This window comes from Canis lupus, chromosome 12, assembly GCF_011100685.1.
Source record: "Canis lupus familiaris isolate Mischka breed German Shepherd chromosome 12, alternate assembly UU_Cfam_GSD_1.0, whole genome shotgun sequence".
Taxonomy (NCBI): domain Eukaryota; kingdom Metazoa; phylum Chordata; class Mammalia; order Carnivora; family Canidae; genus Canis; species Canis lupus.
In genome coordinates this window covers 42,746,180-42,818,268 of record NC_049233.1, presented here as the reverse complement: position 1 = coordinate 42,818,268, position 72,089 = coordinate 42,746,180, and positions in this window count along the sequence as shown.

The window sequence follows — 72,089 nt, the reverse complement described above, 5'->3', positions numbered from 1 at the left end:
TATATTTATATTTGTATAAAGACCTTATATAAGTATTATAACATATTTATGTAAACCATAACTAAATCAGAAGGTCTAATGATTGCTTAGCTCTTTGGATCAGGTTGGCAATACACACATGGAAGAGTCTCGGATTCCTCTTCAAGTACGTCTAGGTAAATATTTGTGTTCAATTTGACGCAGGTTCTCCCTAGGGAAGTTAAGCTGGGTGGTTCAGTTTGGTTCCATTAGGAGAGTGTTATCATGAACTTTGTCTTGTTTCTCCTTCTTAAGAAAATAGTCACTTTGGACAGTCCCAATCGAAGTTGCTTATACTCACTACCTAAGTGAAAAGTCCCACTGAGCTCAATGTAGGAGCTCTTAATTTCACACAAATCCCTCCAAAAGAAATTAAAAGCAAACTGTTCTCATTCTCAGTTTTACCAAATTGGTTCCTCTTACAAAACATATTACATAATGTCTACTAAATAGTCCTGAGAAAGATTTCCCAATAAGGTCACAAAACCAATGCAGCACCTTCATACCCCGTGTTGGTTCAGAAAAGCTGGGTTCTAACCCTTGCCCTCTATTTATGAGTTGTGGAAAGGAAACGAGATGACATATGAGAAAGGGACTGTCAGAGTCTGGGACAGAGTAGGTTTCTAATAAACATTGTTAAAGGGTATTAAAGTAGCATTTGTGTGCTTAAAAAAAGACTCACAAGTTCTTGCTATCTACTTGAATGGAAGGAGTGTATCTGTTACTTTATAATTTCATCAATACCGTATTTAGGATAATGATTTATTCAAGTTAATTTAATTTGAACATGTGACTATGGGATATCAGGTTCCTGTTTTGTCATTCTCTACACAGATTTCTCAGGCAGCGACAGATGGAGATTAGGATTTCCCCTAGGGAAATTTCAATCTGCTATGCATCTGAGAGCTTCCCTCTCTAGAGGCCATGTGACTGTGTGTTCTCTGTGGCACTTAGAGGTTCAGCGAAGAAGCTCACAAGCCTCACCAGTCATAACTTGCCCCTTATCACTTAGCAGAGGTGTGTAAATTTAGAGCTCAAGCTGCCACTGAACATCAGGGAAATCAGAAAACTGACTCAGAAAGCAAACACAGCTTCTTTTAAGGGAGGCGTTAGGGGTTCCAGGTCTTAAGTAGTTTAGGTGCCAAAGGGCTGTATATAATCAAAACATCCAAGTAAAGCAGGCTTCCTATAACAAAGTAATTTATTTTTTTAAAGATTTTATTTATTTGAGAGAGAATGTGCCCATAAGAGAGAAAGAAAAAAAGAGAGAGAGAGAGAGAGATCAAGAGAGAGAGCGCATGCACAAGCACAGGCTGGGGTTGGGGCAGAGGCAGAGGGAGAAGCAGATTCTCTGCTGAGCAGGGAGCCTGATGTGGGGCTTGACCCCAGAACCCTGGGTTCATGACCTGAGCTGAAGGCAGACGCTTAACCAACTCAGCCACCCAGGCACCCCTGTAACAAAGTAATTTACTAATAGCATAGTAAACACTTCATATATTCAGTTAGAAATCTATTAATTTATAGTAAGTTGAACAATATTCAACTGTTGCTGACCTAAAAAAAAGATTCAGATGACTCTATGATTATAACACTCATGCATACTTAGCACATAGCCATTTGTTTTGCTAATCCTATATATCAGCTGAATGCTAAACGTATTCATGACTTCAGTACAATTTTAATATTAATTTTATCTTTGGACAGGAAGTACATCATCGAGTCTTGTGCTGTGCGAGAAGACCTTGAGCCTTTTGCTCAGAGGAGGCATTCAAGCCATTCTAGTCATTGATTAGCTGAAAAGGTTTACAATTTGAAATCCTCATACAGAATATATAGTAACTCCCTATCACATGCAGAATAGTATCTATAATTTGACTAGAACCTTCCTTGCCAAGTAAGGGATGTTCAGAGTGAACGTGAATGTTTTGAAATGTTCCCAGAGTGATGATTACTCAGCCAAGGATCATCTGATTTGAGCCTACACATAACAAAACTACTTCACTTGATTTTGCTGCTGATTAAAGAGCCAGGAAAAAGGACACCCATATCAGAGAATCACTGCACCATTAGCCAGAAAAAGCATCTACTGTTTTCAGGATGTTGGCCAGAAAGGATGTTTCAGGATGTTTTCACTGGTGCCAGAGACTTGGGACCCAAAGCAATCTTAGTGTTTTTTGTCTTTTACATTTCCTTTTAGAGAGAGTAAAGCTTAATCTTCTCTTCCATGCATAAGTACATGTCATCAGTTATCCCAAATATTGGGATGATATGATCAGCAAGGTCTAAAGACAAACTGACAGATGATTTAGCTACAATTGCTGCTCTGTACTAATCATCTGGTTACATAAAGATGAACAACTGCAATGAGCCATCTGGAACCATAAATGTTATTTGCATTGGGAGGCCCTTGATAAAAGCTTCATTATTTTACAGAAGGAACAAGATAGCCCGCCTGCCAATGACAGGTAATAGATTCCTCTTTACTCTGCTTTCTCTGGCTCAATTGTTACTAAGAATTTTTTTTTTTTAGTTTTTAAGGACTCCATTTAAAAACAGTTAAGTACGCACATATTACCCTCAATTTTGTCTCCTGGCCCATAAATCATAAAATGTTCACTATCTGACCTTTTAAGAAAAAACTGGCTGACCCCTAGCAAAGAACAGTGCCTGATACATGGTGACTGCTTTCAAAACTAAGCTATTATTAATAGTATTATTTATCACACTATATTATACCATACCAAATTATACTCTTGTGCTCTCTACATTAATTGCTATAGCCAAGGAAAAAGGCCTAAGCATCAGTGGAACACTTCAGACAGCCTGTTCTGTAGGCTCATAAGTGTCCCAGTTCTTAGAACTTTTAAAGATGTCCTGACCCTCCAACATAGGGAGGGTCATTCAAGATTAATGCCCGGATTCCAGAGGCAAGATTCTGCTACCCTTATAGATCACCTGTTTCTTCAAACTTTGAACAATGGTCTTATGTCCTTTGTAATCTATTAGGAAACAATTCTCCAGAGGTCCTATCTGGACACAGCAGTATTTAATTCTTATCCCTAATGATAAAGAAGTATAGGCTTCATTGGGTTCTTTCACCTGATTCATTTAAGGGTGAAGAATGCCTCTAAAATAAATTTTAGCCAATTCACAATTTTTAAAGTTTCATGAAAGGAGTCAGTTTCTAATATTTCATCATGCTAGTTAACAGATCATTATTTTTACTTATAGAAACCCATTTCTGGTGTTGTATCTGTGAATTTACAAAGCACTGTCTTTTGATAAACATACAGAGATCTCTTATATGTTATGGACTTTGTGGTTAGAACACCAGTGTGCCATCCAATCTAGATTAGCATGTTGGTTATGATCTAGCCTAAGTAATACCCTCTATGTCACATTGCATATACTGAAGTGTTTATAGATATTGAAAATCGTCTATTTAGAAAATATTTGCTCAGTGTTTAAACCTGAGATTGCAAGCTTCTAGATTTCTAATTTATATTTACAGTTCCTATATTAATTTGAGGATATTTATATTTTATTTAAAAGTAAAAACAGGAAAGTATTGAATAGTCTTTTAGAAAGTTGGCTGCTGATTCTGTATTTAAAAATCAATAGTTATTAAAGTGCACTGCACCAAACTTGTACACAGAGTATGTTTTAAAGGCCATACTATGATCTTTTCTGAAGAGGATCTATTATTATTTCTAAGTATATTTTATCTTCCAAAGTGTGTGTGTATGGGGGAGGTGTGGTAAGGGGGAAATGGGTTGGAAGAAGACAAGAGAGAAAGATCTATTCAAGAATTGAGGCAGTTAAAATTCTGTGAACCAGAAGGGAAGTTTGCAGGAAAAGGAGAGGGGAGGCTAACAAGCTGGGATATTTTGGTGTAGAGACTGGCAAATGTTGTTAAATAAATTGGAATGTTTTAGACAAGATATAGGCATACATTAGATATAAAGATATAAGATACCTAAGATAGCACAGTATGAAGCCCTATATATTGTGGTAAGATTTTCATTGGTATCTTTATTATGCCTCACTCAGATTATGAGTTCTTGAGACCAAGAACCTTGCCTTCCCTGTGGTGTCTTGGACGGTGTTCAGCTTATCTTTGGTTCTCAGCTAGCTATGTTGTTGAAAGTTTTCACATTGAATATACAGAAAGATGGTTTACATGAATTTACTTGTAGTTCTCAGAGCTAATGCTCTCCCTCTCCCCTTTTAGGCCCGAAATCATCTGGTTTATTTACAAGTTGCTGGTCATATGAAGGACAAGTATTTATGGTACAAAGTTTCAGCAGTTTAGTTCCTTGTACAATACAAAGCATGAAGTCTTTACAATTCATTACAGAGTCTTTGGATTTTTTTCTAAGCTCTCATTTCATGTGTAGCAAATCAATATCATCCCCAAATCAAAGTCACTTCTTTCTATGTGAACCCATTGTGTTTACAGAACTATATATGGTGTATATGTATATATGGTGTATATATATGTATATATGGTGTATGTATATATATATATATGTATATATATGTGTGTGTGTATATATATATATACATATATATATATAGAGAGAGAGAGAATGTTCCCAGACTCTCCCAACACAATTGTATCAACAGCGCAAAGGGCACCATGTGAGTACAAATGAGTCAGTATCTTGTTCTAAAATACACTGACTCCTGGTCCACGGAGTAAGACATGACAGACAAGGAGGAGGCCACCATCTCTGGCACAGCCTGATGAGGGCCATGGGAGCTGACTGATCTGTAACATGTGGGCCCACAGGCAGGCCTTGAGCAAACAGGGCTCATCTTAGCCAGAAAAATAGATAATCATGAATTTGTTTGTTTCACATACATGCAACTTTAAGCCAAGAGGAGAAAATGGGGATCAAAACATATAAAGCCTTTTAAACTCTTCAACTGTTCCGTTCACAGCTCAGTTCTCTTCCTGATTACCAGGTGCTTCTGGATGGGCCCTGGCCACACCCCATGGCCATATTTTATGGCCTCTGGCTCCTATTGGTCAGCCTTGGGCATCTGGGACTGCCATGGGGCTTGCGGGGCAGAGGTAGGAGGTGACTAGGTGAGCAGAGTGCGAGGCAGAGTTCCCTGGGGCTCCCGCCAGGTCTCTGGCACACCTGAGCATCCTGTTGCGGCCCCTTCTGTCCTCAGACTGCACTAACAATTGGGCAGGATGTGCCGCAGGGCGCTCATGGTATCACTTCTATGCAGCCTCTTCTTTTTTGCTGTGAAGTGCCTGGGAGCCTCTGGAAACCCCACCATGAATCCTAATGCTGATACTTTATTTAAAATTAGATCTATTAAGGCAGAACAGAAGAAATAGACCCCCTCCTTCCATCTCTCACCCTCAGTCTACTCTCAAGCCAGTCTACTCTACTATTGGGCTTTTGGCCCAATAAATACTTGGTCTTGGGGACTGCTTGGGTTGATTGTGTTACTGACCACATTTACTGCATGTCAAGGCATTCATATTAACTTGAATCTGCACCAGTTAATATGAATCTGCACCAAAAAGTGAGAGGAAAAACAGTAGACTGGCAGGGCAGGTTTCCTTCAGACAGGCATTGCCTGTCCCTAGGAGAAGGTTGGCTCTCTTGAGTTGCCCAGGAAAACAATGAACTGCAATCAAGCAACACCATGAGCATCCTGCAGTGTCTCCTGTTCAATCCATCCACATTCTGACCCTAAATGAATGTGCAGGTTGTAGAGCAAGAAGACAGGAGGATCAGCATCACAAACTCCTGCTTCCCTACAGGGCTCTTGCATGTCCCCCATGCTTTTGAGAGGCTGCCTCAGCTGCCCTCCTGTGTCATGGTGATCAGAAATCTCAAGTGTCACTGGGGCCAGGGGTGGATCAAGAGAGCCAGGTCAATTATACTGCGTTTCCCACAGCAATGCTGGAGAGTGGGGCTGCCCAGGGTGGGCAGACCAGCCTCTCCCAGCAAGAGCAGGTCTACCTGTTGACCTCCCAGTTGCAGTAACAGCTCACCAAAACCATCAATGGGACAAGCATCTGGTCTCTAACACGTTACCAGGATGGAGGCCCCAAACATACTTCATTCTAAGAAAACCTCGGGCAACCCGAGGGCTATGGTAGTTGAGAGCAGTGAAGATTTTCCCTCCTATGAGAAATGACTACTTTTCTACCCAATGGGCATGAACGCCTTGCCCCCACAGGAACAATTGAAAGTTATGAACAAAACTGTCCTGTCCCCCCTACCCCCACCTTTGGCCAGCAGCTCACAAGTCTTGGGGTACTTCAGCACAGGGCCAAGGAAATGCCATAGGCTCTAAGAAACTGGTGCTTTTACGGAAGGCAGAGATGCTAGGAAAGGCCTGAGGGGTTAGGGGGGGCTAGCAGGAGAATCTCCAGCACAGGAAATTGGGAATACTTAAAAAAGAAGTCCCAGAGAAGGTAAAGCTATGTTGGGCTGCCTGAAAAGGTGAAGTTGGGAGAAAGAGAAGGTGGTCCCCAAACCTCTTCAGATAATTAGGGCTGGCCTGAACTAAATAATTCAAGGCTCTTTCATTGTTCCTGTGAACTCCCGACAATAAGAACCTGTTTGAGTCAATAATTCCATTCTATTCTATTCTAATTAAATCAAATGATAAAAAGCATGCGGCACTCCTCATCTCCCAGCTGACCTTCCCAAGAGTGGTCTGTGGAAGGTTTTTGACACCAAGTCACAGGGCAGATGGGCTCCAACAAGTACTTCATTAATAAGGATTATAAACACTCAAACAACTTTCCGTTTCTCTTCATGGGTTCTCTCCAAAGCTTTTGGTGCAGACTTTGGGCTCCAGGGCAGGTTATCTGAGGCTGTGGGAGCAAGAGCTGGTCTCTCAGTGGAAAGGATGGTTCTGGTACTACGGCAGTGGACCAAACTTATGATGATGTACACAAGACAAAAATCTCTAACTGAAAACAGATTGTTTAAAGGAGAGCTTTTGTGCTGGAAAGGAGGTTAAACAGAAAAGCAGAGCACAGAATTGACAGCCCTTAATTCAGGGACACACACAGCCCAGCAGATTTTCCTTCAAATGCCCACTGAAGCCAGGAAGGAATGCAAATTAGTGGCTGCGTCCTGCTGGGTAGGGTCCCCCGCCAGGCCACGGCCACCCCCTCTAGGAAAGGAGACAGGACTTTCCCTGGCAAGCTCTCTTGGAGGGCAGAGCACCAGCCCTAGACCCCTCACGTTTGGCCGCTGACACGGAAAAACAGAAAGACACCCACCTCGAGGCCCGCGGCGCTGTGCACGCAGGGCTGGACGCCGAAGACACTGTCGTGGTGCGGGGGCAACTGACCCTTCCCTCCTCCCTCCCTCTCCCTCCTTCCTTCCTTCCTTCCTTCCTTCCTTCCTTCCTTCCTTCCTTCCTTCCTTCCTTCCTTCCCTCCCTCCCTCTCTTTCTCTCTTTCCTTCTTTTCTTTTTTTTTTTTTAAGATTTTATTTATTCATGAGAGACACACACAGAGAGGGGGGGGGGGGGAGGGCAGGGACACAGGCAGAGGGAGGAGCAGGCCCCATGCAGGGAGCTCGACGTGGGACTCGATCCCAGGTCCCCAGGGTCACGCCCTGGGCTGAAGGGGGTGCTAAACCGCTGAGCCCCCCGGGCTGCCCAGAACCAGACATTTTTCAACTAAAGCTTTCTGCATGTGGTTTCCAAGAGTTGAACCATGAGAACTGAAACAAGGTAGGCAAGAGTGCTGTGTGCAAGTCCTGACCCAGGGCTTCTGTCCCCAAGCTTCAGGGGCGCCCTCTGGGCTCCCGCTCGGCGCAGGCCTGGGAGGCTTCTGAAGTGACCTGCAGGGAAGGCGGCTGGATGCTCAGCCCAGGTCCCCAGGGTACCGCCCTAGGACGTGCACAGAGGCCCCCGGTGCGCTTTCTCTTTGAATCTTGATTCAAAGTGCTTTGTTTTCTTCAGCTCAAACTAAATTATTTTTTTAAAAAGAGATTTTGAGAAGAGGTACTTACTGTATTCATAGGAGAGGCAATCCACGGAGAGGCTTTTCGTTTGTTTTTAACTTTTTCTGAGGGTTGTGTTGAGGTTTTGTGGTGATTAAAATACACACAGACTCAAGAGGAATGGGTAGTTGTTGCCAATAAAGTTGTATATTTTTATTTTAGAAGCAAACTTATAAAGCCTCATAAAATAATTGTGCTTTCTGGGATAGAAAGATAAGAGAACTTTTTTTGTGCAAAATATTTTCAAAACAATTTTTCAATAGTAAGAGCAAATAAAAGGCATAATAATATACTTTGTTATATTGGAAAGTCCTGTGAGCACATTTTGAATTCAGAGAGAGGGAGGAGCAGGAGCAAATATTTATCTTCACTTTGATTAAACAATTAATCAGTTGTAGGAAATAGTGTTATTAAAATTAAACTATTAAAACAGTAATAAAAAAGCTCTGACATAGATCTTAAACTTTAGTGCCAGCCCAATTATTCCTTAATCAAACATTAAGCTGTTTTCTTAATAATAAGCCCTTAAGGGCATGGGTCTTCGTTTTTATTCCTACAAATAATTAGGAAACATTCTTTTGATAAACTTGCCCATAGAATTAACAACCTTTTCTTTCCCTCTTTTCCTTTTTCCTCTCATTTCTCGTTTCTCAATCTTCAAGTCATGGGTCTATCGTACTAGAAAGGCAAAAACATATTCTATTCCATCATTAACTCAAAACAATTGTTAAATTTAGATTAGAAGAGTTATATAGTAACCATATTATATATATTCCTTTAAAAGTTTTCAGATGGGTAAGTTCTATAATGACTGTTTAGGAGTTTTAGAGTGAGAAAGAAAGGAGTGATACATCTGCGTTATGAGTTTTGTGACATTTTTATAGTAAATGGTATGAGGAAGAGGTGATTTAAGGAATAAATTATAAATTAAAAAGGAATACAGCATGTATTTTTTTGTGTGTTGACTTGCTATTTAGCTTTTAGAGTTAGATTTTAGACATTAGCCTTTCTATACTCCTTGTGTTTTCAAAATTTACTCCTTGGATGTATAGCTGCTCTGTTGCTCTTAACTCTGTCATCTGCCACCTTGAGCCAACATATAGTTTTTTTGTTTCTGGGTTGGGGAGGAGTCATTGGGGAGCACCCACCAAGTATGAATGTCACAGATTCAGTTATTACCTACTTCAGTCACATTCTTCAAGAGGAAATTATTTTCAAGTTTCTGCCAGCCTTGATCATTTTTAAATACCTTCAAACAGTTGTTTTTAATAATTTTTTCCCAGTTAACTTCAGGAGGAATTGCTTGAACTCTTTACACCCTCATTACTCAAAATCTAACTTTTTTTATCTACTGATTTACTTAAATTCAATAAATTAACATATAGTGTATTACTAGTTTCAGAGGTAGATTTCAGTGATTCACCAATTGCATGTAACACTCAGTACTCATTACATCACATGCCCTTCTTAATGCCTATCACCCAGTTATCCTGTCCCCCATCCCACCCTCCTCCAGCAACCCTCAGTTTGTTTCTTATGATTGAGTCTCTTATGGTTTGTCTCTCTCTCTGATTTTATCTTATTTTATTTTTTTCCCTTCCCCTCTGCTCTTGTTTTGTTTCTTAAATTCCACATATGAGTAAAATCATATAATTGTCTTTCTCTGATTGACTTTTTCGTTTAGCACCCTCTAATTCCACCCACATCATTGCAAGTGGTAAGATTTCATTTTATTTTTTGGTAGCAGAGCAACAATCCATTGTATATATCTACCACATCTTCTTTACCCATTCTGTCAATGGACATCTGGGCTCTTTCCATAGTTTGGCTATTGTGGACATTGCTGCTATGAACATTGGGGTGCAGGTGCCCTTTTGGATCACTATATTTGTATCCTTTGGGCAAATGTCTAGAGTGCAATTGCTGTATCATAGGGTAGCTCTATTTTTAACTTTTTCAGGAACCTCCATGCCATTTTCCAGAGTGAGTATACCAGCTTGCGTTCCCACCAGCAGTATAAAAGGTTCCCCTTTCTCTGCATCCTCACCAACATTTGTTTCCTGACTTGTTAATTTTAGCCATTCTGACCAGTGTGAGGTGGTATCTCATTGTGGTTTTGATTTGTATTTTCCTAATGCAAGTGATGTTGAAAATTTTTTCATGTGTCTGTTGGTCATTTGTATGTTTTCTTTGGAGAACTGTTTGCTCACATCTTCTGCCCATTTCTTGACTGGATTATTTTTTAGGTGTTGAGATTGCTAAATTCTTTATGTATCTTGGATACTAACCCGTTATCTGATACGTCATTTGCAAATATCTTTTCCCATCTGTCAGTTGTCTTTTAGTTTTGTCAACTGTGTCCTTTGCTGTGCAAAAGCTGTTTATGTTGATGGATTCCCAATAGTTCATTTTTGCTTTTGTTTCCCTTACCTTTGGAGCCGTGCCTAGCAAGAAGTTGCTGCAGCCAAGATTGAAGAGGTTGCTGCCTGTGTTCTCTACTAGAATTTTGATGGATTCCTGTCTCACATTTAGGTCTTTCATCCATTTTGAGTTTATTGTTGTGTATGGTATTAGAAATTGTTCAGTTTCATTCTTCCACATGTGGCTGTCCAATTTTCCCAACACCATTTGTTGAAGAGACGGTCTTTTTTCCATTGGATATTCTTTCCTGCTTTGTTGAAGATTATTTGACCATAGAGTTGAGGGTCCATTGCTGGGTTATCTATTTTGTTCCATTGATCTATGAGTGTGTTTTTATGCCAGTATCATACTGTCTTAATGTATGGTTTTGTAACCATATAACTTCAAGTTGAAGTCCAAAATTGTGATGCCACCAGTTCTGGTTTCCTTTTTCAACATTCCTTTGGCAATTTGGGGTCTTTTCTGGTTCAGAGAAATTTTAGGATTATTTGTTCCAGCTCTGTGAAAAATGGTTGTATTTTAATAGGGTTTGCATTGAATGTGTAGACTGCTCTGGGTATCATGGTCATTTTAACAATATTTGTTCTTCCAATCTGTAAACAAGGAACGCTTTTTCATTTCTTTGTATTTTCCTCAATTCCTTTCCTACGTTCTATAATTTTCAGAGTACAGATCCTTTACCTCTTTGGTTAGGTTTATTCCTAGGTATTTTATGATTTTTGGTGCAATTGGAAATGAGATGAATTCTTTAATTTCTCTTCTGTCACATTGTTAGTATATGGAAATGCAACTGATTTCTGTGCATTGATTTTATATCCTGTCATGTTGCTGAATTTCTGTATGAGTTCTAGCAATTTTGGGGTGAAGTCTTTTGGGTTTTCCACAGAACATCATGTCATCTGTGAAGAATGAGAGTTTGACTTCTTCTTTGCAAATTTGGATGCATTTTATTTCTTTTTGTTGTCTGCTGAAGTTAGGACTTCTAGTACTATGTTGAACAACAGTGGTGAGAGTGGACATCCCTGTCTGGACTGTAGGGGAAAAGCTCTCAGTTTTTTCCCATTGAGAATGATGTTCACCATGAGCTTTTTATAGATGGATTTTATGATATTGAAGTATATTCCTTTAATTTCTACACCACAGAGAGTTTTAATCAAGAAAGGATGCTGTATTTTGTCAAATGCTTTTTCTGCATCTATTGAGAAGATCATATGGTTCTTGTCCTTTCTTTTATTAATGTGATGTATAACATTGATTGACTTGCAGATGTTGAATCACCCTTGCAACTCAGGAGTAAATCCCACTTGGTCATGGTGAATAATCCTTTTAATGTGTTTTGGATCCTATTGGCTAGTATCTTGGTGAGAATTTTGGCATCTGTGTTCATCAGGGATATTGGTTTTTAATTCTCCTTTTTGGTAGGGTCTTTGTCTGGTTTTAGGATCAAGGTAATGCTGGCCTCATAGAACATGTTTGGAAGTTTTCCTTCCATTTCTATTTTTTGAAACAGCTTCAGAAGACTAGGTATTTATTCTTCTTTAAATGTTTGGTAGAATTCCACTGGGAGGCCACCTGGTCCTGTACTCTTGATTGTTGGGAGATTTTTGACAACTGCTTCAATTGTTTTTCCTGGTATGGGTCTGTCCTGGTTTTCTATTTCTTCCTGTTTCAGTTTTGGTAGTTGATATGTTTCTAGGAATATGTCCATTTCTTGCAGATTGCCTAATTTATTCGTATATGATTGCTCATAATATGTTCTTTTTTAAAGATTTTATTTATTCATGAGAGACAGAGAGAGAGAGAGAGGCAGAGACCAGTGGAGGTAGAAGCAGGCTCCCTGCAGGGAGCACAATGTGGGACTCAATCCCAGGATCCCAGGATCATGACCCGAGCCAAAGGCAGATGCTCAACCAGAGCCACCCAGGTGCCCCTGTTCTTATAATTGTTTGTATTTGTTCAGTGTTGGTTATGATCTCTCCTCTTTCATTTATGATTTTATTTATTTATTTATTTATTTATTTATTTATTTATTTATTTATTTTAATAAATTTATTTTTTATTGGTTTCAATTTACCAACATACAGAATAACACCCAGTGCTCATCCGTCAAGTGCCCCCCTCAGTGCCCGTCACCCATTCACCCCCACCCCCCGCCCTCCTCCCCTTCCACCACCCCTAGTTCGTTTCCCAGAGTTAGGAGTCTTTATGTTCTGTCTCCCTTTCTGTTATTTCCCACACCTTTCTTCTCCCTTCCCTTATATTCCCTTTCACTATTATTTATATTCCCCAAATGAATGAGAACATATAATGTTTGTCCTTCTCCGATTGACTTACTTCACTCAGCATAAGACCCTCCAGTTCCATCCACGTTGAAGCAAATGGTGGGTATTTGTCGTTTCTAATGGCTAAGATTCCATTGTATACATAAACCACATCTTCTTTATCCATTCATCTTTTGATGGACACCGAGGCTCCTTTTTGAACTCAGCCACAGTAACTTCTTGCAAGATACATCCACGAAGGCAAAAGAAACAAGCAAAAATGAACTATTGGGACTTCATCAAGATCAAAAGCTTCTTCACAGCAAAAGAAACAGACCACAAAACTAAAAGACAACCTACAGAATGGGAGAAGATATTTGCAAATGACCTATCAGATAAAGGGGTAGTTTCCAAGATCTATAAAGAACTTATTAAACTCAACACCAAAGAAACAAACAATCCAATCATGAAATGGGCAAAAGACATGAAGAGAAATCTCACAGAGGAAGACATAGACATGGCCAACACGCACATGAGAAAATGCTCTGCATCACTTGCCATCAGGGAAATACAAATCAAAACCACAATGAGATACCACCTCACACCAGTGAGAATGGGGAACATTAACAAGGCAGGAAACCACAAATGTTGGAGAGGATGCAGAGAAAAGGGAACCTTCTTACACTGTTGGTGGGAATGTGAACTGGTGCAGCCACTCTGGAAAACTGTGTGGAGGTTCCTCAAAGAGTTAAAAATAGACCTGCCCTATGACCCAGCAATTGCACTGTTGGGGATTTACCCCAAAGATACAGATGCAATGAAATTCCGGGACACCTGCACCCCGATGTTTATAGCAGCAATGTCCACAATAGTCAAACTGAGATTTTATTTATTTGGATCCTTTTTCCTTTTTGATAAATCTGGCTAGGGGTTTATTGTTCTTATTAATTCTTTCAAAGAACCAGCTCCTAGTTTTGTTGATCTATTCCACTGTTCTTTTGGTTTCTATTTCACTTATTTCTGCTCTAACCTTTATTAGTTCTCTGCTCCTGCTGAATTAGGCTTTATTTGCTATTCTTTCTCCAGCTCCTTTTGGTGTAAGGTTAGGTCGTATATTTGAGACTTTTTTTTCATTTCTTAAGAAAGGCTTGTATTGTTATACACTTCTTCTTAGGACTGCCTTTGCTGCATTCCAAAGGTTTTGAACAGTTGTGTTTTCATTTTCTTTTGCTTCCATGAATTAAAAAAAAATATTCTTTAATTTCCTGGTTGACCCATTCATTCTTTAATAGGATACCCTAACCTCTATGTATTTGTGTTCCTTCCAAATTTTCTCTTGTGATTGAGTTCAAGTTTTAAGGCATTATGATCCAAAATAATCCAGGGAATAATCTCAATCTTTTGGTACCAAATGAGACCTGATTTGTGACCCAGTATGTGATTTTTTAAAAAAATATTTTATTTACTTGTTTGACAGAGAGAGAGTGAGAGAGCACAAACAGGGGGAGTGGGAGAGTGAGGTGCAGGCTCCCTGCTTAGCAGGGAGCCCAATGTAGGACTCAGTCCCATGACCCTGGGATCATGACCTGAGCTGAAGGCAGACTCTTAACTGACTGAGCCACTCAGGCACCCCCAGTATGTGATCTATTCTAGAGAATGTTCCATGTGCACTTGAGATGAATGTATATTCTGTTGCTTTAGGATGGAATGCTCTGTGTATATATGTGAAGTCCATCTGGTCCAGTATGCCATTCAAAGGCCTTGTTTCTTTGTTGATCTCTGCTAACATAATCTATCCATTGCTGTGAGTGGGGTATTAAAGTCCCTTACTATTATTGTATTATTACCAATGTCTTTCTTTAATTTTGTTATTAATTGGTTTATATAATTGGCTGCTCCCAAGTTAGGGGCATAAATATTTCCAATTGTTAGATCTTCTTGTTGGATAGACCCTTTAATTAAGATATAGAGTTCCTTTTCATTTCTTATTACAGTCTTTGGTTTAAAATATAATTTGTCTAATATAAGGATCATTAACCCAGCTTTCTTGTGATGTCCATTAGTATGATAAATGGTTCTCCACCTCCTCACTTTCAATCTGGAGGTGTCTTTGGTCTCAAATGAGTCTCTTGTAGACAGTAAATATGTATTAAATATAATTTTAGTAAAATATGAATTTTAGTGCCATTGTATTAGCTGTAAAGTCACTGTTTCTGTATATTTTCTCTGTTCCTTTCTGGTCTTTGTTACTTTTGGGCTCTCCCTTTCCTTAAAGGATCCTCTTTAATATTTCTTGCAGGGCTGATTTAGTGATTATAAATTCTTTGAGTTTATGTTTGTCTGGAAATTCTTTATCTCTCTTTCTTTCTGAATAGCAGCCTTGCTGGATAAAGTATTCTTGGCAGCACATTTTTTTCACTTAACAACTTGAATATATCATACCCATCCTTTCTGGCCTGCCAGGTCTCTGAGGACAAGTCTGCTTGTTTCTACATTTTTAAGTTAAGATCCTCTTGTCTTGAGCTGCTTTCAGGATTTTCTCTTTATCTCTGATATTTGTAAGCTTCACTACTGTATGTCACAGTGTTGACCTATTTTTATTGATTTTGAAGGGGGTTCTCTATGCCTCCTGGACTTGAATGCCTGATTCCTTCCTTAGATTATGTAAATTCTCAGCTATAATTTGTTCAAATAAACTTCTGCCCCCTCTCTCTTTCTTCTTCCTCTGGGACCCCAATTATTCTAAAATTGTTTCACTTTGTGGTATCACTGACCTCTTGAATCCTCCCATTGTGATCCAGTAGTTGTTTATCTCTCTTTTTCTCAGCTTTCTTATTCTCCATCATATTGTCTTCTATGTCACTGACTCTCTTATCTGCTTCATTTATCCTATCAGTTAGAGCTTCCATTTTTTATTGCATTTCAGTGATAGATTTCTTGATTTTGACCTGATTTAGATGTTCTTTATTTTTCCAGGAAGGTATTCTCTAGTGTCTCCTATGCCTTTTTCAAGTTCAGCCAATATCTTTATAATCATTGTTTTGAATTTTAGTTCCAACACCGTATTTATATTGATTAAATATGGTAGTGAGTATTGTCTCTTGTTCTCTTTTTGGGGTGAGTTCTTCTGTCTTGTCATTATGTCCAGAAAGAATATAGGAGGGAAAAAATACAAAAATAGCAACAATGACACCAGAAAAATATACACTAAACAAATCAGAAGAGAATAGAAATGGAAAAAAGAAAAAGTGAATGAAACAGAGCAATAGACTGGATCCTGGGTGTATTTTGTCTGTTTGTTAGAAGAAGTTAGATTCCAAAATAGAAAAGAAAGAAAAGCTTATATGTCTACAAAAATAAAATTGAATACAATGAAAAAAAGCCAAAAAAGAAATATATGTATGTATATATATATAACATAAATATAAAAATGAAAACTGAAGAAGAATTAAAAAAAGAATTGATAAAAAAGGAAAATAACTGTAAAGGAAAAAATTTAAACTGAAAGACTAAAGAACTATAAGAAAAAACCCCCACAAATGCTAAACAGTGTTTCCCTTAGTGCTGGAGTTTTACAGTTCTGTGTGATTGGTAAACTTGGTATTAGCCAGATATTCCTGCTGGTCTTCTGGGAGAGGGGCCTATTGTACTGATTCGTAGATGTCTTTGCCCAGGTGGAATTGCACCCTCCTTGCCAGGGGGCCAGGCCCAGTGTAAGTAGCTCTGGATTGCTCTACCTGGCTGTTTTCCTCCTTGATAGCTTTCCACACTGATGGGGGGAGGGGGGGATGAAAATGGCGGCCCCTTGATCTCTAGCCCCAGAGCTGAAAGTTCACACTCCCCATTCTTCAGTGTGCCCTTAGAGAAAAGCAGTCAATCACTCTTCTCCCCCTGGTTTCCATCCAAACTCTGTGTTCAACCAGCCTGTGACCGAGCATTTTTATCTTAAGCATGAGACTCAGTTTCAAGGCTCCAAACTTTATAGACTGCAGTGGTGTGCATCCACATCACTCCTAACAAATGGAGGTGTGGAAGGGAAGTCTTGCAGAGGTCCTGCCTCTTGCTAGGTCCCTGGTTGGAGAGCAGTCACCCAACTGTCCAATGGTTTGCAGTTTGTGGCAACTCCAGGCTGAAAGCCCATTCCTAGGCTCGCTGTTTCCAGCTGGCTTCCCTGTTCTAATGCCTGGAAACTCTGCTGGGTTCAGGCACTTCAGTTCTCATTGTGACCCTGGGGATCCTGAGACCACGCTGTCTGACCTGGGATTCCACCCTACTTCGAGAGCAGCTTTTAGGAAGACTTCTAAATGTTCCAATTTTGCACTCTGCTGCTATATCACTTTCCTATACCTGGCTTACGGAGGCTCTCTCCCACCCCCTGAAGTTTATCTTCCTATATATTGCCTTAGATTCATGTCTCTACACCTCCTACTTTGCAAAAAGTAGTTGCTTTTCTATTTGTAAAATTGCAGCAATTTTAAAAATCAGATTTCTGGTTGATTTCACAGGTGTTCAGAATGATTTGTTAACTATCTAGCTGAACTCCAGGAACCAGGCAAAATTAGGGTCCCCTATTCCTCTGACATCTTAACCAACCTTTAAATCTAATTTCTTAGTGGCAACTTTTAAAAATGAGCATAATATAAAATCTAATTTATAGGGTTATTTAAGAATTAAGTGACATATACACTAAGCACAGTATCTGTTACATGGTAAATATGTGATAAATGTGATTAATATTCTTTTCACCTATTTTATTTATCCAAAGTCATACCCAATGACTCTTGGTCCCAGGTCTTCTGATTTCAAATCCAAGGATATCCATATCATAGAGTTCCCTCTTAAAGCAGCAGAGTTTCAATGCTTTAGTAACTTAAATAGGATAGATTACAATTTAGATTGTGATGTGGACCTGATGGTAATACTGCATAATCAGTCCTCTTAGTGTTGCCTTAAAAATAATTTATTCAATGAATATGTATTGCACTAATCATTTTACCTTGGGTAATATACTTCCATCGTTTTTTTAAATCCCTTTAAGAAATATTTGCTGAGCACCCACTAAACTAAAAGTCACTATGGTTAGTATGGGGGCTTATAGTGATGAAGTAAGTGCACTTAATACCTGATGTAACAGGAAGTTCTGAGGTAGGTTAGATACAAAGTTTGGTTGAGTGGCTCAATAATTTCACCACAGACTCCGGTTCTTTTTATATCTTTTTGTCAAGCCTGGTGAAGGCTTCTTCCTCTGGCTGATAGCTAGATGGCTATCACATTACAGGCATGATATCCAAGGGGAAAATGGATCATATCATTCTGTGGTTCTCTTTTAGGAGTAAGCCGGTAACCTTTCACAGTCATTCTTTCCTTTCTCATTGCTGGCAATTGAGTCAGAAGCCCACTCTGTAACAAGTTACTGGCAAGGGGAATGGAATTACCATGAATGGCTTAGATGAATTATTTGGGGTTGAATGGAAGTTGAAGCTTTAACTACAAAGTCAACTATACCATCCTTACATAGTCTTGATCCACTAGTAGGCATAAGTTGTATACACAATGATCATTGTAAGCAGTTAAGACAATAACTTCAGAGTTATGGTGAGAAGAATGTGAATCAGGGTGTTGGTGGTAGAAATGGCAAATACATACATACATGCACACTATATATATGCTATATATTTTTCAAAAACATAAAAATAAACATATAAATGTATATATACTTAATATGAGATTGACAAAATAATAGCCAATTATTTGGCAATTTTTAAGATTCTACCTTGTGCTAGAAACCATCCTAAACAGATAATTTGTATTTTTTTAATTTAATCTCTATGAGATTGTTTCTATGTTTCTATTAGATAGATAAGGAACTATGATTTCAGTAGGTCAAATGACTTTCTAGTATTCAGATCCCTGCCAACTGACTTCAGAACTCTTTTTTGAAAAAGATGTATTTATTTATTTATTTGAGATAGAGAGAGCCTACTGGGGAGGGAGGCAGAGGGAGAAGGAGAGAGTCTCAAGCAGACTCTGCACTGAGCCTAATAAGGGACTCAATCTCATGACCCTGAGTTCATGACCTGAGCCAAAATCAGTAGTCAGATGCTTAACCGACTGTGCCACCCAGGCCCCTCTGACTTCAGATCTCTTACTCACCATGCTACACTGAATTGTTATTGCTAAGTAAACGTAGCCAGAGTAGGGTAACAGATACTGTTAATAACTAAAAATCAGTTGCTGCCCTTTAGAGAGTCAATTTCTGTTTTATTCGTCAGTCTGTGATAGACATTATAGATTCCAACATTAATACAACTTGAGACTTGGTTTAGCTGTTCTGTAAACTTCAAAGGTTAGTGTGTGATTAATTTTTCTTTCAAGGAAGAGTCGCTTTTTTCAACATTGTACTAGATTAAATGATTGGATTATAATATCTGTTGCCATTATTCAGAATCTTGTGTGTGTGTGTGTGTGTGTGTGTTTAAGGGGTTTTAGAAACACTATATCATGATATTTTAATTGAAATGTGTTTTTTAGTTACTAGTTTTATTCTCTACTACTAAAGTCTTCTGAACATTATTACTTTTATAGGTAATTTGTTTAGAAGAATAAAAGTAAGATATGTTTTAAAGTCATCATTTATCTATTCATTCTGCTCAAAGGTTGAACTAACTAAGCAATTATTGAATGCCTACTAGGGGTGCCTAGGTGGCTTAGTTGGTTAAGCCTCTGACTTTGGCTTAGGTCATGATCTTGGGGTCCTGAGACTGAGCACTGTGTCAGGCTCCCTGCTCAGTGAGAGTCTGCTTCTCCCTCTCCCTCTGCTCCTCTCCCTGCTCATGTTCTCTCTCCCTCTCTCTCTTTTTCTCTCTCTCATATAAATGAATAAAATATTTTTTAAAAATGCCTACTACATAACAGACATGGTACTATATATGTTTAGGGATATTTGCTAGCATTTCTTTAAAATCTCTTGAGGTTTAGGAGTGCCTGGGCTTCTGACTCTTGATTTTGTTGGGCTTTGATTGTGATCTCAGAGTTGTGGGATTGAGCCCTGTGCTGGGCCTTGTACTCAGTGGAGATTCTGCTTGAGTTTCTCTCTCTCTGCCCTTGTACTCTCTCACTTTCTAAAAAATTAAAAAATATATATCTCTTGAGGTGTAGTACTCTATTTGCTTGTATATTCCAAACTTATTTTGAACATTTTTCTTAAGTTCTTTAGAAACTTAAGAAATGTGTAGAATGATAATTCCTGACTTCTCTTTAACTCTAATTCTTTATAGGTCCACCTGTTCATGGCTTCGTCTTTGTATTCATTTGTCTCTTTGAGTCATAAACAACTGTGTCAACAACAAAGTAAGACAGCTAGGAATACCTATTTGGAAAGGCCATACATACATTTGATTAAAATAAAAAAAATCAATTAACATGCATTTTTTCCTCAATATCTTGAATAGTGTTAATGTATTCTCTAATGCATTATGTGTTTTTCATCTATATTTTAATTTTTTTTTGTTTTTGTTCTTTCTTTGAAATAAAAGATAAGCCTTAAGGACATATGATCTACACTCATTTTTGCTCCTGGGTAAGATATAGTAGGTTGTGGCAGGCTTCCTCACTGAAACTAATAAAAATAGAGCAAGTTGCAAAAATAATACTTTTAATGGCACTGAAAAGCTGTGAAAATAATGAGGATTAGATAAATGATATTCCAGAGAGCAAGAAAGCTCTTCTGAGATGAACTGATGTCTGCTAGCAGTTTTATTTCCAGGAACATGGACAATTTGCAATGTGGACTAAAAATAAAGGTTTTCCTAAGTGTAGGAACTTTGCTGGGAGAAAGAGAAACTAGCTAGTACCAAGAGACTGGTGTAACAAATATGAGGAAGGGGAGGCCAGAACACAAGCTGGGTTTTCCCTATACATCATTTACTAAGTGCCAGTGGTTCAGGAGTCTGTTGCTGGCCATGAAAGCAGAAGGAAGTCTCCCATTGTCCTAGGGTACTGAGGAAACGAAGTCCTGCTAGAGGGAAATAGCCTGCAATACCAATATGTAAGTTCTCTCCCTTAAGACATATGCCAAATTATGAACCTGCATAGGATGGAAGACCATCAGGTTAATCTTAAAATGACCGAAGGGAAGCCTCAAAGAGCAATGCCTGAGGAATAGGAACAAACCAGAGCTGAACTGAGTCTCCTTACCATCTTCAAACAAGGACAATTTTTTACTGAAGTTATCAGTCCCTTAATGTATTAACTATGTCTTTTATTTTTTTGTTTTCTGATGCTTTGATATCTTGGGGGGACTTCTGATACTTTTGATATCTGGAGGGACTGCCCCTCCCAACATTAGCTAGTTCATGGAGAGTAAATACTTGCTCCTGAGTACCTTTCAAATGCAAACCAACCAATCCAGAGCCCATACTCTCAATCACCTACTTTAATGGACTCTCATATTCTAGTCTACTATGCCCCTGTCCTTTTTTTTTTTTTTTTTCCCCTGTCCTAATCACTTCACAGCCAGGTACCAACAAAAACCCCTATGCCCCAGAGCCAGCTGATATTCAAGCCAATCCTAAGCCTGTTTACCCTGCTATGTCATTTCCTTTTCACAGGAACCACTATGAAGGCTCTTGCTTATTGTTTCCCCCTCCTTCTGTCTCCTGACCAACCTGGAAATTCCTCATATGACCTCCTGTGTAATGGCATGCCTCCTTCTCTTAGGATCTGTGAGTGTAACAAATTATCTTTTCAATATCAGTCATCTCCTGATGTTTTACTTGCCATACCTAAAATAATAATAAAATCTGTGTTTTAAAACACCCTAATGGAGCAAAGAATAAATCCCCACTGGGGGAAAATATCATCTGTAGCCTCTGTAGTACTTTTATATACAATGTATTATGTGCAATAAAAAATAAAGCTAGGCTGTGAAGTTGCAGGAAAATGAAATTTATACAGTGTTAATTTCATAATTAATAACTTGTTGAGGGCAGCCCTGGTGACTTAGCGGTTTAGCGCCGCCTTCAACCCAGGGTGTGATCCTGGAGGTCTGGGATCGAGTCCCACGTCAGGCTCTCTGCATGGAGAGCCTGTGCCTGTGCCTGTGCCTGTGCCTGTGCCTGCCTGTGCCTGTGCCTGTGCCTCTCTCTCTCTGTCTCTCTCTCTGTCTCTTATGATTAAATAAAATAAAATCTTAAAAAAAAAAACTTGTTGGATGGAATTAAAAGCAGATCATGCACAGAGGAAGATTGAATGAATGAAGTGGAAGTCGATAGAAAACATCTAACTGAAGCACAGAGAGAAGAGTAGGGAAATGCTCGAAACAAAGTAGAAAGACATGTGGGACCCATTAAAAAAATTAATAAGCATGTAACTGGAATATCAGGACAAGGAAGACAGACTGGAAGAGAAACAAAGAGATAATGACTAAAAACTTTTCAAAGCTAATTAAATACTCATCAGTGAGACTCAGTAATAAATGTTTGCTAACAGTAAAATGAATAAATTAATTGTGGTATATTCACATAGTAATAAAAAAACAAGATACTGTTATACACAATAATAAAAATGAATTGTACAGACATAATAATGAGTAAAATATACCAAAATTTCTGTTTACATGAAGTCAAGAATAGGTGAAGACTCATTTTTATGGCCTAATAATATTCCATTATGTATATATGCTATATCTTCTTTCAGCCATAAAAAAGAATGAAATCTGGCCATTTGCAATGACATAAATGGAGCTAGAGAGTATAACGCTAAGTGAAATAAGTCAGCCAGAAAAAGTTGAATACCATATGATTTCACTCATATGTGGAGTTTAAGAAATAAACAGATGAACAAATAAACAAAACCAGTAAAGGGAAGAGAGAGAGAAACCAAAACAGACTTAGCTATAGAGAACAAACTGATGGTTACCAGAGGAAGGTGGGTAGGGAGATGGGTGAAATAGGTGATGGGGATTAAGGAGAGTACTTGCTGTGATGAGCATTGGATGGAATTGTTGAATCATTATTTTATACACCTGAAATACATACAACACTATACGTTAATTATATTAGTATTTAAAAAGAAGAATAGGCAAGATCATGAGAGAAGTCATATTAATGGTTAACTCTGGGGGGGGGGTGTTGACTAAGAAGGGTATAAAATGTCTTTCTGGGTGCTGGAAATATTCTATATTTTGATCTGGATTGTGGTTACATTTATGTGTGTACATGCGTATATGTATATACTTCTATGCATATACATATATATATTTATTGATCGTAAGATTTGTGTGCCTTCTAAATTTTGTATTTCAATAAAAAAACAAAATGAAAAACTAAAACATATTGTCTATGTTGATCTAGGATTGTGGCGAAAAAAATGCTGAGAGTAATACATATGGAGAAATCATTCTTATTGAAACAGATGGTAAATTGAATAAATGTATGCTTCAAATAAAAGAAAGATATTGGAAATGGATTCATTTCAAAATGACTTCTGGAGATGAATTAAATATTGCTTATTGGGCCAGGGACTTTAATTTTAAAGATAAATGAATTATGAATAATTTTGGCAATCATAATTTATTATTCCCTAGATAAGCAATAATATAATTCATTGTATAACTAGAATGTAAACAAAAGCTCATCTCTAGCTTTATATGCCATTGCTTAAGATTCTAAGTGGAAAGTAGGTTGAGTCAGGAGGCTGAGAATTAAACACTGTATGTGTTGGCAAAGGGAATGCCAAATGATTTCATGCATGCTGTTTAAAGGATTCGTTTTTATAAAGATAATCCCTGAGAATATTTATAAATTTGTATAGTAATTAACTGGAGGATATTTTCAAACCTGAGTGGGAGCAAGAATCAGCAGAAAAGACTAACGATCACAGTCATCTAACTGGTTTCATTTCAATAGCTTTGGTCAGGAGCAATGTTTTTAGAAATTTCCCTTCCTTCTTTTGAGAATTATTGGCATTTGTGTATACTGACTGATGCTTGTTAAAGACAGAGAACCACAAATAATCTAAGGAGAATTTAGTTCCATCATTTTTTTTTCTAGAAATGCGTATTGTTTAAACTCTTAAATATAAGTTTATGGAACCTGGTACAAAATGAAATACAGTACCTCTTGTTCAAAATTAAGAACTTCAAGATGGTGAAGTTGGATCATTAAACCAGGCACAGAGCCCTTCCATTCATGGGGTGCTAGATAGCTGCACAGGTTGCATGCACACACAACTGGTTCTGCTTCTTATCACAACATTCAAACCCACTATTTCTCTAGACCTGGCTAACTGCCACCTCACCATCTACCTTCTCCCCTCATGCTCCAGCCATGATGCTTGGCTTGAGTTCATGGACGCTTTATGCTGGTTCATGTGTCCATGTCTTCACGCATATAGTTCATTTTCTTCTAGGAATGTCCTTTACCACTCAGCCTGTCTGCTATATACTTTACCTACTAGTTCTCCTGAGAGAATTATCCACTCCTTCCTTGAGCCATCTCTGAACTAATAAAATCCCTACTATTATACTTCATATATAGTATTCCCATTTTTGTATACTTGTTTGCCTTTTAAAATGTGAGTTTATTCTGGTCAGGAATTGTGTTTTATTTATATTGTTGCATTGCACAAAGTAGATATTTAATAAATATTTATAAATGGACAAGAGAGTAGAATTCTAAAGATACAAAATGGAGTTTAGCACATTTAAAATAAAAAATACAACTGTTTTTTCTTATTGATAATGTATGGCATACATTTTTTTAAAAATGCAAAAAAAAAGTAGAGTAACTGGACTTAATCCTTTTGGTTCCTCTTATTCCCTATTTAATTAATCTTTCTGAATTTTGATATGCAAATTGGTAATTTGACACTCTTATTTAATTTGATATATTTTACTTTCACAGTTTTGTCTTTTGGTGCTAAGGTCAGTAAGTCTACCTCACATAAATAAGATGACAAAAGAGTTATTAGTATAATGTTTTGGAATAAACTTTTCCCAAAGAGATTATTATATCCCTAATGATAAATGAACCAATGACTGAAACTTACTAGTAGCTGGACTAGTAATAATGGCTTTCCTTAATTTTTTTATATACAGAACAATTTTTATTGCTATTTCCATACAACATGGCCAAATTCTTTCTTGTATTCTTCACAATAATTTCCAGCAACTGCTGGAAAGTTAACAGGTATGAGCTGAAAAATAAACTACAGTTTCTCTAAAGTTTTATGCTGCCTTTTCACTCAATGAGACATTACTTTCCAGCCCCAAGGGTCAAGATCATGAATCATTTTTTTTTTTAAGTAATTCATCTGAGAGGGCTGACATAGTCTGGGTACTATAAAAAGCTCTGTTTAATAGCCTGCAAGTTGAAGTAGGGAGGAGGCAGTCTAGCTGAGCAAAGGGTAGACTGAGGAGCTTTCTGGCCTTGACTGTAGTCTGGAAGAAAACAGGAAACAGAAGCAAGTAGAGAATGAGGAATAAGCATCATGCAGGCAGTGGTAGGCTGGAATAAGGATAACCACATAGAGAACCTGAGTCCTCTCAGTGAGACTGTTTCAAATCATATTTATTGGACATCCACGATTTCTGGAAGACATGGTCTCAGTTCTGTTGGAGCCTAAATTCAAAGAAAACAGATGGACAGAGTGACTATCATATGATAACTTTTCACATTTATTTCATCCTCTATTTCAGGGTGGGGAAGGTGTATACTGGTTATGGTTATGGTAGGTGCAAAAATACTTTTGCTTTCAATTTATTCAAGGTAAATTGCATGAGAGAATTGAGGTGACTTTGAAGAAAAAGAGGCATAGGAGAAAATTATGACAAGTATAGTGGAAGGCATGCAGATATGTTTTCTTTTTACATTTATCTTGTGATCAATTCAAAAGCTTTCTACATGTGAACCAATATTTGAAAGAGAAATTTAAAAAATAAAGCAGAGGGAAATTATATCAATAGGATAGACTGAAAACATACTGGGGCAATTCATCCATCCATCCATCCATCCATCCATCCATCCATCCATTCACTCATGACATTGCTTAATGTTTGCCAGGCAAAGTAATAGATCCTATTGGCCTCTGTTCCCTAAGTCTTAAGGGAATGGCAATAAACTAGAGCTATACTTAACCTCAGCTCTACAACAACTAGTTTATTGCCATTTTGTAACCAGGTTACAACTTTTTTTTGGTCAACTCCACTAGGATATACAGGCTGGCAATATAAAATTAAAATTATATGTATAATTAAATATATTAAAAACATGCAGCATACTATATATTTTTATAGTACATGCACATGTACTTCATACACTACCAGTACATAATTAAATTTATATGTACTATTGAAGAATAAAAAGAAAAGTAAAATATAATTTTCATGAAATGTTCTGTCATAAGTACCTGGATGATTAATTTCCCCAGAAATTTGGAAAATTATTTAAAAATACAAAATAGGGACGCTCGGATGGCTCAGTGGTTGAGTGTCTGCCTTCGGTTCAGACCGTGATCCCAGGATCTGGGATCAAGTCCCATATCAGGCTCCCTGTGGGAAGCCTGCTTCTCCCTTTTGCCTGTGTCTCTGTCTCTGTCTCTGTCTCTCTCTTTCTGTGTGTCTTTCATGAATAAATAAATCAATCTTTAAAAAAATACAAAATATGTTCTACAATATCTGGAAGCAACATAACTATTACTGATGCAATGATAGTCACAATAATAATAGCTAGCATATGTTGTGTACTTACTATGTACCAGGCGTTCCAAATACTTTACATGTATTAATAACTTCATCCTTGCAACTTTGTGAGAAAAGTGTTATTATTGCTTCTGTTTTCTAGGTGAGAAAACTGAGATTCAGCATGTTTAAGCCACTTGCCAGTGTCACAAAGATAGAATTGGATTTAAGTATAGTAGTCTGCGTGGCTGAAGAAACCAAATCCTTAACACTTACACTTTACTGAATGCTCAGTGCTAGGGATTTGCAAAATACTTAATGGATGTGTAATTCTGTCCGAGTGTGATGCTGCTCCATATCAATTCATCACCAGTCTTCATGGCAGGGAGGTTCATCTTGTGCATTACCACACAGAAAAGTGGAAAAACACAAAAGTTTACACTCTTCCTGCTCTTCCACCTCAAGTCATTTAGGAATTTTGCCATTTCCTTCTCCGGCCTGTGGGCCATTGTTATTTTTCATACTTACAATTCAAATTCCCACAGGAACAGTATTAGATTTTTCTTTTCCCTGGTAGATAGCCAGACAGCTGACGGGAAATGCTAAGAGGAAACTTAAGAATTTGAAGAAATTATTTCCAAGGTTACCTAGCGTTCCTTTCATTGAATTCACTTTTTCTTCTCTAAATAGTTATTTTCCTTTTCTCCTTTCCTGCCCCTGATCCTCCTCAATTTTAGACATGCAATAGGGCATTCCTCCTTCGGCTTCTTCAACCTTCTTCAGACCTAGACCCTTAGTTTATCCTGAATGTCTGATTTCTATATTATTCTGCAGGAAACAAAAATGAGCTCCATGTGTTGTAAACTTTGTGGCAATACTTCTCTTTCAAATTTTGGACATGAGCAAATGAGCTGTAGGACGTAGGTAGCCGTAGATGGGCTAAGAGTAGTGGGATGCAGGCTGGTCTTTACCTGGGAACCCAGAGGCTCAAGCTTCTCTAAAAGGCACCCATGACCACACTGCAGGCAAGGCTGGTGGATGCCAGACAGGAGCAGGCTGGCCCTACAGGGTGTACACACTCATCTCAGGGTGTGAGATGTACCTACAGGGTACAGAGGCCCAGGCGTCACTGCAAACAATGCCCCTTATTTACTGTACTGAAATAATTAGCTCTACTTTATTTCTCCTTTCAGCTATGAGTTCCCATAAATATTTTCCTTTGCACAGCAGCGCCATCACCTCTGTACCCTTACCCATCTCTCCACCTGCTAATTCCTCTGCAAGGTGGCACTCCTTGGAGGGCACCTCCTGGAGGGTATGTGCTGCATAATGCACTTGATAAGGTATCTTGATAACGCATCTCTTGTAAGTGAAAGGTTAATGAAAAATAGTGACAGCAGGTTGGTGACTTGCTCAGACAAAGCTTCACAAATGTGAGCTCCACGTGTGGACAGAAGCCACATGGGCAGCATGAGTGGCCCTCTGAATTCAGATTTAAGGAACTGGATTCAGGTGTTAACCCTTTCGGAGACATGAAATGATGCTACAGGGGATTGCTATATTCTTAAATATTATTTTTGATGTTGTCAAGGTATCATATGTTGTTACCTTTCCAAATAAATGGAGTTTATTTCCAAAGTGAAATAAAAGGAGCAGCATTTTCTGCCCCTTCTGCTTGAGGCAGCTTTAGTAGTTTATTTATAAATTTTACAGACATAGCCATAGATTACGTGAGTTTTAGTAGAGCTGTAACTCCACTGTGTGTGCGTGCACATGCATGTGGGTGTGTGTACCTGTGCGCGCATGCATGTGATGTGTCCTTCAGAAGCCAGCACAGGATAGATTTTCAGTATCTTGGATCCAGGCCACAGATGCTGTCTGAGTGCACTCATTTCAAAGTGGTTACAAGAAGGCACTGCTGTGGAATGACCTCATTTATGCTGTGGATAGGAGATGGAAATTCCAGTTCTGTTTTTGCTTCAGAATATTGTTGCCTTTTTGGTTTCCATTTAAATACTAAAACATTTAAATGCAAAACACAAGTAGATTTTTCCCCCTCAACATACTTTATTTCATACGTACCGTTTTACTGCTAAACTACTTTTACTCAGTAATAACATATTACTGCATGAAGTGCAATGAACTTGCATCAGATTTTATTACCTGATGATCTTTTTACCTGATCAGGTCAGTAGTTCGAAATTTTAGTTAGTATAAAATGTTGCTTATTTGACATTTCTAATTTTTTTGAAAACACTTTTAAGTGGGAGACACAGATTCTTGTCAATAAAATCTTATACGAATGCTATTTATTTTTTCCTGGAGGATTCTGAATGTGCTTAAAGAGCTATATTTAGGAAGGGCCTCATGCAACATCTGGGTAGTTGTGTAGCAGCTGGGTAACAGAACTTAAGGAACTTGACTCAAAGCTCAGAACACTAATTAAGAAAGAGCCTGGTGTTTAGCTCCAGAGCCAGGGGGAAAGCAATGTGGGAGGTAATTACCCAATTTGGGATATTGCTTGGGTAAAAGAGTTACTGTGTTAATAAAAATATAATGGGACCTAGTTGCCTGGGGCTGCTGTTTATTTTTGCATATCTCCCCCTGGAGATATCTCCAGGTGCAATATGGCTCCGTGAGAGGAGTTTTACGCATTGCACTTACTCTGTGAGAAAGTGGGCGTCTATTTCCTGAAAAACACTGAACTCAACACTGACATGACATGACACTGGGAAAGTAAATGACATAAAGGATAGCAAGATAGTCCTCCCACTGTTCTTGGCCTGGTGAGTCTGCTCTGTTGTATTTGTGCTTAAGCATTATATTCTAATTTTAAGAGAGATGAGCGATAAGGAGAATAAAAGAATGAAAAACTATAGATTATAAAATGGGATAGGAGGGAGGGTTAGAGATCACAGTCATTGATGTGGGGAAGAGGCATCTACACATATAACATTCAACTTAGATTGAAAAGCATATTGTGAATCCAATGAGAATCACCTCTGAAGATAGGACAGCTGGAAATTGGCTTGGAAAAAAAATATAGCCCTCCTGGTTTTCTGTAAACTTGAACAAATAAAGAGCTTTTAAAGTAAAAGGCATTTTTAGCACAGGAAATAATGGATAAGGAAGTTGTTTTTGGTCCATCTCAAAGGTTCTCTTTTCTCCTAATGTGATTCAAAGACCAGGGGGAAGGCTTTGCCCTCTGGTCTGTTCTGGTGTTCAGTATTTAAAACATTAAATTCTTTTGGGTTTCTTCTCATTCCCAGTTTACTCTCTCTGGTATTTCCAATAGTCCTTTGATTCCCCAACACCCTGGCCTTCTACTCATTGGTCTCACTACACTTCACTATCCTTCATTCCCCTGATGGCCTCTCTCTCCTTCCTTACAAGCCTAAATCCAAAGCCAACCATCAATGTGCCACTCCCGGTGAATACCTTTGGCTACCTTTTGCCTCTCTCAGGTTGTAGAAATCTCTAGGCAAACCTGGGGCCCTGCTTAAACCCAGGAGTTGGCTGCTCTGTGGCTGCCTCAGTACAGCTGAATTTGACTGGAGAGAACATTCCACAGTGCTGACTGGTAGCACCTTAAGCTTGTCACCACAAACATCAAATAGGCCTTTGATGCTACTAGACAATCATTCTAATTTCCTAGCTATTTAATCGCCCACTCTCCTGGACACTTATTTCATATCTTCTCTCTGCTCCAGCCTCCAATACCCTTTCTCCTATCTTGACTCTCAGACAGTGCCTCACTTCCTGCTTCACCCATCATATTGAAGCAAACAGAAGAGAACAGCTCCAGATTACTATCGCCCTACCTCACCAGCAACCACATCCTCTTTCATTGGGCTACACTGTAGAAGAACTTACTGTGCCAATTCCCTCACTCTTGCATATTAGATCCCATCCCATTGGACATGGCTCCAGCAATTCTCTTCCCTTTCTTTGTCTTTCTTCTTTTTTCTTTTTTACTCTTTTCAATGCCTACCATCAGCATACTTACTCATACTTACTCATACTTACTCCATGATACTTTCTCCTTAAATTTCAAAAACTCTTTATTTGGCTCTCCTTCCCTTGAGAGCTGCCATCTCATTTCTTTGCTTCTCTTTGTATTATAGGTCCTCTAATGACTTTTCCATGCACATGGTCTCTATTCTCTCTTAAGCCCGCTTTAGCCAGGCGTATGCCCCTAATATTTCACCAGGACTGCACTTATCAAAGTTACCAGGGACCTCCAACTTGCTAGAGCTACTGACTAATTCTCAGTCCTAGTCTTACTTGTCTGAACCACATGTTTGACATAGTTTTATCACTCCTTCAAGGAAGTAAATTATAAGAGCATGATATACTTTTTAACTTCCAGCATACTTCGATTTTTGGATTTCATCCTATCTTTTCAATTACCTCTTCTTGGTCTCCTTTCTTGTCCTTCTGCTCCTTTTCCTCCTGATGCTAGAGCACTCAGAGTTCTATTCTTAGTTCTCTTCCCTTCTTTATATTTACTTTTTTGTTTTCTTCACCCAGTTCCATGGTTTTGAAAAGCACCTGCATGTTGATGTACCTTAATTAATATTTCCAGCCCATATTCTCTTCAGAACCTCAGATTTTTATAGACAACTGGGTGCCTGACATCTCCAATTGGATATTTCATAAAAACCCCAAATTCCAAAAGCTCCAAATTGATTTCATTTGATCTTCCCCCACACATCTGGTCTACCTTTAACATTTCCCATCTCAGTCAATGACAACTCCATTTTTCCATTTGCTTATATCCAAAACCTTGCAGTCATCCTTGGCTTTTCCCTTTCTTTCATATTCTAGGTCCGACCTATCAAGACATTCTGTTCTCTCTACGGCAGAAATAGATCCAGAATCTAACCACTCTTTGTCCCTAACACTGCTGCAATATTTGCCTATGCTTTTTCCTCTTGCTTGTATTAAACTCCCAACTGGTCTCCTAACTTCTACTCTTGGGCCCAAACACTTTATTTTCAATTTAGCAGTCCAACACTTTTTAAAAGTGTAATTTAGATCATGTTGCTTCTCTGCTATAATCTTGTAATGGCTCCCCTATTCCCTAGTTACAAAATAAAATCTTTACAGTGTCCTAAAAAGATTGTATTAGTTTTTTAGGGCTGTACCACAAACTTGGTGGCTTAAAACAACAGAATTTTAATCTTTCACAATTCCAGAGGCCAGAAGTATGCGAAGTCAAGGTAGCACCATGCTCCCTCCAAAAGCTCTAGAGAAGAAGCTTCTTTGTCTTTTCCAGCTTCTCATAGCTCCACATGTTTCTTGGCTACATGGCTCCAATCTCTGCCTCCATCTTCACATGGATTTCTCTCCTTTCTCATATAAGAACACTTATTATTATATTTAAGTCCACTCAGATAACCTATGCATCTCATATTGAGATCACTAATTTATTTGCATAGGCAAAGACTTTTTTCAAATAAGATCACACTTATAGGATCCAGGGATTAGGATGTGGGCATATATTTTTGAGAGCTACCATTCAACCCATTACAGAGCCCACCTACTATAGACTCCTATTATCTTGGACCTTTCTATCATTCTCCCTCTTGATCACCCTGTTGCAAACCAGACTGGACTCCTTGATTCTTTTCAAACATGCCAAGCACTCACAGATTAGGGCCTTTTCACTGGCCACCCCTATTGCTTAGGATACTCTTCCTCCAGATATCAACATGGCTCACTTCCTCATGTTACATTCTCATAAAATTTTCCCTGATTACTCTATTTAAAATTGTAATGCTCATCTTCCTTTTCACTCTGCTCTTATTTTCCATTTTTTCCCCATTCTAGTTGAATGGGCAACTCTTCTGCTTCATGTAGTGTTGGCTGGAGTACTAGGATGGGGATGGCTTGAAGGTCCAAATGGCTTCAGCCATATGGCTGGAAGTAATTTCTGGCTGCCAGATGGGAGTTCAGTTGGAACTGTTGGCAAGGGTCTTGTTCTCTTCCATGTGGCCTCTCTATTTAGCTTCTTGGGCTTCCTTACTGGTTGGTGGCTGAGTTCCAAGAAGGAAGATTATAAGAGGAAGAAAGTAGGAGCTGTCAGTCTTCTTAAGGTCTGGGCTCAGAAGTATGAGAATATTATCTCTACTGTAATCTTTCAGTCAAAGTAGTTTCAAGGGCAGTGTAGATTCAAGAGGAGGAAGAATAATTTCTACCTTTCATTTGGGGGGAGGGTAGAATATTTGTACAGGGAAGGAAGAAACTTATGGTAATCATCTTTGGAGACTATCTACCAAAAGGACCCTTCTGGGTTCTTGATATCATACCATGGTATGGCTGCCCACCAAAATGAACAGCTTTATATTTGTGTTGATTTCTCTTCATCTTGCCACTGTGTTATTGAGGAGTTTCTCTGATCTTAGCAAAGCAAGTATATAAGCAATATTTTAAGATTTTAAAATTAGAAACATACAGCAACCCTCAGTGTTTTTTACATGAAGCATATGAAACCTGGTGTATCCACAATGGAGGGAGGGAAATCCATTGGTAAGTGTTAGTAATTGGTAACTTGTTAGTTGGTTCTTAGTTGGTTCAAATTTTATGTAGTTTAATATTCAAAGAAATTACTTTTTGACATTTTGTTAGTTGATAGAGACCTGATGAATACCCCATGATAATTTCCCCATCTCGAAGTCTATACCTTTAATCACATCTGTAAAGTGCCTTATGCATTATAAGAAAGCATACTCACAAATTCTAGGGATTAGGACATGAACGTCTTTGGGGGGCTGTTATTCTGTCTACTATGCTAATCTTATATATACCCTGGGTGAATGATTTTCTCTTTTGAAAAGAATAAGCTAACCAAAGGATTTCAAATGAATGAAAATTGCTGACTGACAAATTGATTCTATAGAATTTAAATTGGAAGGTGTTCTTTGCTTTTCATATGTTATCAATAGGATCAACATGGAGAGATGAAAGGAATGAGTCAGTGCTATTGAATTATGTCCCCCCAAAATTCATATGCTGAAGCTCTAACACACAATGTGATAGTACTTGGGGATGGAGCCTTTGAGAGGTACTTAGATTTGAATGAGGTCATGAAGGCTTATGATGGGATTAGTGCCCTTATAAAAAGAGATACCAGAGAGTTTGTCCTCTTTCTCTCTGCCCTGTGAGAATACAATGAGAAGGCAGCCATCTATAAGCCAGGAAGGTTCTCATCAGAACCTAATCATGCTGACACCCTGATCTCAGACTTCCAGACCCCAGAACTGTGAGGAATAAATTTCTGTTATTTAAGCTACCCAGTCCATGGTGGTTTATTTTGGTGGCCCAAGCTAACTAAGGATTCTTTTAGGCCACTACATTTGTGGTAATTTGTTATGTTGTAATTTGTTATTGCAGCAATAGAAAACTAAGATTTGGTTATGAATTAAACTCATCAGTCTCTAAATTCCAAATGTCACCCAAGCATGGAAGAATTCTTCACTTTTAATCAAAAATAATAAATGACTTGTTTTACCCACTATTTTAGAACCATCAGATACATGTGAAGAATCACTATAGCATTCTGTTCTTTGAAAGTAGTTATGTTGTTTTGGTGAAATTTGGCTTTTGCCATATTTCCATGTGAGTCAGGAGAGACTTGGACAGACACAATAACTGGATTGGGAGGGTAGATAGGTAATGTACAACAATAGATGTAAGAGTTGGCGGGAGAAAAAAAAAAGAGTTGGCAGGAGTATCTGGGAAATTCAAAAGTTGTAGAGAGACTCAATCCCATAGTTCTATCATAATATTCCTTATTTTAAAAAGTGGGATATTGGTTTTTTAGAGCCATGACAAGAAGAGGCTCATAACCTTATTTTCAATCTCTATCATGCCACATGATTGCCTGCAGAGGTAAGAGGCATATGAAATGCTGTGCTTTTCTTGGTCAGTGTATGAAAGAAACTTGAAGTTTCACATTCCTATGAATTTGATTGTCATGAAAATGTGGTGTAGAGCCAATGCCCTTTAGGCAACCTGCCCACCCAGATAATGATCAGCCTTGACAGTTACTAAATTAGTAGTTTCAGTAGTTATATTTTAACATAATAAAATTTCTTTATTTAAAATTAAAGTAATTAAAAGATCTTTTCATCTATGAATAAGATTATTCAATATACTGAAGAATGGATAAGAGAAGACAAAACCTTGTAGGAATTTCAAGTAATTCTACCAGAGGAATCATTTATTTATTCTACTAGGCACTTTTTTAAAAAAAGATTTTATTTATTCATGAGAGACACAGAGCAAGAGAAAGAGAGAGAGAGAGAGATAGAGAGAGAGAGAGAGAGAGAGAGAGGCAGAGACACAGGTAGAAGGAGAAGCGGGCTCCATGCAGGGAGCCTGATGTGGGACTTGATCCCAGGTCTCTGGGATCAGGCCCTGGGCTGAAGGCGACGCTAAACCACTGAGCTACCCAGGCTGCCTCATATTCTACTAGGCACTTATACATAAAGTATACTTATCTCATGGTAATCCTGTTTGTTTGTTAATAATTTTCAACTGATAAAGCTGATCTGAGTCAGTTACTAAGGGGCCAAGGATACAAATAAAATATGATGATTATTAAACCATATTAAAATATCTTTCAAAAGTAATCCTTAATAATAATGATAATGTCATTTTTTTCTAAAGTGCTATTTTTTTCTTTACTCTGTACAAGGCTTTAAGAGAGTTGCAAATTCTTTTCTTTCTTTTTTTTATCTATTTTTTTTGTATATATTTTTTTATTGGAGTTCTATATGCCAACATATAGCATAACACCCAGGGCTCATCCCGCCAAGTGCCCCCCCTCAGTGCCGGTCACCCAGTCACCCCATCCCCCCACCCACCTCCCTTTCCACCACTCTGTGTTTGTTTCCCAGAGTTAGGAGTCTCTCATGTTCTGTCTCCCTTTCTGATATTTCCCACTCATTTTTTCTCCTTTCCCCTTTATTCTTTCTCACTATTTTTTATATTCCCCAAATGAATGAGACCATGTAATGTTTGTCCTTCTCTGATTGACTTACTTCATTCAGCATAATACCCTCCAGTTCCATCCACGTCGAAGCAAATGGTGGGTACTTGTCGTTTCTAATGGCTGAGTATACATTGTATACATAAATATATAAACCACATCTTCTTTATCCCTTCATCTTTCGATGGACACCGAGGCTCCTTCCACAGTTTGGCTATTGTGGACATTGCTGCTAGAAACATCGGGGTGTAAGTGTCCTGCCATTTCACTGCATCTGTATCTTTGGGGAAAATCCTCAGCAGTGCAATTGCTGGGTCATAAGGTAGTTCTATTTTTAACTCTTTGAGGAACCTCCACACAGTTTTCCAGAGTGGCTTCACCAGTTCACATTCCCACCAACAGTGCAAGAGGGTTCCCCTTTCTCCACATCCTCTCCAACATTGGTTGTTTCCTGTCTTGTTAATTTTCACCATTCTGACTGGTGTGAGGTGGTATCTCATTGTGGTTTTGATTTGTATTTCCCTGATGGCCAGTGATGCAGAGCATTTTCTCATGTGCGTGTTGGCCATGTCTATGTCTTCCTCTGTGAGATTTCTGTTCATGTCTTTTGCACATTTCATGATTGGATTGTTTGTGTCTTTGCTGTTGAGTTTAATAAGTTCTTTATAGATCTTGGATACTAGCCCTTTATCTGATAGGTCATTTGCAAATATCTTCTCCCATTCTGTAGGTTGTCTTTTAGTTTTGTTGACTGTTTCTTTTGCTATGAAGAAGCTTTTGATCTTGATGAAGTCCCAATAGTTCATTTTTGCTTTTGTTTCTCTTGCCTTCATGGATGTATCTTGCAAGAATTTGCCGTGGCCAAGTTCAAAAAGGGTGTTACCTGTGTTCTCCTCTAGGATTTTGATGGAATCTTGTCTCATATTTAGATCTTTCATCCATTTTGAGTTATCTTTGTGTATGGTATAAGAGAATGGTCTGGTTTCATTCTTCTGCACGTGGTTGTCCAATTTTCCCAGCACCATTTATTGAAGAGAGTCTTTTTTCCAGTGGATAGTCTTTCCTGCTTTGTCAAACATTAGTTGACCATAGAGTTGAAGGCCCATTTCTGGGTTCTCTATTCTGTTACAGTGATCTATGTGTCTGTTTTTGTGCCAGTACCACACTGTCTTGATGATCACAGCTTTGTAGTACAACTTGAAATCCGGCATTGTGATGCCCCCGGCTCTGGTTTTCTTTTCAATATTCCCCTGGCTTTTTGGGGCCTTTTCTGATTCCATACAAATCTTAAGATTATTTGTTCCAACTCTGTGAAGAAAGTCCATGGTATTTTGTTAAGGATTGCATTAAATGTGTAAATTGCCCTGGGTAGCATTGACATTTTCACAATATTATTTTTTCCAATCCATGAGCATGGAATATTTTTTCCATCTATTTGTGTCTTCCTCAATTTCTTTCAGAAGTGTTCTGTAGTTTTTAGGGTATAGATCCCTTAACTCTTTCATTAGGTTTATTCCTAGGTATCTTATGCTTTTGGGTGCAATTGTAGATGGGATTGACTCCTTAATTTCTTTCTTCAGTCTCATTGTTAGTGTATAGGAATGCCACTGATTCCTGGGCATTGATTTTGTATCCTGCCACATTGCTGAATTGCTGCATGAGTTCTAGCAATCTTGGGGTGGAGTCTTTTGGGTTTTCTATGTACAGTATCATGTCAACTGCAAAGAGGGAGAATTTGACTTCTTCTTGGCCAATTTGAGTGCTTTTTATTTCTTTTTGTTGTCTGATTGCTGAGGCTAGGACTTCTAATACTATGTTGAATAGCAGTGGTGAGAGTGGACATCCCTGTCGTGTTCCTGATCTTAGGCGAAAGGCTCCCAGTGCTTCCCCATTGAGAATGATATTTGCTGTGGGCTTTTCATAGATGGCTTTTAAGATGCTGAGGAATGTTCCCTCTATCCTTATACTTTGAAGAGTTTTGATCAGGAATGGATGCTGTGTTTTGTCAAATGCTTTCTCTGCATCTATTGAGAGGATCCTATGGTTCTTGTTTTTTCTCTTGTTGATATGATCTATCACATTGATTGCTTTATGAGTGTTGAACCAGCCTTGCATACCAGGGATAAATTCCACTTGGTCGTGGTGAATAATCTTCTTAATATACTGTTGGATCCTATTGGCTAGTATCTTGTCGAGAATTTTTGCATCTGTGTTCATCAGGGATATTGGTCTATAATTCTCCATTTTGCTGGGGTCTTTGTCTGGTTTTGGATTTATGGTGATGCTGGCTTCATAAAATGAGTTTGGAAGTATTCCATCCCTTTCTATCTTTTGGAACAGCTTTAGTAGAATAGGTATTGTTTCTTCTTTAAACGTTTGATAGAAATCCCCTGGGAAGCCATCTGGCCCTGGACTTTGTGTCTTGGGAGGTTTTTGATGACTGCTTCAATTTCCTCCCTGGTTATTGGCCTGTTAAGGTTTTCTATTTCTTCCTGTTCCAGTTTTGGTAGTTTGTGGCTTTCCAGGAATGCGTCCATTTATTCTAGATTGCCTAATTTATTGACAGTATAGCTGCTCATAATATGTTTTTAAAATCGTTTATATTTCCTTGGTGTTGGCTGTGATCTCTCCTTTTTCATTTGTGATTTTATTAATTAGAGTCTTTTTTCTTTTTAATAAGGCTGACTAATGGTTTATCTATCTTATTAATTCTTTCAAAGAACTGACTTCTGGTTTTGTTCATCTGTCCTACAGTTCTTCTGGTCTCTATTTCATTGAGTACTGCTCGAATCTTTATTAACTCTCTTCTTCTGCTTGGTATAGGTTTTATTTGCTGTTCTTTCTCCAGTTCCTTTACATGGAAGGTTAGCTTGTGTATTTGAGTTTTTTCCAATTCTTCGAGGGATGCTTGTATTGTGATGTATTTCCCTCTGAGGAATACAGCTTTTGCTGTATCCCAAAGATTTTGAATGGTTGTATATTCATTCTCATTAGTTTCCATGAATCTTTTTAACTCTTCTCTAATTTCCTGGTTGACCCATTCATCTTTTAGTAGGATGTTGTTAACCTCCATGTGTTTGAGTTTCTTCCAAATTTCTTCTTGTGATTGAGTTCAAGTGTCAAAGCATTATGGTCTGAAAATATGGAGGGGACAATACCAATCTTTTGGTATCAGTTGAGACCTGATTTGTGACCTAGTATGTGGTCTATTCTGGAGAACGTTCCATGTGCACTTGAGAAGAATGTGTATTCAGTTGGGTTTGGATGTGAAGTTCTGTAAATATCTTGAAATCCATCTGGTCCAGTGTATCATTTAAAGCTCTTTTTTCTTTGGAGATGTTGTGCTGAGATCTGTCTTTTGCAGAAAGCACATGTTGAAGTCTCCCAGTATTAGTGTATTATTATCTAAATATGTCTTTACTTTGGTTATTAATTGATTGATATACTTGGCAGCTCCCACATTAGGGGCATAAATATTCATGATTGTAGGTCCTCTTGTTGGACACACCCTTTAAGTATGATATAGTGTCCCTCTGCATTTCTTACTACAGTCTTTGGGATAAACTAATTCATCTGATATGAGGGTTGCTAACCCTGCTTTCTTTTGAGGACCGTTTGAATGGTAAATGGTTCTCCAACCTTTCATTTTCAGGCTGTAGGTGTCCTTAGGTCTAAAATGAGTCTCTTGTAGACAGCAAATGGATGGGTCTTGATTTTTTCATCCAGTCTGAAACCCTGCGTCTTTTGATGGGATCATTAAGCCCATTCATGTCCAGAGTTACTTTTTTTTTCAGAGTTACTTTTGAAAGATATGAATCTAGTGTCATCATAATACCTATTCAGTCCCTGTTTTTGTGGATTATTTCTTTGGGCATCCTCTTTCTTTTACCGAGACTCTCTTAATATTTCTTGCAGAGTTCATTTGGTGGTCACATATTCTTTCAGTTTCTGCCTATCTTGGAAGCTCTTTATCTATCCTTCTATTCTGAATGAGAGCCTTGCTGGATAGAGTCATCTTGGCTGCATGATCTTCTTATTTAGGACCCTGAATATATCCTGTCAGGCCTTTCTGGCCTGCTAGGTCTCTGTGACAGAGAGAGGTCTGCTGTTAACCTAATATTTATCCCCATATAGTTAGGGATCTCTTGTCTCTTGCTGCTTTAAGGATTTTCTCTTTATCTTTGGAATTTGCAAGTTTCACTATTAAATGTTGAGGTGTTGAATGGTTTTTATTGATTGTAGGGGGGGGACCTTTCTATCTCCTGGATCTGAATGCTTGTTTCCCTCCCCAAATTAGGGAAGTTCTCAGCTATGATTTGCTCAAATATGCTTTCTGGCCCTCTGGCCCTCTTGATGCCCTCTGGAACCCCATTAAACATAGATTTTTTCCTTCTGAGGCTGTCATTTATTTCCCTTAACCTTTCCTCGTGGTATTTTAATTGTTTTTCTCTTTTTTCCTCAGTTTCTTTCCTTGCCATCAACTTGTCTTCTATGTCACTGACTTGTTCTTCTACCTCATTAACCCCTGTAGTTAGGACCTCCAGTTTGGATCGCATCTCATTTAACTGATTTTTAATTTCGGCCTGATTAGATCTAAATTCTGCAGTCATGAAGTCTCTTCAATCCTTTATACTTTTTTCCAGAGCCACCAGTAGCTTTATAATTGTGCTCCTGAATTGGCTTTCTGACATCGAATTGTAATCCAAATTCTGTAATTCTGTGGCAGAGAGTACTGTTTCTGATTCTTTCTTTTGTGGTGAGTTCTTCTTTCTAGTCATTTTGCTCAGTGCAGAGAGGCTAAAAACGAGTTGTACTGGAAAAAGGAAGAAAAAGGAAAAAAAAAAGAAAAACAAAACAAAACAAAACAAAACAAAACAAAAAAGGAGGGGTATTCTCTGGTTCTATATACTGTTAATTCCTCAACTTACCCTGGAGCTTTGCAATGCTGCTCGGCCAAGAACTTGCTCTTCCCCTGTTCTTCCAGCTGGTCTTCTGGGGGAGGGGCTGCCAAGCTGATTCTCAGGTGTGTGCACAGTTCAGTGGTAGCTGTTGACCCCAGGAGGCCTCTGTTCCCTGGCGGCCCTGCTCTGTCCCAGGCAGAGGGTGACACAAGGAGGAACAACCACACTGGTGGTGGCCAGCTCTCTAGCCCTGGAGTCATTTCCCCCAGTAACTACCGCAGTCTCCCAGTCCACACTGGCCTGGATGCTCTGGGGGTGGGGGGGCTGACCTGCACAGCTTGGGGGCCCCCATAGCAGGAGTGTCCTCGCTGTCCTGTGCCCTCCCCACCTCCGCCTGCCCCGAGGGGAGTGCAGGATCCTGGGCTGTGTCCCCCGGCGCCCTGGGATCTGGGGCCTGCGCTGCTGGAATCCCGCTCCTGGGGCTGCGCAGCCCCCTCTGCCTGGAGCCCCCGCCTGAGCTGCTCCAGAGGCCCCGCGGGGTGCGTGCTCCAGCGGTTTACCAGGATCGGCCCGCGGGGTGTGGGGCGCTCTCCCCCAGGCGCACCTCCTCTGTTAGTGACTCCAGGAGACTGGAGGCCTCACCGCCCCTCCTGGGATGCTGCCTGAGTTCCCTGCTAAGAGCCTTTCCCTCGGGGAAGAATCCGGGGCGGATTTTTTAAGTTCCTGCTTCTCCCGGGCTGGGCCTTCCTTAAGCTGCCCCCTTAGCCGGCTCCTCGCGGGGCCCCTCCCCCACTTGATTCTGTTTTATTTTATTTTATTCTGTTTATTTTATTTTTTCCACCTTCCTACCTTCTCAGATGCAAAAACCCTTCTCTCTGTAGCTGTTTTTTCTTTTAAATCTCAGATTGAATTAGTAGGTGTTCAGGATGATTTGAAAGTTATCTAGGTAAGTTGGTGGGGCCGGGTGACTTGGGGACTCTACTCCTCCCAATCTTGCCCCGTCCCCTAAAGTGCTATTTTTAAAAAGGAGAGGATTCCTATTATGCCAGGAACTTGAATGACTGCTGAGTTTTAAGCTCCAGAATAAGACAAGTGTGTAAATCTGGAGAGCCTCCTTGGAAAGAGATGCTTTCAGTGGCTCATAAGTCAATCTAGAGTCCATGAGTAAAGCCACACCAATTTATATATTTACTTCACCTCCTTTTTTCTTCTCTTCTCTCTTGTTTGACTAATAAGATGTACAGTCTTGGAAAATTAATTGGTTGTCATTGAGGTTACTCTGCTTTATGACACACATCCCTTATTCATTTAGTTTTTCTTCACACATTCTGTTTTCCATCTGTTACCCCATATAGGAAGTACTGTGCTTTTGAATTCTTATTTTTCTTACACTAAGTTTATGCAAGATATTTGGTTGTAAAGTTAATATCCAGAGTAGGTGCTAAGCAGACTTAAAGTTCAGGTTCTTGCATTTTTCAGTTTTAAAATACATAAAAAATTCACAAAACATCATTGAGGACTTACTTCTGTAATCTAGTCCTTTATTACCTCTCTGACTTTGAAGGCAAAAATCAGAGAGCACCAAGTCAAAGGTGATCCAGGTATTACAGTGTTTTAATTACCTGGGAGCAAAGATAAGCAACCATGAGTGGACTGATTTTAAACACACTGAGGAGTTTCAGGTAGCTTTTTGCAGATTGAAAACAAAGAAAAATTGACACCAGCTATAAAAACATTTAAAAAGAAAAAAATTCCAATTAATCTTTTATGCAATTCTGCACTAAGGAACACTTCAGCTTTAGCGGAGGAATGATGAATCTAGGATTATCAGGGGGATTTTTCACTTCAGGCAGATTATGAGGAGTACAGGAAAAATTAAAATAAGACTATTTGCGGAACTGTAGTATATTGCATCAATTCTCCATCAAATTTGAATCCAGGTGATAAATTATTAGTTTTTGTGATCACCAACACATGGTATTTCTCTGAACTTCATTTTCCTTATCCATAAAAACAGAAACAATAATAATATTGGTTCTATTTGACATGTGGCTCAGGGGAAAGATACTGTGTGTGAAAATAGAAAGTATTTTATTAACCAACCATAAAGCATCAGGTACATTGAAACATTATCAATAGCAGCACAAAAACTTCTTAGTTTATATTATTTTTTTAGCTCAGTGAAAGGAATTATTGAATCTTTTTAAGAAAAATAGGTACTGTTTGTTAACTTTTGGTATTTGTTGCCTTTTTGTGGTAGAAGAAAACTTCTCAATGAATATATTTCCTTGATTACAAAGATCAATTTCAAAAAGGAAGGCAATCTTCATCTATTAAACTGTACAGCATTGTTTGAAAGTGTTTTCATGAAAATGCAAGTTAGTCATGCCCAATTTGCTTTGTTTTTTACCTCTTTGAAGAGTACTACAAATCAGAAGAGTACTCTAGTTATAAGTATATAACTGGCTAGTTTTACCTACAAAATGATCACCTCTTATAAGTGGTACCCAAACAAATCAGAATTTTACCAGCACTCAAAAGCCTTCTATTGTGCCTGAGCCCTCATTCCCAAGAGTAACCACTTCTAACAGTTTATATTATTTTGCCAATTTTTATATTTTATACAACTAGAAAATGTTGTGTATACTCCTTTGTGTCTGGCTTCTTTTGACATGATCATGAGTCATCCACACTGTTATGCAGAGTCATAGTGTGATTGTTCTCAGGGCTATGTCATATTTTTTTGTGTGACTATACCACAATTTGTTTATTCATTGTACTTTTATTTTATTTTATTTTATTTTTTTTCATTGTACTTTTAATGAGCATTTAAGTAGTTTCTAGTCTGGGGCTATTATCAATAGGGTTCTTAGGAATATTCTCTAGTACTGTCTTTGGTGAACATTTGTACACATTTCCAGTGACTGTAAGGTAGTTTATGCTCAAGTTTCACAGATACTGCCAGTTTTCCAACCAATTAATTTTCCCATCAAGAATATATGTTAATTTCTGCACTCAATCCTTTCACCAAAATTTGCTATTTCCCTTCTAGATTATTTTAGTCATTCTTGCTTATGTCTAGTTATATCTCATGGTAGTTTTGTTTGTATTTCCCTGATGATTAATGAGATTGAGCACTTTTACACTTATTAATTGACCATTTGGATATCCTGTTTTTGCAAAATCTGTTCAAGTTTTTACTCATTTTTCTATTAGGTTGGGTTTTTTTATGGATAATGATTTATAGAAATTCTTCAAGAATTGCTAGTGTCTTCTACTTGCAGCTTTCCTGTTAACTCTGCTATCATTCCTTTTGATGAACACAATTTTTTTTTGGAGTACATTGGGTGAAAGGATTCCCCCACAAGTTACTTAACACATCTATCACTTTGCATATTCCACGTGCCCCCTTTTTTTGGTAAAAAAATTGAAGTTCTACTCGTTAAGCAAATTTCAATTATACAATACAGTCTATGAACTATATTCTATCAAGTCTATAGCCACCATGTCATACATTAGATATTCAGACCTTAATAATCTTAAAACTGAAAGTGTATGCTTTTTACCAACCTCTCCCATATTTTAATATATTCAAATTTATGAATTTTTATAGTTTTTGTTTCTGATTAATAACTCTCTGGTTATTTTGTAATAATGAAGACATTTTCCTACCCATGGTGTTGTTTGATAATTGGAAATTAGTACCACCAATAAAGCTATACAAAGGAAAAAACATAATTCAGCTTGGTTAATCAAATGCAATTAAGCAAATGACTAAGTAATGAACATGTAGAGATGAATCTTTTAGCTTCATAATAATCAGTTGCTTTAAATCATGTCAGTTTTTTAAGGTGAAATAACAGGCTTGTTTTTCCCTTTCTTGTATATCTAATTTCAGAAATATCAGATTACCTGCAATAATAGGATTCATCTTTTCCTACACGCCACCAAAAAAATTAAAAATGTAGCCCTTTAAATGATTGTAGAGCACACAACTTGCAAATGAGATAGTGTAAACAATTTCAAGGTAGGAATTAAGAAACAAAGAGGAAAGGTAGTCTGTGGTTTGTGACTAAAATTTTGCAGATGTAATATATATAGGAAAAAAACAATATAACTTATTCCTCTCTTTTCATCTGTGGGCATTTCTGATAAATATTGAAGTCCGAGCAATTGCATTTTGGTGTATAGGGGTTCCTTCTTTGCATGTCAAATGTTCTTGAACACCAGACTGAAGCAACTCTCCTCATCATTCTCCCCTGGCCCAATAAAGCTAGTGTTTTGACATAAGAATAGACTTAACAGATTTGATCAATTCTGTTTTTTGCATCTGGTGTTAGTCAATCAAAGCAAGTATGTACTGCAATATCTACAATTGATTTGGAAATATTTGCCACAAATAAAAAAATACTTGGGAATAAGGATTTCTTTGAGTGAGGATTTGGGTTTAGATGGGACAAAAATGTTCGTTGTGATTTTTGTGAGAGCCCTTAGAAACTGAAACATGCTTTGGAGCTTAGGGATTTTTTTTGAGGATAAAGTTGGGCTTAAAATGTCTAAGGGTACTATATATGAAGAATGGAGGAAGCCCTCATTAAGATTTTTTTTTATTTAAATGTTTTAACTACCCTGGTTTGATCAGCACAGAAATCCTCATCTACTTGTTTTCTCTCATTTTCATGGGAATAGACTGGGGAGAACCAAATCCCTCCAGAGATAAATATATCCTCTCTAGAACTTGGCATCTGTCTCTTGGGACAGTCCCCTCTTTTTCTGGATTATTTGATTGTGTTGTCTCGTTTTTTATCTATGTGTTGTCTCATTTTTTATCTATAATTAATGCTCCCAAAGATTTGAGAGGTTCAGTTTATGTTTATCTTGAGGGGTTAATCTGAATTTGTTTCTGTAAAAGAAGCTCTTTATTTTTTTCTAAGCCTTCAGTCAAGAGGCAAAAGTTAAATGACCCCCACACAGGAAGAAACTAAGAATCAGAGTGGACACTGAAGGCTCTGTTTTCTTTTTTCTTTTCTTTTCTTTTCTTTTCTTTTCTTTTCTTTTCTTTTCTTTTCTTTTCTTTTCTTTTCTTTTCTTTCTTTTCTTTCCTTGATTTATTTATTTATTTATTTATTTATTTATTTATTTATTTATTTATGATAGACAGAGAGAGAGAGAGAGAGAGAGAGAGGCAGACACAGGAGGAGGGAGAAGCAGGCTCCATGCCGGGAGCCCGACGTGGGACTCGATCCCGGGATTCTAGGATCGCGCCCTGGCAAAGGCAGGCGCTAAACCGCTGAGCCACCCAGGGATCCCCGGCTCTGTTTTCTTTATCTTTTTTCATATTTGGTCTTTCTGGAAGAGTCTTAAATGAGGATAGATCCTGGGGGCTTCCCCACTTTAAAAGTGCCTTATAGGGCGGCCCGGGTGGCTTAGCGGTTTAGCGCAGCCTTCAGCCCAGGGCCTGATCCTGGAGACCCAGGATTGAGTCCCACATAGAGCTCCCTGCATGGAACCTGGTTCTCCCTTTGCCTGTGTCTCTCCCTTCTCTGTGTCTCTCATTAATAAATAAATTTTAAAAAATATTTCTAGAAAAGTGCCTTAATAAAGATCCAAACTTGGGTTGTACAACTTATATTACCAACTACCTTTCTAACCACTTCCTAATGTGTTGGGTCCTCAAAAGTCCATGAAATTAAAGCAGATCCTTTTTTTAATTCCTTACTGAGATCTGTAGATAATAATGAACACTAAGATTTGCATTTTTATAAAATTTGGATTGTGGGAAGAGTTAAGCAGTGGGTCACTGAAGGAGACCAAGAAGAATAAAACTTTCATTGGGATATTCAGAAATAAGATAGAACAAAGTAATGAAAATGTATTGGTGCTTAAAAAGTGAGTTCTTAATTATTTTATGGGGGATGAATTCTAAATAAATCTTTGAGGACCTCTAGTCAGCCCTGGATTCTACCTCACAAAGAACAGCAAAGGCCCCAGAACATGTTGGAGTAGAGTGTTTGGGAGGTGAAGGTAAGCATTGCTGAGTTATGATGGAACACATATTTGTAAAGATTCTCCTACAGCCTCCCCTCAGTTCTCTCCATGGGAAACTCTCTTTCTTGAGCATATGCTATTGCTAGACATCACTTGGGAGGTTGTGATATTGATTCACTTTTAAAATACAACATAGAGAAAATGGCTGTCCACTTCTGCTTCCAATTCGAAGAGCATCCCTGGAGTAGCTGTTGGTGGTAGAGAATTTAGGTCCTAGTCATCTAACATCCACCACACCTACTCTGTTTCCAAGAACCCTTATAATCACTGAGCTCGGTTCTGTTCTTTTGTGTGTGGGCAGATATCTTCCTTTTACCTAAGAACTCACATATGAGTTTTACTGATGGTAGGGAGTTTGAGTCAAGACATAACACAGGAATGGGTACGTGATATCTATAAGCACACACACATTTGTGTGTGACTTCAGTATGAACTAGATTTCTTTGTTTTTCCTACTAATTTGTTATCTTCTTGAAGGCAGGAAGATTTTTTTTTATATCCTATATTTCTCATCCTACTTAGCATGATGCTTTGCATATTGAAGATGGTGAATATTGTGGAATGGATCATGTTTCTGTAAGTTGTATAGCAGTGTTTAAAAGTAGGATTAAAGATTTTGTTTCTGGAATCAGATAGCTTAGACAAAATGCTGGCTGTGCCATTTGACAGCTGTGTGACCTTATGCAAGTCACTGAGCCTCCCTGTGTTTGGATTTCCTCATCTGGACACTGAAGATAATACCACCTATTTCATAGACTGTTGTGAGCATTAACTGAGTTAATATATGTAAAGTAAAACCATGCTTCACATGAGATAAGAACTTGATAAGCACAAGCTCTGCTTTATAATTATTAATGAGAGTTTACAGAAGGCTCTTCCAGTGACTCATTGGATTCTCCCAAGAATCCTGTGAAATGTGAAAGACATACATGTTTACTTCATTTTGCAGTTGGAAGGACTAAATCTTACAGGTTACTGGTGGTATGCACATAAATGCAGCCTCCCAAACCAGGAGTCTCATCATCACCATGTCTTGACCATTATGCACACTCTATCATCCTAGAGAACATTTAAAAATGCATGAGTATTAATGTATACTGTTATAAGAGAGACTCAGAGATGTAGGAGCATTGGTTCCTAAGATCACACTAGGAGCCCACACTGACTTAATTTGGTCATGTGATTAGAGAGAGGAAGCAGTGGAAATGGTGTGAAATATACAGGAGGCCACCCACATTGCTACAGATGGATAGACATGGCTCTGGTTCTCTCAGAGATGGAACTATTCTTGACAATAATGAAAACCAATTTGGTTCTTTTTTTTTGAAAAAGATTGTATTTATTTATTCATGAGAGACACAAAGAGAGAGGTAGAGACATAGGCAGAGGGAGAAGCAGACTCCCTGTGGGGACTCTATTGTGGGACTCAATCCCAGGACTCCAGGATCATAACCTGAGTGGAAGGCAAATGCTCAACCACTGAGCCGCCTAGGGGCCCCAAACCAATTTGGTTCTTAAAAGCATCTCATTCTTGGGGCACTGGGCAGGAAGAAGGCCAATATCTTTATACAGTTTTTGTTCCTGAGATTGTTTTATCAAAGTCTTCTCTTTCTGTCTCTGTCATGTCCTCCTTTCTCTCCGTGATTCCTGACTTGGAGCTTTGCATATAGTAGGTGTTCATTAAATAATAGCTGAACAAATAAACAAATGACTAACCAGTGTATGAGTATGAAAATAATAAAAAATGTGAAATTAAAAATTAACTTTACAATTTTACATAATCATTGGTGAAAAAAATGGAGATAAAATTAAGCATAATAGCTAAAATAAGTCTTTGGAATTATCAGTGGATTTAATGGGTGTCTCCTACCCTGCTTCACCACTAGATTAACATAAAAATAATCTATTTAAAGACCTAAATGTGAGATCTGAAACTATAAAAATTCTAAAAATTACTGGAAGTAATTTCTCTGACACTGGCTATAGCAATGTTTTTCTAGATAAGTCTCCTGAAGCAAGGGAAATAAAAACAAAAATAAACTATTAGGACTACAGCAAAATATAAGCTTCTGCACAGTGAAGGAAACAATCAACAAAACTAAAAGGCAACTCTTGATTTTGGTTCAGGTCATGATCTTAGGGTCATGAGTTTGAGCCTCATGTCAGGTTCCACACTCAGCCTGCTTAAGATTCTATTCCTCTCCCTGTCTGCCCTCACTCTGTTCCTCTGCTTGTGTTCTCTCTATCTCTTTCTCTAAAATAAACAATAATATAATATATTTTAAAAATGGGCAGAAGACATGAACAGAATGGCTAAAATCACAAATACAAGAAACATATAGGCTATGGAGAAAAAGGATCCCTCCTACACTGTTGGTGGAAATACAAACTGGTGCAGCCACAGTGAAAAGCAATATGGAGGGTTTCTCAAAAAGTTAGAAACAGAGATGCCTGGGTGGTTCAGGGGGTAAGCGTCTGCCTTTGGTAAATCATAATCCTGGGGTCCAGGGATTGAGTTTGTATCAGGCTTTCCGCGGGGAACCGGCTTCTCTGCCTAAGTTTTTGTCCCTCTCTCTGTGTCTCTCATGAATAAATAAATAAAATATTTTTAAAAAGCTAAAAACAGGGATCCCTGGGTGGCGCAGCGGTTTGGCGCCTGCCTTTGGCCCAGGGCACGATCCTGGAGACCCGGGATCGAATCCCACGTCAGGCTCCCGGTGCATGGAGCCTGCTTCTCCCTCTGCCTGTGTCTCTGCCTCTCTCTCTCTCTGTGTGTGACTATCATAAATAAATAAAAATTAAAAAAAAAAAAAAAAAGGAGAATGGTCAGATATAATCAAGGAATTTGTGCCAAACTCCCTTAAAAAAAATAAAAATAAAAATAAAAAGCTAAAAACAGAACTACGCTATGATCTAGTATGGGATTACTGCCTATTTACCTCCAAAATATGAAACGTTAATTCAAGGGGATATGTGCACCCTTGTGTTTACTGCAGCATTATTTACAACAGCCAAGATATAGAAGCAGCCCAAATGTCCATTGATTGATGAATGGATAAAGACAATGTGATATATATACACACGATGGACTATTAAGTCATTAAAAATAATGAAATCTTACCATTTGCAGCAACATGAATGGAGCTAGAGTATATTATGCTAAGTGAAATAAGTGAAATAAGTCATTCGGAGAAAGACAAATAACAGAAGATTACACTTATATGTAAATTTAAGAAACAGAACAATTGAGCAATGGGGAAGAAATGGGAGAGAAAGAAACCAAGAAATAGACTCTCAACTATAGAGAAAAACTGATGGTTACCACAGGAGAGGTGGACAGAGGACAGCTCAAACAGGTGATGATGATTAAAAAGTACATTTATCATGATGAACACTGGGTAATATATAGAATTGTTGAATCACTATACTGTATATCTGAAATGAATATAACACTATATGCTAATGATAGTGGAATTTAAAAAATTTTAATAGAAAAATCTATTATCTTTTTAAAAATAAAAATACTTGGGGCACCTGGGTGACTCAGTAGTTGAGCACCTGCCTTTGGCTTAGGTTGTGATCCTGGGGTCCTGGGATGTAGTCCTGCATCAGGTTCCCTGCAGGGAGCATACTTCTCCCTCTGCCTATGTCTCTGCCTCTCTCTGTGTGTCTCTCATGAATAATTAATAAAATAATTTAAAAAAATAAAAAATAAAAATACTTAACCAATTTAATATTGCAAATTGTATCACTCTCATTAGTCCCAGTCCCCATCACCTACCTTGCTTTTTATTTTGGTAGCACTTCCTACCTCCTACTACAAAATACAATTTACTTATTATGTTCATTGATTATCTGACTGCCCAACCCTGGAAATCTCCCCTCCTTGAGGATCAGAATCTTTGCCAGCTGTGTTCACTAATTTGTCTCAGGATCCTACAATAATTCCTGGAATGTATTAGTGTTCAATAAGTATATTTTGAACAATATTTAATGGCTCCCTTGTATATGCAAGCAATGTGAGTGATGTATATATAGATAAATAATTAATGAAAGACCATTTCATCATGATCTCAGGGTCCTGGGATCGAGCCTCACATGGAGCCTCACATTGGGCTCCCTGCTCAGCGGGAGTCTGCTTCTCCTTCTCCCTCTCTTTTCTTCCCTGCCTGCTTGTGCTCTCTCCCTCTCAAATAAATTACTAAAAAATCTTTAAAAGAAAAAAAAAAAAAAAGAAAGACCATCTCATTGAATATATATAGGTATGTATATATTCACTGATACAAAGGACTTAGACATTTATGTATATAAATATATAAAATATATTTATGAATATAAATATATAAAATATATAAATATATATTTATATGCATAAATATATACATATATATATTTATATCTAAGCTCATCTCACCTCTGCAGGACCTCATCCAGCCTGACATATGCCCCTTCCTCTCCCCTCCTTCCCATGTTCTAGAATACAGCTCACAAACTAGAAGTCTTGAAAGTAGCATCTGGCCTGCACATGTTTATTGTTGGGTTTACCGGGGGTTTGAAAATTCTTTAAGTCAATTGCCAACATTTAAAAATCTAAAGAATTCTCATAAATATCCAGATTTCCGACTTCTCTTGCAAAGCCTCAGAGTATCTGTCAACACTGGGCTGGCATTCCCACATGGCCTTGCTAGGCTGAGGCTGAGGCTGAGCAGCAGCTGGCCTGTCAGATAGTGGAAGAAGACTGTGCCCTCCTAGTTACCAGCATCCCCACTGGACTCACCTCACCTACCCACCTCCCTGCCTGGTCCTGGAGGGGCTGGGTTTATAGCCCCTGCTTTGTTTGCTCCTCTGTCCCATCTCCTGTGGTTGGAATTTGGTACTGCTGCAAACTGCTAGAAAGACAGGAATAGATAATGATGTTCAGTTCAACTGATTGGTTAGCAACACACATGTTTTACATGTATGTAAATAAAAATTTGATAATTCAGAAAATGGGCATATATACTTTTAACAAATGCTTAGCTTTGATCAGTGACTAAAATTTATTATTTTTTAAAGATTTTATTTATTTATTCATGAGAGACACAGAGAGAGAGGCAGAGACATAGGCAGAAGCAGGCCCCATGCAAGGATCCTGATGTAGGACTTAATCTCGGGACTCCTGGATTACACCCTAAACCGAAGACAGATTCTCAACCGCTGAGCTACCCAGGCGTCCCTAAAATTTATTTCTTATCTAACCATTGTCTTCGAATTTTATTCTTCTACCTTAATTATTATGTACAAAAGAAAAAACCAAGATGATTATGGTTCCATTTCTTCTACTTTGGACCCAAGTCTCCATCGTAGCCTACAAAACATATTTTGTTTTTAGCTTGATAGATGGCTTCCTTCCAAGTGGGAGCTGGCAGCTGGGATTGAGACAAGGTGTGCAATTCCTTCTGTGCCCTTCACTATAATGTGCTCACTAGCTAAATGACTTCAAAAATACTCGTTTCTCTTTGAGGGAAAAAAAGTGACATTAGGGAATAATGGTTCAGCATGTCATAAAACATATTCTTGATGATTTTGCTTCTTTGAAAGACAAGCCTGCCACTTGAGCTTGCCCAAGTTTGTTAGGTAGGTATGCCCTTTTGCTTTTAAAATAATCCCTTATATATGTCACTTGGGGCAAAACAGCACTGAGGGCTTCTCCACCCTGTTACCACAGAGGGGTTTTTGTCTGATATATGAGAGCAACAAGATGTAACTCAGCACGCTTGTTTAGATCAAATGAAAACATATATATATATATATATATATACATATATATGTATATATATATATGTTATATATATAAAGGAAGACATCTTGACATCAGTGGATGAAAGGATACCGCTCACCTTACCCTCCCCACTCGGAAAGGAGAACACATGATGTGAATAAATCTCCTTTGGTTATTTCTTCATTCTTTTCTTTTTCCTTACTGCTGTTCCTGCTGACAAGGATGAAAAGGCTATAATGTGAGAGTTAATTCACGCCAAAGGGTACTGAGCCATCCATAGGACAACGTGGGCATAAAAATAAATTTTCATTGCTTTGAAACACCATTGCTAAGTAATTAGTTAAAGTATTGTTACCCTCTACTGCAGTTTAAATAACTCAGTGCTCAGTAAAGGGTAACTAGTTTTAAGTAAAAGGAGTAAACAAATGGCTCAAAACATTTGAACATATAAATATGCAGTAAGCCAGATGCTGAGGTGACTGCAGTGGGATGGTGGGAAGAGGGCCCCCTGGGACCAAAGTACACCAAAGGTAGGGGAAACCATTCTAGGTTTGATTGCTGATGAAAGTGACCTAAATGCAGTGTTAATGATGCCTGATGATGTTGGATCTGGGTTGGTGGGTGTTGCATTTGAAATTTCCAGGAAATGCTTTTGAGAAGATGTGCAAGGCAGCCAAGGGATGAGGATCCAGTTTAGAGTCCTAGGAGGAAGGGGACCACTGGCAAGAGCTAGCTGAGTGTTGGGCCCTAGCTGAGGAGTTTTGGTGGAATAGTGTTCCAAGTGGATGGAGAAGAAAAACCCCAATCAGGAAACTGAGGCAGCCTAGCTGCTCAGTCTTATGGATTGTATAAACTCAGTGGGGGTGGGAAGGCTGTATCTCCATATACTTGCAGGAGCCCAAGACTCATCTGGGCTATCACAGAACTACGATAGAGAGATGAGTTTCAGACCCTAACAGCTGGTGGGAACTGTGCCCATTGTTATATTACCAGTGTTGGCTCCAGAAGGGTCAAGGAAAGGCTGGACAGGACTGAGAAGTTAGGAGCTTGTAGGCATCAACATTGTCAAGGACATCTGAAAACACACACACAAACACACAAACACACAAACCCTGCCATCTAGAAGGATATACAGGCATACCTTGGAGATACTGTGGGTTTGATTGCAGACTCCTGCAAAAATGTGAGTACCACAATAATGTACATCAAATACCTCTTTTTGGTTTCCTAGTGCTCATAGAAATTATGTTTACCATATACTGTAGTCTACTAACTGTACAATAACATTATGTCTAAAAAACAATGTACATACTTTAGTTTAAAAATACCTTATTAGGGGGTGGCTGGGTGGCTCAGTTGGTTAAGCATCTACCTTTGGCTCAGGTCATGATCCCAGGGTCTTGGGATTGAGCCCAGCATTGGACACTTTGCTCAGAAGAGGGCTTTCTTCTTCCTTTCCTTCTGTCTGATGCTCTGCCTACTTGTGCATGCTCTCTCTTTCTCTCTGTCAAATAAATAAATAAAATTAAAAAAAAAAACCTTATTGCTAAACAATGCTGACCATCATCTAAGCTTTCAATGAGTTGCATTATTTTTACTGGTGGAAAGTTTTGCTGTGATGTTGATGGCTGTTGATTGATCAGGGAGGTCATTGCTGAAGGTAGAGGTGGTTGTGGCAATTTCTTAAATTAAGACAACAAGAGTTTTCCATATCAATTGACTCTTCCTTTTATGAATGATTTCTCTATAGCATGTGATGCCGTTCGATACCATTTTGCCCAGAGTAGAACTTCTTCCAAAATTGGAGTCAATCCTTTCAGACCCTGCCACTGTTTTATCAACTAGCTCATGTAATATTCTAAATCTTTTGTTATCATTTTGACAGTCTTCACAGCATCTTCACCAGGAGTAGATTCCATCGCAAGACACTACTCTTTGCTCATCCATATGAAGCAGCTCCTCAGCCCGCCAAGTTTGATCATGAAATGGCAGCAGTTCACTCACTTCTTTAGGCTCCACTTCTAATTCTAGTTCTCTTGCTATTTTCACCACATTTGAGTTACTTCCTCCACTGAAGTTTTGGTCCTTCAATTTATAAGAAATGTAGTGTCTGTGAAGTGCAATAAAGTGAAGCACAATAAAACAAGCTATGCTGATATTTCAGAATGGCAATAGTGATTATCATTAAGTGGTGGAATTATTAATGGGTCTTTGTTGCTTTTTGGAAGCCTATTTGTATGTCCCCTTATTTTTTTTACCATTAAAATAAAACTATGAAAACTTTTGTAATAAAAAAAGTTTCTCAAATTATACTTTAATTAAATTTATACTTGAATCAGTTTAAAGGTTGGCCACTTGAAAACAACAACAACAAAAAACAAAACAAAAGAGGAATAGGGAAAATTTTTCCACAAATATCCTTGATTATAATCTAATTTTAATCATACATCACTCTCAAACCTTCTCTTTCTGTTTTAAAAGTGTGGAGTGGGAATAAAAGGGGTAAAAAAAAAAAAAGAGACAGAGGCCATAAAAATTCCTCTGGAGTGGCCTTGAAATATTAAATTGGGGAATAAAATGAAAGCTGCTAAAATAAAAATAGAGTGTTCCTACTTGGATTAAGAGCAAGATCTTATCAGTAATTGTTTCAATCTCCAATTCTAAGAATATGTATAATCATATTCTCTTTACTCATGTACTTATTCTTAGCTATTTAATCTGTGGGAATGAACCTTTTGGTAACAGTTTAGCAATATACTATCTAGCTTTCAGGAAATGCCAGGTTATGCTTATTCACTGCTTTGTAATCTAAAGGCAGGAGCGAGATGCAAAAGCTACATTCGCTGGGGGTCTCCAGCCCACTTCCTTCTATTTCTATTCCTGATAGAAATGCAGTGGTCAATCATGGCAATAATTCCTCATAATTTTGTTTCTCCATGCAAAAAATGATTTTAGATGTAGTTAGCATAGCTCAATACCTCAGTATCTGCTCTTTGTCAAGGTGGCCTATTATAATTTATTTGTGTCATTTGGTTTATGTGAAGAGATCAGAGACTGGGTGGTAGATGGTTTACATGGTTAGCTTTTTCAAAGGGAGAGAAATTCATCTTGTACTTTTGATGAAATATAACTTTGGGTGAGTTGTTCAATCTCTTGGCATCAGTGTCTTAATATGTAAAATAGATTGGATTTAGTAATCTCCATAGTATGCCCTCTACCTTCAAAAATATATTGATTTTAACTTGCCAACTCTGAAATAATGTGGGGGTGGAAATGGGATGTCTTTTCAGGAGTGGGCAGTTCAAGTAGTATATGGTGTTGGAAGGAAATGTCAGACCAAGAAAATCTTTGACCAGTAGAGAAATATTAGATCCCAGTTGAAGATATTTCTCTGTTATCTCTTAGTACTATGCTACATCCTTCCCCTTGCTTCCTCTAATAACAAAAGACTAATGAAGAAAGTATAGTCAGTCAGTAAATGATTCAGAGAGGGGATTCCATTCAACAGCATGGACATCCCTTTCTAACCAGACCTGCTGTTGCTTAGTTCCTAGTTCTTATTTCTCTCTTCCAGACCTTGGGGATTGACTTTTTCTCTTTCTGGGTTTGACCAAATGTAAATATTTATTTCAACCACTTTTCAGGAAGACAAGAGGAAAACTCTCACTTTTGACTGAAAGGATGCTTCTTAGAACAAGATATTATACTTATTGGGTAAAGCTCAAGTCTTCTGAACACCTCCTTTTCTATCACCAGTAAACAGCCACTGGAGACCTAGAAGCTGACTTTCAGAGGGTCACCAAGCAAGGTAAATTAGATGTTGATGCTGGCTGTAGCACTGGCATCTACATCCAGAGTCAGCTTTGATCAGTTTTTTTTTGTTTTTTGGACTAGTTTCATTACTGCAGAACTGAAGATTTGCCCTCAAAAAGTTGGCTAATCAACTAGTTTATTGCTCATTCCTAGCATATGATACAGTTATTCCTCTAAACAAAAGTAAGCAAGAAGAAACTAGAGAAATCAGTAACTGACTGGATCATTTTAACAAGTGGTGCTAGAATAAATGTCTAATTTTATGAAAAAGTCTATTGACACTACCTCATAAAATAATCAAAAATCAATTTGATATGAATCATAGACATACAAAAATTTAAATTTTAAAAAGCTTCTAAAAACAGAATATCTTCACAAAATTGGGGTAGATATAAATTTCTTAAATTTAGGACAGAGAAAGTACTAATTATAAAGAAAAATGAAAATTTGAAGATTAAAATAAAAAACTTCTGAATGTCAAAAGGCACCACGAAGAAAATGAAAAGGCAATCCACAGACCTGGAAAACACATTTACATAATGTATATTCAAGAAAAGAACTCTTCTAAATCTTTAACAAAAAGCCAAACAACTCATGAAATGTGCATGAAACTTGAACTTACACTTTACAAAAGAAGATTCACAAATGACCAAGATGCATAAGAATAGGGGCTCAACATTGTTTGTTTTGGAGTAAATGAATTTTAAAGCCACAATAGATACCATAGATAATATTCTACACCAATTACAATGGCCAAAATTAAAAAAATTGACAACACCAAATGTTGGCAATGATATAAAGCATTGAGAACTGTCATACATTCCTGATAGAACTGTTAAATGGGCTATTTCAGAAAGCTGTTTGGCAATTTTTTTATGAAGTTGTATATACATACACATATCCTATGAGTCAGCAATTCCACTCTTAGGTATTTACAAAAGAGAAATGAAAACATTTGCTCACAAAAAGACTTATACAAGGAGGTCGAGGGTATTTTTATTCATAGTACCCGAATATCTTAATGCTGATTAATAAGATAATGAATAAACAAATTGTTGTATATTTATGCAATGGACTGTGAACAGTGGTAAGTAGGAACGAGTGTTGTTGGTGAAAAGGTAGAGAAATTAGAACCCTTATATTTCCTTGGTGTGAACATAGGATTGCGCAACCTCTGTGAAAACTGGTTTAGTAATTCATCAAAAAGCTAAACATAGAATTACCATAGCAATTCCACTCCTAGATATTTCCCAACAGAACTGAATATACATACTTAAATAATTGTACATGAATGTTCATAGCAGCACTCTTCACAATGGCCAAAAGGTAGAAACAATGTCCATTAACTACTGAATGGATAAACAAATGTGACATATTCATATGATGGATTATTAGTCAACCATAAAATAGGGAAGTACTGATACATGCTACAATGCAGATGAATCTGGAAAACGTTATGCTAAGAGAAGTAAGACAGACATGAAAGGTCATATATTGTATGATTCCATTTATATGAAATGTCCAGAATAAGTGAATCTATACAGACAGAGATTCGTGATTGCTAGGGGCTAGAGGAAGGAGAGGATAGGGTGTGAAAGTTTAATGGTATGGAACTTTCTTTTGGGGTAATAAAATTTCTTGTGGAAACACATAGAGGTGATGGTTGCATAACAATATGGATGCAATGACTGTCAGTAAATTGTACATTAAAAAATAAAGGGAAAGAATGACTTCTATATGCACCAATATGAATGGATCTCAAAAGCATTGTTTTGAGCATAAGTGATTAGATACAAGAGTATATATACCATATGACTTAAGTCAAAACTGATTGGTTATGGAATGTGGAGATTAGCTGGAAGGAAACATGAGAAAAACTTCTGAAGTGATAGAAATATTCTACATATTGACTAGTGTTGTGATAATAAAGATGTATATATTTGTGAAAACTCATTGAAGTACTCAAGACCTGTACATTTAAATGTATGTAAATTTTATCTCAATTAAATGAAATAAAAGAAAAAGTAAGAAAATATAAAGGCCAAAATCCTATAAAAATATGGGCAAGAAACATGAATAGATAATTCACAAAAAATGTTTGATCATTTATAAGAGAAATGCAAGTTAAAACTTCACCAAGGTGTTTCTCACATATCAGACTGGTAAAGATCTAAAAGCTTGATATTATACTCTGACAGCAAGTGTTTAGGGAAAACAGTAAGTCTTACACATTGTTATGGTGAGAAATTTGGCAACATCTAACAAAATGATATATGTTTTATCCTTTAATCTAGCGCTCTCACTTCTAGGAATGTATCAATCAGTCTGTTCAGAGAGCTATAACAAAATAACACATATTAGGTGGCTTATAAATAGTAGAAATTTATTTCTCATAGTTTTGGAAACTCAAAGTCTGAGATGAGTGTGCAACATGGTCTGGTAAGGGCACACTACTTGTATCCTCACATGGTGGAAGGGGCTATAGAGCTCTGTAGGGTTTCTTTTATAAGAGCACCAATTCCATTCATAAGGCTCTGCCCTTGTGACCTAAACACCTCCCAAAGGCCCTACTTCCTAATATTATCACATTGGGCATTAGGATTACATGTCAATTTGGTGGTGGCGGTGGGGGAGATAAACGTTGAGACTATAGCTGTACCTGTGTGACATGCCTCTAATAATGCAAAAATACATGTACAACAGGTTATTCATTATTACCTTATTTACAGTTGCACAATATTGAAAATGACCTAAATGCCTCAACATTGAGAATTGGCTAAGTAAACTTGGGTTCATATACATAAATACTATGCAGCTTTTAAAAAGAGTGACAAAGATCTCTATGATACAAAGTGATTTCTAAGATATATGGTTGTACCAAATGAGTACAAAATAACTTCTGGTTTGTTCTGCATGCGAAGAGCTTGGAAGTCCTCAGTCCATCCTAACAACAAATAAAAGACCAAACAGATTGAAAAACCAGAACTCTTTTTGGATGCATGAGAGGTGAAGACATAGGGCAAACTGCTGCCTCCAAGATTGGAGAGACAGGCAAATAAAGGTCATAGCAGCTTCCCACATCAGACATTAATGAGTGTAATCAGTCAAGTGCAGGAAAACCTGAATCATAATTGACACAATTTTTTCACAAAATTGTGAACAACTTTGAGAGTTAAAATTGCCAAATCTGAAATAATGTGGGGGTGGAAATGGGATGTCTTTTCCCATTTCCCATTTCCTATAAAAACAAGGGAACACAATCAGAGCAAGACTTCCACAATATTATGAAATTTATGTCCAAGAGCTTGACCAGTTTCCCACAGAAAATATTGGAATAAAAACCCCCTTGGGCTTCGGGCATAGAGAGGCGAAAATAAGTGATTTTGAAAAATGTCAGAGCACTCAATTCTTTTTTTTTTTTTTTTTTTTTTTTAGAGCACTCAATTCTTAACAAGATCTGCTCTTAGGGGAAAACAGTTAATCAGAGCCTAACGCTGGATATTACTGGAACCTCTTTGAACTAGAGGAAGGGCAATCCCAATTCCATCCAGTTCTAGCCACCCTGTCCCATCTAAGGGAGAGAAAAAAAATCTGAAAAACCCTGGTGAAGTTCACAGTCCAGAGGCAAAGACTTACTAAAAGACTATGACCTAATTAAAGGACTATAGAATACTTTCCCTCCCCCCACACCTCCCCACCACATTGCTAAAGGTTTATTTAAAGTGGTTCCTTTACCTGGAACATACTGTATAGCTATCAAGAGAAAATTACAGGGCATACCAAAAGGCCAAAAACACAATTTGAAGAGACAGAGCTAGCATCAGAACATGGCAGGGATGTTGGAATTGTCAGATCAGGAATTTAAAACAACTATGATGATTAATATGCTAATTATTATTTAATATGCTAATAATTAATGGACAGACAGCATGCAAGAACAGATGGGCAATGTAAATAGAGAGATGGAGATTCTAAGAAAGTATCTCCCAAAATGCTAGAGAGAAGAACAAAACAAAACAAAGCAGAATACTATAACGGAAAAGAATGCTTTTGATGGGCTTAGTAGGCAGGACAATATCTGAGCTGGACAATAGATTAATAAAATGCACAAAAACCAAAAAGCAAAGAGAACAAAAACTGGAAAAAAGAAAACTAGAACAGGATATACAAGGATGAGGGGACAACTACAAAAGGTATAACATATATGTAATGGCAATACCAGAAGGAAAAGAGACACAGGAGCAGAAGAAATATTTCAAACAATAATGAGTGAAAATTCCCTAAGTTAATGTCAGACACCAAACCACAGATCTAAGAAGCATAGAGAAGTCAAAGTAGGAAAATGCTAAAAAACTACACATAGGCATATAATTTTCAAACCACAGAAAATCAAAGATTAAGAAAAAGAAGGTTTGAGGTGTGTGTGTGTGTGTGTGTGTGTGTGTAGAGAGAGAGAGAGGTCAGCATTTTTGAAGAGCTTCTCAAACAACTGTTTTGTATAGTCAGGTTGAGAACTCCAGAAATCAAAAACAGAGATCTCAGGATAAAAAGAAAAGCATTAAGAATTCATCAAATTTCAAGATCTTATTTTTCTACATAAAGCATCAAAATCTCTATCCTGGTGCTTAGTTCCAAGTAGTTTCGTATGTGACCACATCAGCTATGGAAAGAAAGATGGAGGTTTTGTCTTTACTCTGGTGAATCATGCAAATTTTGCTTTAGGGAGAACTGAATTCCTTTAGGATTAGGTGCTCCTTCAAGCATTTTGTGGTATTCCCACCTACTCCCTTTTCAGTGAGGTCAGTATTTGGGAATACCCCAAAGAGATTTCTACATCATGTTTGATTTTACTGGCAACAGCACAAACACTTTTTAAAAAGATAGGTGTGTGAGTGAGGCAAGGAAGGAGAAAGGAAAGATGGTGATTAAGTTACATCATCACCTTACCATTTGTCTGCATGCAGGTTTGGCTTGTATATTCCGATTTCCAGCCAAATGTTCTTTTTAGGTTTTTATCTACAGGGCAGGGAAGCCTGCGGGTTTTCTTTTAGTAGGACAGTTTTGATGATGGATGTTTTTTTTTTTTTAACAAAGTCAGTAAGGATTCATTTCAGCTAGTATGGAATGGCATTTTGGACAAACACAAACAAGCATTAAATTGATAACAGTTAATGGAAAAGCATGTTTTTTTCATTTTCAAACCTAGTATCTCTTCAACTCACACACAGTCAAAAGTTAATCTTTGGAAACTGTTACCAGGAAACTTGTGAGCGGCCATCAAGGTTGATTGGGTTGCTAGTGGAGAAAAGGAAGACAATAACATAAGTGGTTACAAGGGAGGATGCTTTTTTGCATATTTAGTCAGGGGTTATAGTCTTATCCTAGGTCCTACTAGGAGCTATGGGTTAACTTCCTTCTAACTTTCTATCTTAATCTGTCTTCAGAACTGTTGGAGGGAGGTCTGTGAGTAAGTGGAAGTGGAAGGAGTTATCATCTCAAATTGCTTGGATCTATTTGGACCTAAAATACGGATTATATCTACAATATGGCCCATCATTTAGAAGAAGCACCAGTGTTGAGGGTTTACCTTGTATTCTGGAATGGCCGACTATCCTGTTAGTATCTATATCTGTTTCCAGTTTGTGTTCCTTCTGTTTCTTCTATCTGGAGAAATTGTCCTATCCTGTTTATACACTTACTATTTTTGCCATGAAGTCTTCCTAGATCATTTTAGCTATCATTGCTCCTGCAGTCTTCTATGGCTTTTGTAGAATGCACCACAAAATTTAAAACAAATTCTGTTTATAGTGATTGTTGCTACTTTGTATGTCTATATCTTGCCCTTCTAATAACTTTGTTAAGCTTAAAGAAAGGAATATTGTATACTGCTGAATCTCATCCAGCATTTAGCATAACATTGAGCATATTTTAGGTCAAGACTTTAGGTGATAATGAACTAACCTTGAGCTACAGAGACTGCATAATAAATTATCCTGGTTTGAGTGTGGTGTTTTCTGTTGGGTTCTTGACTAATACAAAATGATATATTTTATTTTATTTTATTTTTTTTAAAGATTTTATTTATTTATTCATGACAGAGAGAGAGAGAGAGGCAGAGACACAGGCAGAGGGAGAGGGAGAGAAGCAGGCTCCATGCAGGGAGCCTGAGGCAGGACTCGATCTGGGGTCTCCAGGATCACACCCCGGGCCGAAGGCGGCGCCAAACCACTGGGCCACCGGGGCTGCTCCAAAAGGATATATTTTAGGTGTAAAATGGGTTGTAGTCATTTTTAAAATGGTATGACTTTTTCTAATGTGAAGCCAATAATCCTTGTGTAACATGAAGACTTACCCTCTAATGTATCATTTTTTACCATGACAATTCTACATAGAACCAAGAAAAATTAAAAAATAGCAAAATCATGGAATAGGATGACATTTTTCAGACAATATTCTGATGCAGTCTGAACACAGATCTAGTGTGTCTGGTTTGGGTGACACGGTATACGGAATCTTAAGTCCTCAGTCTCGCTCCTTCATTTCAGTCTCAACCCAGAGCTTTTTCTTCCCTTGGCTTCCACTTCTTCCCAAGGATGGGATTGCATTTGAGCTCTGAGTAGATATTGCAGATATTAGACACTGGAGCCCCTTTTGGTTTGAATGAGTCATTACAGTTCTACCCTCAGAGAATTAAAGTCACTGGTGGTCTAGCTGCTCTTTGTTCTATGACCTTATATGGTATTGCTCTGAATAATTCTTTAAATGATTCAAGTTCTCTGAAATTTCTTCTCTGAGTATTTCCCAATTCATCAAAACCTCAGAAAAGATTCTGGTTTGTAATGCTGAGTAACCATGTCTGCTTAACCCCTAAAATAATAGAAAAATGGGTACTGTATGTGATTCTGCAATGTATGAAAATAGAAGATTACAAATTGTTCCAATGGTTATAAGTGTAGATGATTACCATGACTTGCTTACAAAGTAGCTGGAATCAGTATTAGTTTTTATTTTTTTAAGTAGGCTTCACATCCAGTGTGGAGCCCAAAGAGGGTTTGAACTCACAACCCTGAGATCAATACCTGAGTTGAGATCAAGAGTCCAGATGCTTAACTGACTGAGCCACTCAGGCACCCCAGTATTAGGTATCTGATCTGAAGTTGAATCTGATATTGAGATGAGATAATGGAGAACCATGTGTCAATTTTAATGTTTTTACATTATCTTTGTAGCTTCCCAAGCTTTCTTTACATTTAGGGCTGCTGAGTTAGCAATTTTGTCCTTTCAGACATCTTCTTACTAATTCATGTAATGGGTGGAGACCAAAAAATAAACTGTCTCCAAAGGGACCAAGGCTATAGGTAAAGTAGACATTCCTCCATAGTGACTGAGACTGAGCCAACAGCCAAGGAGACAAATACTTGTCTTCAATTTGGGGATAGGGAAGGGACAAGGCAAAGATTTAGACATCAAGTCTTCTACACTGAAATAAATAATCCAGTGATGGTTTCTAATACTGAGATCATTAGAAGCAAGGATACCGCACAGTGTTCCTGGTGTGGGAAACCTAAACATGTGTCTCCCTTATTCCAGCAGAAAGGGGTATGGAGTCCCAGAAGAGGATAAATTGCTGAGGGTAGGGTAGTCCAATCCCATCTTTGAATGGCTCTAACTACTTGGAAATGTTCTTTTATACTTGCTATTTAGATTTATTGTATTCAAGCTTTCTTTCTGTATGTGTCTTGAAACTTTTGTCCAGTTTATTTGAAAACCTTTAAGGACATACTGGTCTACACTTTTTATCATTGCACCTAAATATAGCCAATAGAACCTCTAAGGTGATGGGAAAAGATCTTGAGTAAGATTTGGCTGTTTGGGAAAGTAGACGGACTATGGCATTTTATTAGTGGTCATAAATAGTATATTTTATTATGTAACAAACTCTACTTATTTACCTCAATTTACAAATGATGTTACATCACACAGTTTATATCCTAAATAAGTAAAATTAAAAGATAAAATAGAAATAGAAAATCAGGACCAAGGAGAAGGGAAGTAAAAATATGCCACCCATACAGGGTAACACAATTTCTGGGATGGGTCTTCCAGTCTGACTGTTGGTCAAAAAGGTGAACAAAACCAATGAACAGTTCTCTTGCACAGGAGAAAGTAAGACAGGCTTTCAGCAGAAGCAAAGCTTTATTTAGCACTGAGATTAAAAGACACTCACTTGAGGACTCAATGAATGCTGCATCATGTGATAAACAAAGTCTTCAACAACAGTTTTACAATAAACAGGAAATATTTTTTACCGCTACTTCTCAAAGTAACCTTTTGATGAAAGCTAGCACATTAATGTTAGCACTTGGTGGAGTCAATTCTGAAAGGTGTTAGATTTTACCAATGTTTAATTATATAATCTTTTGGAGGTCCTACTTGATACAAAAATTGCATTCAGGGCTCCATAAATTACTTAAACTTTTTAATATTTTGAAAATAATCCATGCATACTAATGGACAGGTAAATCAAATGATACTGAAATGTATAAGATGAGAGGTAAAGATCTCTTCCTCACCATCTCCTCTCCAGTTAATACTACTTTAGAAGTAGTCACATTGCTTTTTACTTCTTTTAGAATTGACCAATATAATTTTAAATTACACTTTAATTTCTTGATCAAGTTTAAGTTCCTGCTCAGTGTCGGATCTTCCATTAGCTCTAAAGATGCTATTTTTCATAACTTAACAAATTCTTTCTTGACCCCACTTTCCCCTCCAGCTACCTTTCACTTCTTTTTTCCCTCTATAGTATGAAAAATCTAAAGCCTTACCTATACTCACTCACTGTTTCCAATTTCTTCCCATGGTTCCACAGAAACCTTGTATCCAGGTCACTATTTACATTCATGTTGCTAAATCTCACATGGCCTGTCAGCAGTTTTTGATCACGCTTTCCTCTTTGAAGCATGTTTTTCCCTTGGCTTCCAGGACATGATACTCCTATGGTTTTCTGCCTATTTCTATGGTTACTACTTCTCAGTTTTCTTTGCTCTTTTCTTCTCATATCTCTCATTTCCAAACATAGGTACATTCTAGGACTAAATTTTGAAATCTCTTCCGTTTACTCATTTCCATCCACTTCTCTAGATCCTTAATATAGTCTCATATTTTATATTAACATCTCTACTTTGATGATTCATATGTATATATATGTATATATATTTTATATGTAAATATAAATATCTATTTCTATATGTCTATATCCTCTCTTGAAACCAGACTTATTTATCCAACTTCCTTCTCCATAACTCTACATGGATATCTAATAGCTATTTCAAACTTAACATGTCCAAAATTGAATCCTGGTCTTTCCCACATAGTGGGAAAATGCTATGTCTGCTTCTTTCAGCTTCTTTATCTTAGGCAATGGCAGTTTTATCTTCCAGTTCCTCAGGTCAAAAAATTTGGACTCACGCTTAATTCCTATTAGCTTTACTTCCAAAATGTACCTAGAGTATAAAGCTTTCTTATCTCTTACTCTACTATCATCCTGGTCTAACCATCTCATATATCTTTTGCCTGAATGATTGTAATAAATTCCTACCCAGTTTCCTTGAGACTCCCTTCAATTTATTCCTAGTATATTAACTCAACAGATAGATCATGTCGTCTCTCTATTTGAAACTTCAGTAATTTCTTATTCCATTCTGAGTAAAAAGTAATGTTTGCCAGTGGCCTAATAGGTCCCATGTAATTTGTTTCCATTGCCTTTCTTTCTGTATACTCTCTCTAGCCACAGTGGTGTCCTTGGTGTTCCCAGAACACAACAAGCTTGCTCTTGCCTCAGGGCCTTTGCACATATTGAGACCTCCACCCCATCCCCATTTGGAGATGTTCTGCCCCATACTTCTGAAGGCTAACCCCTCACCTCTTCCAGCTTTGATCCAGATGTTACTTTCCTAGTGAGGCTGCTCTGATAACACTGTTTAAAATTGTATCCTTGCAATATTCCCCATCACTGATGGATTACCATGTAACAGTCTAAATATTTTTACTTACTTATTTTGTTCATCATCTGCGTCCCTCTTCTAAAATATGAGCTCCATGTGGGAAAGGGTTTTGTCATTTCTGCTTATCATGTATCCCCAGCACCTAGTGTTATGATTGGTTAAAAAAGAAAGAGATCTTAGGGATACCTGGGTGGCTCAATGGTTTAGTGCCTGCCTTAGGCCCAGGGTGTGATCCCGGAGTCCCAGGATCAAGTCCCGAAGCAGGCTCCATGCAGGGACTGCTTCTTTCCTGCTTCTTCCTCTGCCTGTGTCTCTCTCTCTGTGTCTCTGCATCTCTCTCTCTGTGTCTCTCATGAATAAATAAATAAAATCTTAAAAAAGGAAAGAAGAAAGAGATTTTATTTTATTTTATTTATTTATTTTTTAATTTATGATAGTCACACACACACACAGAGAGAGAGAGAGAGAGAGAGGCAGAGACATAGGCAGAGGGAGAAGCAGGCTCCATGCACCGGGAGCCTGATGTGGGATTCAATCCCGGGTCTCCAGGATCGCGCCCTGGGCCAAAGGCAGGCACTAAACCGCTGCGCCACCCAGGGATCCCAAGAAGAAAGAGACTTTAAAGTGAATGAATTATGTTGTCTACTTTCATATATTTCTTTTTAATTTTGTTAAAACACATGCTGGAATTTTTTTCCATATAAAATATCTATTTGTTTGAAATACCTATTTGTTCTGAAAAACAGATTGATTTAGAGAATTTTAGATTCAAGTTAACTTTCCTTCAGGAATTTGAAGATACTGCTTTATTGTTCATGATCATTCTTTCAAACTGTAGAAGATTTTGATTCCTTTAGGTAATTGAATCACTAGCTGGAAGCTTTAGGATTTTATTTCCTTGGTTAATTGATTTTCTAGAGTATATGTCTAGGTTTATGTCTTGACCTCTCCCCCATCCCACTTGGCTATTGGTAGATTCTTCATATGTGAAAACCTGTTTTTGTCTTTAAGTCAGATAAATTTTATTTCACCATTTCTTTTTCCCCCTTCTTCTCTACAATCTATTTCTCAATCCCTTTTAGACATAGATTGGACCACTTAGATTACCTGCCATGTCCTTTAACTATTGTCTCACAGTCTCTATTGCTTTAAATGTCATGTTTTGAGAGACTGACTTATCTTTCAGCTCACTAACTTCAGCCGTGTATATTTTATCATGTAGCTCATTCATTTCCTTTTTGCAAATATATTTTTAATTATATCAGTCTTGTTCTTGTTCTCTGTCCTCTTTTTCACAGCAGTTTGTTATGATAAAAATAGCATTCCTCAAATGTCTCTGAGGATGCTAATTCAGATTAAAAAGAGCCTCTTTTGTTCTGTTGCTTACCCCAAGGTTAGTTTTTTGTTTTTTTTTTTTTTTTCAAAACAGTTTCATTTTAGACTCTCTTTTATGCTGTTAGTTTTCTATACTTTTTCTGCTAATCCTTTGTGGTCCACTTACATTTGGCATTTCCTCTGAAATTCAGTTCATTAGGCCTCTAATAATATAATACTTACTGATTTCTATCTGGTTATAAATAAATGCATACCCATTGTGTAAAGTACATAAAAAAACCCCAGAAAAATAAAAGAAGGAAAAAAAATCATACATAAGCCCATTACCTAGAAATAACCACTGTTAATATTTTTGTGTATTTTCTTCCTCACATTTTTTTCCTCACATTTTCAAAAACACACTCATACACAGTGCCTACCTCTTGCTATTTCAAGACACACTAACATTTTGGGAAAGATAAGGTCTCTGCTGTCATAAAGATTACAGTCTAGTAGCAGGAAAAGATAGGACTAAAATAATCATGTAGATTAGGGCACAATTACAAATTGTTATAACTGACATAAAGAAAAAAGACATAGTTCTTTGCTCTCACGTACAAAATAACAAAACTGAACTGAGCTGGGGTGACAGGGATGCCTTCTTCAGGGAATTGCAATTATGTCCTGAGTAGAACTTAACAGGTGAAGAGAGGAAGACGATAATTTGAGACAGAAGAAATATATATAAAAAAGCCCTGGGGATCCCTGGGTGGCGCAGCTGTTTGGCGCCTGCCTTTGGCCCAGGGCGCCATCCTGGAGACCCGGGATCGAATCCCACGTCGGGCTCCCTGCATGGAGCCTGCTTCTCCCTCTGCCTGTGTCTCTGCCTCTTTCTCTCTCTCTCTCTGTGTGACTATCATAAAAAAAAAAAAGAAAAAAGAAAAAGAAAGCCCTGTGGCAGGAGAGAAAAAGCTCTAAAGAAAAAAGAATAAGCCAGAGTGCTGGAGTGTGGGAATTAAGGAGAGTATGGGGTAGAGGGACCTAGAAATATAATTAGAAGTGAGATGGTATACAGTCTACAGGTTACATTTAGGATTTTTATCTTTATCTTAAAAGCAATTGCAGGACTTTAAGCAGGGGGGTTATCATAATTAGATTTAAGTTATGAAAGGATCACTCTGACTGCAGTGAAAATAACCCATCAGAGGAAGAGAGTGGGTGTCAGAACACAAGTTAGATTATTACAGTTAGTCCAGGTGAGAGATGATGATGACTTAAAGTGGTGTGGTGACATGGGAAGTAGGCAAAAGCAGTTGCAGGAAAATGTCAATGATGCCTCTGAGATTTCTGACTAACACAACTAAGTGGATGGGGGTGCTAAATGCCAGCAAGGGAACATTACCAAGGGACCGTGTTTGTGGGAGTTTTTAGTCTTGCCTTGCCCATGTTAGATCTGCAGAACCCTTGAGACAGTCAAGTGAAGCCAACTGATTATTTATATTTAAAGCTCAGAGACATGTGCCTGTTTCTCAACACTTTGGACAATACTTTGCATTACTAAATTATTTGATCTTTTGCAGATTGACAGGTAAAATATAGTATATCCCTGATACTTTAGCCTGAAATTTTAAGTAAGACTGAACATCTGTCTCTATATTTATTAGCTATAAAGTTTTTCCTCACATTCTTTGATTCTTCAGAGATTCTTTGTGAATTATGAAAGCATATTTTTCTGGAGAGAATGTCCATAGATAGATTCACAAGTTCTTAAACTGGTCCTTAAATGTTTCAGATCCACTGAAGTTGTTCTGAACAAGAAAATTTAGCCTTCCACATGTCAGTCTGCAAATATTTAATCACTGTTATCACTGTCCCCTAAAGCTCTATGTCCTCAGAGCACTAAACCTGATTTCTGTCTTCAGTTGAGCCCAAATGTGGCAAGGATCACACTGCCTCAGCTTTGAAATCACCACTGCAGATTGGGGCACACCCAGTATATTCCATGTTTCCCTCCTCTACTTCTTAACATATCCAGAGTCTTCCTGCTTCTAACATTTTCTTCCACACAAAACAAGGAAGATTTGGTGATGTCCTCATTACATCGTTGACTGAAACTCATTCCCTTCCATTTATTAGTTTCTAGATACTCGGTTTGCCAAATATTTCTTTCTAATCACAGAGAGCAACATCAGCAAATGTGTCAGGCAGGAATGAAGGAAGTGAAGATGCACTTTTGGGGCTGGCTCCTTCTCTTTGCTACCAATGAGGTATACTTTAGGTCACTGACAGGCATTCCTGGGGCTGTCACTAGGGGGAGCGTGAGTCAAATGTTTCACTTGGAAAATATCAGAAAGGGGGGTTGGAACGCTGGTGCATAGAAAACACTAAAAACTTAGTAAGGAATTTGTGGGGCCATGCCCTGACTTGTACATTGAGTGTGGGTCTGGACCTGCTGGAAGCATAGCCTGTGGTAGAGGATCCACATGCAGCTAGGAACTCTAGGCAGGATTGACAGTGGAGGCCAGGGAGATGGAGGGAAAAGCTACATTCTTCATTCTTTCAGAGATAGGTAGATGCCTGTACTTTCTAAAGTAGGTGCATGCCACTTTGATCTTGCTTTAATATGTGCAAATACTGTCTGTTATAGCATATCATTTTGGATGTGTCATGTGGCATCAGTGAAAAATACTGCAAGACACGAGTTTGGGTACCATGACATTGGATGGTAAATAAACATTTAATGAGTCTTTCTTGGTACAAACAACCATTCTAAAGACAACAGAGGGTATATAGTAAAAGAAAAGAAAGTAAAAAGAAAAAAAGGTATAATCCTTGGACTTGTAATTTTAAGACTTATTTGGAAATGTATAATATTTTTACTTCTTCCTTGCCTCATTTCACCAATATATTCTTTATCCTATATTTTTCATCTTTTTGTTTCTGTGTCTATATTTGAAAACAAACTCAAGTCTGTCTTCCAGTCAAAGAGACTTTTCTTGGTCTGACATAGCTCTTCTATGCCCACCCTGAACCCTCCCCTGTTGCTCTCCAGCTGTTCCACAACCAGACTTCTTGAAAGTGGTCTTATATTTGCTCCTCATCCTCCCAGTCCTCAGCTGTGCTTTGGGTTCTGCCCACCTCCCTGTATAATACTCTGGGCTAATGTCACAAAATATGGCATCCCTCCTAATTCTACCTCCCAACTCTTTCCACACAGATAATCATGATGAGGAATTTTTTTATGTTATTTGAGAGATATTCTGTACATATACAGCAAAATATATTAGTATGTTTTCCCTCTTTACATGTGGATACCATGCTGTACACACTGTTTTGTGCTTAACTTTTTAAGTATATAACATATCATGGTAACCTTTCCATATAAGGAAGTTATATAATACTCTTTTAAATGTGAAGTGCCCATAATGTGAAGCTAATAAAATATAGTTAGTCAGTACGCTTTTTTAAAAAAAGATTGTATTCATTTATTCATGAGAGACACACAGAGAGAGGCAGAGACACAGGCAGAGGGAGAAGCAGGCTCCCTGTGCAGAGCCCTATGCAGGACTCTATCCCAGGACCCCGGGATCATGCCCTGAGCTGAAAGCAGATGCTCAACCATTGAGGCACCCAGGCATCCCTAGCCAGTCTGCTTTTAATGGACATTTAATAGTCTTTGATATTTTGCTATTACAAACAGGATTTCAGTGAATGAAGTCCTAAATATGTCACTCCATACTGGTGTGAGAGTAACTGTAGGATGGATTTCGAGAACTGGAATTGCTGGGTCAAAGGTTTGTGTGTTTGTAATTTTGGTTTGTGTCACCAAGTTGTTATTACTCTTGCCAGAAATAAGGGCAAATACCTGTTTTTCTACCCTACTTAAACTTTTTTGGTTTTTGCTCATCTAATAGGTAATAAGCAGTATCTCTAAGTTTAACCGGGCATCTTTTCTTAAGTTTAAGGGCCATTTAAGATGGAGTTATTTTTATAATATGAATCAGATCATGTAACAGTTCCTTGATATTTCTGATAGCTCCCCATCACCTGTGAAAGACAGCTCAAACCCCTGAGATGGTCTTTCCTCCCTTCCAGTCTCCTTTGTCATTGCACCTTTTCCCCGACTCAGTACTCCAGGCTCTATGAATATCTTCCTGTTCCAAGAACTATGTTCTCTTTTTCCTCTGTCTGCAGTGTCCTTCATTCTAGGCCTCATACAGTTAAAAACTATTGTCTGTTAGGACTCAGCTCCTCAGGTAAGTCCTCCATATGGTCTGCATTTAGCTCTTATTAGGTCCTTGTGATATTTCTATCTCTAACATAATTCTTGACAAGATATTGGTCTTTAGTAAATATTTGCTGAATGGATGAAAGGTTGACTACCATTACAAAAAGACTTTGTAAAAAAATACACAAGTGCACGTGCACGCGCACACACACACACACACACACACACAAGTTTCTAAGCAGGATTTCAGCTGCCAAACGAAAGTTTCTAGATGCACTTATCCTTATTCTATTGCTATCTATGAAGTTTTTCTCTTCCTCCCAACTCCAGAATTAAAAACAACCATGGAAATTAATGCCTCTCAGAGTCCATGCAATTCAGTCATTTTGCTTAGAGATGTGACGGTTCAAGGAAGTATGCTTTTTGTGGTAGTTTTTATTAAACAAAAGGTCAATTTTTTTTTTTTATATATACTATGTAATTCTAACTTTCTTTTAACGGGAATGGAAAATAGTTGGCTTGTTCATTAGTAGGAGCCATTGATGTTGATCAGTGTGACCTGAACATTGGGTCTCAGAGCTTGGTTCTCCTTAGTATGTCCCAGTTTGGCTCCAAGCAAAATTGACTTCCACATCATGCTTTAGGGATTA